General features: G+C 35.6%; 1 protein-coding gene across 1 annotated transcript; it reads left to right on the forward strand.

The window, feature by feature from the left end:
• Nucleotides 1-24866: 24866 nt before the first annotated feature.
• On the forward strand, nucleotides 24867-54941 carry RASSF9 (Ras association domain family member 9). Its single transcript, XM_040491292.1, has 2 exons — nucleotides 24867-25333; nucleotides 51788-54941. Exons 1-2 carry the CDS (start codon nucleotides 25287-25289, stop codon nucleotides 53046-53048), a joined length of 1308 nt encoding a protein of 435 aa, XP_040347226.1. The 5' UTR covers nucleotides 24867-25286; the 3' UTR covers nucleotides 53049-54941.
• The last annotated feature ends 17148 nt before the right edge of the window (nucleotides 54942-72089 follow it).

Below are 72089 nucleotides of genomic sequence, written 5' to 3' on the forward strand. Positions count from 1 at the left end.
AACAACTTGATGAGTTCTTCTGTTCCAGATGATTTCTTCCTGTAATTGTGGAGGCTTTGTCATCCTCATCAACAGCTTCCTGAGCTCGCTAGGATTTTAATACCTTAATACCTAAAACTTTCCCTGTGGTGTTTCTACCATCTGGAATCTGCCTCCCATCTTCCCTTTGACCTCCGTGTTGTCATTTCTGACACTATCTCTCATTTTTTAAAAGACTGTATTTTATGGCCTTATAAAAGTAAACCTTTCCGAGTTTGAATTCTGACAGTAGTTTCATCTACTACTCTCCCCAGTTTCTACTAAATGCTCATCTCTTTGTGACAAACCATGAAGAAGAAGAGAATTTGCCACCCCAAAATATGTCCCTTTGGCATATTGAGTCTCTTGAAATGGTTATTTTTAAGAAACAGCAGACACAGAAGCTCTGAAAAACACATAGAAGTTACCTTTTTGTAAGAGATATTTGTGTTAATAAGGAAAATCTCCATTTGTAAGGGTGCCTCCCCCCCTGTACCAGAGAGAGAAAGATGACAAACTCTCTAGAAACTCTTATCAGTGGAGAAGGACTTAAATCTGCACAGCTGCCTTACACTTGTTTATGGTGCTTTTCTCGGTAGTCTTCCATAACTGACTCCCTCATCCGCCTCAACATTGTCTTATGTCTTTAGCTGGAGATGGTATTTAAGGTGGTGGGTTGGCCATTTGGGTGAGTTATCTCCCATGGATATCTCCCATGTTTACAGGAGGTAGGCATGTTATTAAACTTCTGTTTGTTTTTTCTCTTGTTAATCTGTCTTTTATTACAGGGTTTCTTAGCCAAGAACCTAGAAGTGTAGAGGGAAAATTATTTTTCCTCCTCTATGACTATAAACTTCTAGAAGGATAGGATCGTATTCATCATTGTATTCTTGCAAGGCTTACAGTCTATTCAACATATATTTACTAAATTGAACTGAAATAGTAATTATTTTAAATTTCTCACGTATTTTTCCATGTTTCCATTTGTACCATCTCTTTCAGCCACATCTCTACTTTAATTTCAATTTAAAACTCCTTTATTGTCACTAGTCTTAATATTTGATGTGAGCCTTCAACTAAGTCAGTTTTCTCAACTTTTTCTCTAGTCATTCTTCCCCCCCCCTCCAGATGGGAAAGTCAACTTTCAAAAATTATTTATGAAGAACACCCTGGGATCATGTGCACTCATCAGCTGACTACTTACGATAAGTTGTGGGCTTACTCCATTCCTCTAAATGAGCCTCTGGTTGGAATTGTAACTCTGATTCATCTGAACAAACAATGATGTCAATCTCTTTGTAAACTCAATTGATTTTTCCATTCAATTAAAATCCATTTTCCAGACATACAGTTATGTGCATGTACACACCCACACCCACATATACTATCTTACACATGAAATGCATGTAACCCAGACATTGGAGACTTAGGTAAATGTAAACCAAATGCCCAATTTCTTCATCTATGTGTAACCATGCCTTGCCCATAATCTCTGTAAATTCCAAGCTCATTTCCCTTTGGCTCTTCCTATCTCCACTCTTGCATCTTTATAGGTAATTAACTTGGAAAAACTGATGATGGATTTTGGAGTCAAGCGTATTTTGCAACTTAAACTCCAATTATAACACAAGCTTTGCCTACAATCCACACATTAATGAGCTGCCATATTTAACTAAGGATGCTCCACATTGTAGTTACTATTGATCATACTTATAATCTTCTCATATCAAAGAAAATACTGAGATGCTCACAAAATCACTACACCCCATGTGTAATGCTCAAATAATTGTCTTATAAATTTCCATTTAGAGTAAGATCAAAATGAGAGCATTACAGAAAAAAAAAATAATGTCCCTAGCAACTTTCTTCTTTTGCTTTTCTTAGTTTTAAAATTAGAATGTAATCCAGAGTAAAAACTAGGACGGATTTTTATTCAAAGAAAAATTTTACCTTTTTTTTTCAAATGTTACAAAATCTGAGAAAATTTCTGTAGCACCTGTAATACCCAAAACAGAACAGATGCACTAGAGCTACCATTTGCTAAGAGCAGATGTACTGAAACACTTTTTCTTTCTTTACCTTAAGAAGGTAATAGATGCTGACTTTGGGACATGATGGTTTATATTATTAGTACTCCTTGGTCCTATTTTTTCAAATTAGAATCTTTCCCAAGTGATCCTGATAAGAGTCTCACTGCTTTGAACTCTATCTATTCCCTAACAACCTCCCAAATTGCATCCCTGACTACCCAAATCATATACTTTGTCACATCCTCAGCAGCCCTACTTAGAAGACCATTAAGCAAACCTACCTCCAAAAACAAGTTTTGATTCCTCCGAACACCTTTCCAAAAATATCCTTCTTCTCTAGTGTTCTCCATTTCGGTTGTTGGAAGCATCATTCACTAGGTTGCACACATCAAAAACTAGAAGCTATTTATAATTTTTTCTCACTCCCTATCATTTCCAAGCTATCAAAACCCCCTGAGGTGTAGGTCCACCACCAGTATGTATTCCAAATCCAACTGCTTTTCCTCACTCCATTATCACATGTAGGTGTAAGCCATCAGTGCTCCCCTGAGTTGCCAAAAGAGCCACTAGGATAGTGTTCTCACCGACAGCCTTGATCTATTTCAATGAAGTCGCCACACAGTAGCCAGAAATTTGTTTTCTCTCTCTCTCTCTCTCTCTCTCTCTTTTCTTAATGTAAACATATTCTCGTTACCCTCTGCTTAAAATCCTATAAATGTTTCCTACTATGCTTAGAATAAATTTCTGTCTGTGGTCTGGATCATCTCGAGTGGGCCTCTGTTTCCCTCTCTACTGTCATACCCTAACGTTCTTCCCTTCTGTCTATGTCAAGCACACTGGCCTCTGGCTCCTTCTCAAGCATACCAACCATTCTCCTCAAAGATTTTCAATGAACACTGTAATGTTTAGCAAATATTCATTCTCTGCTTCCTCCTAGAGTGGGTCGAATATTCTTTCCCACTCTCTGACCATGACTTTGGCCATGAGGCTTTCTTTAGTCAATGGCGTGTTAGCAGACAAAAGGAAAACAAAGACTTGAAACGTGTTTGCAGCATAGGGCTTGCCTCATTGCTCTTTTGCCACTGCCACAAGAAGAACTTTTCCTGGATGGTCCCCAAATGAGGAGAAAAATGAATCAAAGCTGAACTAGCTGCCCTGCAAACCTTCAGTTAAACTGACCTTCCTGAGCTTAAAGCTGAGTCGCCTTATCTAACTCACATAAAAATGGGATTAAACAATTTGTTTTAAGTAACTGAGTTTTAGGGTGGTTTGCAATGCAGCCTTTTTGTGGTGTTAATTGGCTAATGATACAACCTTCCATTTTAAAACCCATCCCAGTGCTACCCCATTCAATCTCTATAGTCTTTATTTGTCCATTAATGTTTTGTCTTTTGTAAGTAACAATAATAATCTTTGTGTGTGTGTGTGTTATTTCTTGTATTTTCGCAACACAAAATGATTTTCCCTAGTAGTAACTCATTAAATATTGTTAATTTAATGAATTAAACTAATGCAATTAGTTTGTTAAATGAATGAATAAACCAATGCAACCTAAGTACCTCTCCCTGATGGTTTTAGGGTAGTGATCTCTCCCTTACCTCTCACAAGGACATATTCATTCTCCAATCTATGAAGAATGGAAACCCAGGAAGCAAATTGCTTTTGGAGGGACTCCTAGCCACGTGGTATGAGAGAATGCTTTTCTTCAAGGGAGTCTTGAATATTATTTTAAAGTATGATTGACATTTTGTAAATTACCATTAAAAAAATTGAGAGTATGGTAGTCCTAAAGGCACATATTGTTCTTTCCAGTGTGATGAGCCAATTTGTGCAGAAAGTGCAGGTAAGGTCAAGTAGTTAGAGGCAGAGGTCTAGAGGGAACGAGATAGCCTTCTGAGCCTAGAAATAGCCACCATAACCAATACCCCAGGCTTCAGAGTAATCTAATGATTAAACCTGAAATTTATTTATTGAGAACCTACTCTATGACAGTCACTGTCATCAGATTAATCTGATTTCATGTAACAGAGCATACTGTGAAAGAAGATGCACAGAATGATTTTTTTTTTTTTTTTGCCATTGTGTAGGTTAAAAAACAATAGAAAGGGCAGTAGAGAATTTAAATAAGGATAAGGGGATTTATTAAGTAGAGCCTGGATGAGACTAAACAATGCTTTCTATTACAACAGCTAATCTTTCTAATATTAATACTGGATCCAAGTACAAATTAAAGAATATCTGGTATTAATATGTTGTAGAAAATAATATGCCAAGTAAAAGACAGACTAACACTTTAAACGTTAAAAGTACATTACTAAATTTTACTTAAAATGTCAGATTGTATTGTATTTTCAAATTGATTGTAATTCATCAGTTTAGCCTTGTTTCTCTCCCTTTCTAGGCTTAGATGTGTTTTATGCATATTAAACAAATAAAGAAACTTTTTATGTCAGCGTCCTTTTTCCTGTTATAAGGACTATGTAGAATTTAAGTGGGCTCTACATGCATTGACTTGTTTAAACTGGGGTGGAGAATGAGAAAATATGAACAAAGAATGAGGGAGAAAGCAAAGTTACTTACAGCCCAAGGGGAGTCCAAGTGGGCCTGGGAAGGAGAACATTTCCCACTTTGTACTCTAGGTGGAAGCACTGGTATGTATAGAATAAAAACACCAGAAAAGCACACTTTGGGGTACTAGAGCATATTTGAATGCCATCCACACTCATTAAATCAAAGAATGTTGGAAATGAAAAAGGGCTATTTGGAACAGCTATATTCTACTTTAATTTTACAGGGAAGGAAATACAGACCTAGATACTCTAAGTGGGTTACACATTCCCTCCACCTTCCAACCTTTCATCACATTGGTCACGACTGCTCAGTCTAACCTCACTTCTTATGCTAAGAGAAAGGTTATTCTCCAACATCAGTCAAGCTATTTAGAGAAATTCTGTGAATTTCTCTATTATTAGTACAGCATTTCCACAACGAGTTGAGAAACATCCAAAGGGTATTAGTCACTATAACACGTGCTTTCCTTTTGGAAAGGCCTCTCCTGTTGTCCTTTTCTGTATGAAATGTCTTACTTTTGGCATTCTCAGTTTCTGTTGCTAACTTTCAGAAAACACAAATCTGTTAGCTTCTAAATCATGTATTCTCTCTTCATATGATCTTTTGTCTCCCCCTTATGTTATAATATCATCACCTTGTTTCCTATGTCCTCTCTGGCCTTAATGTCAGATAACCATGGTTATAAATCAAGGACCCACACTCAAATGCCTACAGAGACCAGGCAGGTAATATGTCCCACTTAAATCTTGTTTAAGGGAGGGGCGCCTGGGTGGCTCAGTTGGTTGAGCGACCAACTTTGGCTCAGGTCATGATCTCGGGGTCTGTGAGTTCAAGCCCCGTGTTGGGCTCTGTGCTGACAGCTCAGAGCCTGGAGCCTGCTTCAGATTCTGTGTCTCCCCCTCTCTCTGCCCCTCTCCTGCTCATGCTCTGTCTCTCTCTCTCTCGATAGTAAATAAATGTTAAAAAATTAAAAAAAAAATCTTATTTAAGGGAGTTAGCTACTTGCAACTGAGCTTAAATTATTTTTCTTCATATATACATGTAAACATAGACACAAGTGGCAAATCTTCCAATTTTTCAACATTTCACAGAAATTCAGACTTTTATGGAAATGTCACAATCTTTACATGAAAATATTTAGTTCAATTTTCTTTTCCACAACACTCAGCAAACTCTAGGGGCCAAGGTGGGCCACTCTGGCCTGAATAGTATTCTGAGCGGAAGGCAATTGAGACACTATGGGCTCAGCAGAAACTTTTGCCCCTCCCTTAACCATGTAAAAGAATCTAAATTGGGGGTCTTTTCCAGAACAAGAGTTATTAGCAGAAATAAATTGTCTGAGTGACACAACCTTATGGCAAAGCAAACATCTAATTACCAAACATCTGTTCTTCTCATTGCCCTATGAATTGCATTCCTTTCCCGACCCCCTCCCATTCTCATTAGTTCAAGATGACATCTATACCTCATTTTGCCTGATTGTCTTTGGGATTTCTATACTGTATGAATTCCCTGTATGTACGTTATTAAATTTGATTTTCTCCTGTTAATCTGTCTCATTTCCATCTGAGTCTTACCCCAGCTACAAGGACCCTTGAAGGAGACAAGAAATCTTGCTCCCTGACACGACAAGTTGAAATGTCTATGTCTGAATTCAACCTCAAGATCCACCATTTTGTTAGTCTTGGTTTACGTCTTATGCCAATAACTGTTGAGCTGTGTCTTTAAATTTTAACTCTCTGAAACTTTTCCATCATCAGTAAATATAAAAATAATAATTACTGTCTAAAACATGGCAATGTAAGTTACATATGGGTACCATATATCACAAAGTGTGTATGGACCGAGCATTAAATACGTTAGCTTATGCATCTGACTCTAAGCTACAAACACTCCTCTCATTTATAATTTCCCCTGTCCTCTAACTTCCTGCTTGACATTTACATATGTTAATCTTTTCAGATCATTCTATTATCTGTTCACGAGATCTTAAATTAGACTCCATCTCAGAGATTCTATGGAAACTTTTTTCTTCTTTCTTTCCAAAGACCCTTTGATTTTCAAATTGGAGATCTTTTAATGGTAGTTCAATATATAACTTTTGTTCCTCTGTGGCTTGTTTTTTAATTGAGGTATAATGTACACACAGTGAAACGCACCGATCTTAAGTGTAAAGGTTAATGAATTTATGCAATTCACAACTCATTAAAGATGACGATCATCTCTTTCACACTTGAAAATTTTCTCAGTGAATTCCTCTGATATCAAAAGCAAACACTTAGTTTTGCTTATTCTTGATTTTCATGTAAATGCAATCAAACATTGTGTACTTTTTTGTGAGCGTCTACTATTTCTCAGTGTAATGTTTTTCAGACTATGTTATTGCACATATGAACAGTTTGTACCTCTTTATTGCTATTATTCTATTGTAGACATATACTATAATTTGTTTATACATTCTCTATGAGAGGAATATTGCGTTTTTCCAGTTTGGAGTCATTAGGAATAAAACTCTTATGAATACTCACGTTTAAGTATTTTCCTGGACATATATTTTCATTGTTGTTGTATAAAATACTTGGAATGGATGTTCTGAGTTATAGAGTAGGCGTGTGCTTAACCTAAAACTAAATTGCCAGTTTCCCATGTGGTTGTACCATTTTAAAATTCCACCAACAACATCCTTGCTAATATATGGTGTTGCCTTTTTTTTTTTTTTTTTAATTTTAGCCATTATGTTGGGTGTAAATTGGTGTCTGATTTTAATTTGCTTTTCCTTGATGACTAATGATGTGGAACTCTTTTATGTGCATAGTAAACATTTTTATATTTTCCTTTGGGAAGTATTTTTTCAGGTCTTTACCCATTGTTTAACTGGATTGCTTGTCTTTTTTATTGCTACGTTATATGTTCTTTTTTTTTTTTTTTGAGCATATATATGTATTGCACATACTTTATTCTGGTTTGCAACTTGGTTATTTTTATAAGAATGTCTTTCAATAAGCAAAAGTGTGTAGGTTTGATGAAATCTAATGCCATACTCTATTGATTACTGTGGCTTTACAATAGCTTTGAAATCAACAAGTATGAATTCCTCAACTTTATCTTCTGCCAAATCATTTTTGCTACTTTAGGTTCTGTGTCATTCCCATCAATTTTAAAATTGGATTTTGTTTAAATTTTAAAACCTTGTTTTGATCAGGTTTGATGCAAATCTAGAGACCAAATTGAGGATGATAGATATGTTTGAAATATTGAGTCTTCCACATGGCATATTCTCCATTTATTTGGGTCTTTTTATTTATTTGGGGGGGGGTCTTTTTAAATTTAACTTCTCTCAGTAATGTTTTGCAGTTTTCAGACTAGTGGCCTGTTTTGTTAAATTTTATCTTCTAATTGTTAATTGTTAGCATGTAGACTCCAGATAGGTATTTGTATTTTGTCATTGTGTCCTGCAATCATGTTAAATTCACTTATTAGATCTACTAGCTTTTTTGTATATTTCTTAGGTTTTTCTTAAACAATCATAGTATCTATCATTACAGTAATTTTTATGTGTTCCTTCTAAACTTTAAGTCATTTGCTTCTTTGTGTTCTTTTTCTCCCAAATTGAATTTGCTAGAATCTCTAGTACAATGTTGAGCAACAGTGGCAAGAGCAGAATTACTTAACTTATTCTTGATATCAAGTGAGAGGAGTTCAATATTTCACAATTAACTTTTATGCTAATTGCAGGTTTTTCCTTGTTTTTCTAATTTGCTGAGAGTGTTTATCATTAATGGGTATTTAATTTTGTCAAAACACGTTTTCACATCTATTAAGAGATCATATGGATTTTGTTCATTCCATTAATGTAATGAATTATTTGTACTGATTTTTTAAAAATAATAAATCAACATTTTGTTACTGAGATAAACCTTCCTATATCTTCTCATTATATTTTTATATTATTGAATATAATTTCCTTGTACTTTTTAAAGGATTTTTCTATGTCTTTTCATGAGAGATAGTGGTCTGTAGTTTGTTTTCTTGGAATATATTTGACTAATTTTAGTATTAAGGTTTTTCAGACTTTATAAAATGAGGTGGGAAATTATTTTTGTTCTTCTATATTCTGATAAGTTTGTATAAGGTTGTATTCTTGTTATATCATTCATTAGAATCTGCCAGTAAAAATACTTTGGCCTGGTGGAATTTTGAATTTCTAAAAAACAAATCTAGTCTTATTCATATGTTCTATTTATCTTATCTAATCTATCCTTTATCTAAAACTAATCATGGGAGATAACAGAAAGGTCATCTGGTGCTTATTTTAAGTCCTTTCATGTGAGTTTGCAAGAGGCTGAAGGAGTACCACAGATTATTTAAGACATGGATAATCAACAGTTTAAATGAACATAAATATTAAGACTAACACATCTCAATAATTGTCTTCCATCATGATCATGCTAAGAAATTGTCTGCAAATTCTGACAATATTTGTCAATATTAGTTTGAGGACAATACTAGCTTAAGATGTTGCTTCAGTAAGTATATCTCTGTTTTTAAATGCATATATAGAACCCAGCTGGATTATTCTGGTTCTAGTGATTAATGTCTTCCAACGAATTTTACTGTATTACCTAAATTATCAAGCATTCATTAGATATCTGCTAGTATTTCTTTATTATCTCCTATTGACTGGAGGATGTATAGCAACATTCTCTTCTTCATTGCTGACATTGTTTGTGTTTTTATTTCTTTTTTTTTTTTGATCAATTTTGTTAGAAAATTTTTAGTGTTATTTATCTTTTCAATGAAAAACTTTTGGCTATGTTATTTTTTCCATTATTTGTTCTTTATTTTACTGATTTTCAGTCTTATTATTATTTTCTTTTATTTACTTTTGGCTTGGATTATTCCTTTTCTGTTTCTTTTTCTTTTTTTCTTTAATGTTAGGCTTAGAATATTGAGTTCAAGACTTTTTTCTTTTATAATATAAACACTTAAATCTATAAATTTCCATCAAATCATGGTTTTAGTTATTTTTCCACTAATTTTGATAATTTGCATTCTCACTACCATTCATTTAAAAATATTTTCTAGTTTTCTTGTGAACTTTAATTTGATATAGAGTGCTGGATCCCATTTGCAGAGTTTCTGATTCAGTAGATAGGGCTGGAGTCAGAGAATTAGCATTTCTGACATGTTTTCATATGATGCTGACACTGCTGTTCTGAGGACCAGACTTGAGACACCACTGCTTTCAGGCACCGTTCTTATTCTTAAAGTGTGGCCTCTAGTGATTTGGAAATCAAATTTCTCCCAACACCTGGCTAATTCTAGAATCTCTGTCCTTTTCTCATCCTTCCAACAATTATTCTGTGGTGGGCCTGTGGAGTCAAGCCTTGTACCATTGTTTTGTGTTTAGCCAAATGTCTGAAATATGCAGATTTCTGAAACTCTTTCTCTATGCAACTCTCTCATTTCTGCTAACGTGTGCCACAGAGTACAAGAAGCCTCAGCAGTTCCAAAATGGGACCACTGTTTGTCCGGCGAAGCTACAACCCAGTGAAAGATATCACCTCAAAAAGCTAGTTCCTTTTCCTTTCTCCTGTTCTCATCTTCCACTCTTCAGTGCCTGCTCCAATTACAAAATACAGCAAAATACTTAATATTTGGAACTCAGTTAAATGGGGCCATCAATGAAATACCTCTCTAAGTAACATGTTGACCAAAACTAGATAAATGTAAACAGCAAACAAACTGATATAAAGAATCTGTTTTTCAAGTAATCATTCAGTTTTAGTTAATACATTCAATTTATATTTATTGAAAATTTACTTTTTGTCAAGCACTGAGCTAAAGATTGGAGATTAAACAGTGAATAAAAGAGCGATGGTTCTTTTACACTGTTTGCAAAGAGAAAATCTGAAATAAAAATCTACTGATTAAAAAAAAGAACATTCTAACTGCCCTAGATGCCAATAGTTCGGTTTGGTTGGCATCTATCTTGGTGAGTTTGCCATGGTTTAGGGTCCAGAGAACTGGATCATGTCTTAGTTCCAGATATAATAAAATTCTAGGCAACTAATTCATAATAACTGAACTCACCAGATAATAAAGTACTTTAATTAGAATAGCAATTCTTAAATTATTCTAAGGTCTCTAACCACCATAGTGTTTGCTCTCACACGCTCAAGCCAAGGATTCTTTCACTGCACACCATGTCTATTATAATCAGGAACTGTTCTGTGAGAATGAAATCAGCACAAAGACCATTCAATGATAAGAATGGTTTCTGGCACCAGGCTCTGGTAATCTAATATTTCATCCTTAAAGGAATAATAGCCAATATTTATGAAGTCATTACTTTCTCACAGCGTTTTGATGTACATATCACAATAATCCTCGTTTTTCACACAGAGACACTGAGGCACAGAGAGCTTTAATAACTAGTAAATGGTAGCAGGATGCAAATATATGGAGTCTGGCTCAGAAACCCAAACGCTCAATCTCTCAGCTACATGGTTATACAGAGTCTACTATAGCAAGATCTGATATATTGATTTTGGGGATGGGCGGTACTTGTATTGACATTGCTTGGGCAAGTCATTTCTTTCTACTTTTCTACATTTCAGTAGCTGGCTAATGTCTCTTTGATTAAGTCATTATTTCTTTATATATAATAATGAATTTAATTTTCTTTCAGTGAAGTTTGTCAGGTGGCTCTCCTTAATCGATTATTATTAATTTATAGTAAGATCTCAACCTGGAACACTCCGGTTGGTCTCTGCATTCAGTAATATTGTATTTGGCTTTAGAATATTTAAAGTAATAATTTTGGCCATGCATTTAATATGGTAAGATGGCATATTAAAAAAAAAATTAATGTTTATTTTTGAGAGTGAGACAGAGGGACAGAGCACGAGCTGGGAAGAGGCAGAGAGAGAGGGAGATACAGAATCCAAAACAGGCTCCAGGCTCTGAGCTGTCAGCACAGAGACTGACACAGGGCTCAAACCTACGAACCGTAAGATCATGACCAGAATGGGAGCTGGATGCTTAACTGACTGAGCCATCCAGGCACCCGTAAGATGTCTTATTTTTAAAAATTTCATTGGATATTCTTTCCTGCTTTGTTGAAGATTAATTGACCGTATAGTTGTGGTTTCGCTTCTGGATTTTCTATTCTATTGATCTAAGTATCTATTCTTGTGCTAGTACCATATTCTTTTGATCACTACAACTTTGTAATATAACTTGAAGTCCAGAATTATGATGCCTCCAGCTTTGCCTTGCTTTTCCAAGGTTGTTTCGGCTATTTGAGGTCTTTTGTGTTTCCATACAAATTTTAGGATTGTTTGTTCTAGCTCTGTGAAAAATGCTGGTGGTACTTTAACAAGGATTGCATTAAATGTGTAGATTGCTTTGGGTAGTATCGACATTTTACCAATATTTGTTCTTCCAGTCCGTGAGCATGGAATGTTTTTCCATTTCTTTGTGTTATCTTCAATTTCTTTCATCAGTGTTTTATAGTTTTCAGAGTACAGGTCTTTCACCTCTTTAATTAAGTTTATTCCTAGGCATCCTATTGTCTTTGGTGCAATTGTAAAAGAGATTGATTACTTACTTTCTCTTTCTGCTGCTTCATTGGTATATAGAAATACAACAGATGGTGTGGGGAAAACTGGACAGCAACACACAAAACAATGAAACTGGACCACTTTCTTACACCACACACAAAAATGAATTCCAAAAGTAACAAGGACCTAAATATGAAACATGAAACCATTAAAAATTTTAGAGGAGAACATAACCTCTTTGTCATTGGCTGTAACAACTTCTTTCCAGATATGTCTCCTGAAGAAAGGGGAACAAAAGCAAAAATAAACTATTGAGACTTCTCAAAATAAAACATTTCTGTACAGTGAAGAAAACAATCAACAAAACTAAAAGGCAACCTAGAGAATGGGAGAAGGTATTTGCAAAAGACATATCTGATCAAGGGTTCGTATCCAAAATATATAAAGAACTTACAAAACTCAATATCCAAAAAACAAATATTCCACTTCAGAAATGGGCAGAAGACATAAATAGACATTTTTCCAAAGTAGAATACAGATGGCAATAGACACATGAAACAATGCTCAACATTACTGGTCCTAAGGGAAATGCAAACCAAAACTACAATGAGCTATCACCTACCACTTGTCAGAATGGCTGAAATCAATAGTGCAAGAAACCATAGGTATTGGTGAGGATGTGTAGAAAAAAGAACCCTCTTACACTGTAGATGGGAATGCAAACTGGTACAGCCACCATGGAAAAGAGTATGGAGGTTCTTCAAAAAGTTAAAAATAGAATGACCTATGATCCAGCAATTATACTACTAGGTATTTACACAAAGAATACAAAAATAGTAACTCAAAGGGACACATGCATCCTGATATTTATAGCAGTATTATCTACAATAACCAAATTATGGAAACAGCCCTAGTGCCCATTCACTTATATATATATATATATATATATATATACGCCATAAAATGAAATTTTTCCATTTGCAAAGACATGGATGGAGCTAGATCGTATTATGCTAAGTGAAATAAGTCAGTCAGAGAAAGACAAATACAATATTCATTCACTTATATATGGAATTTAAGAAAGAAAACAAATGAGCAAAAGGGGTGGGGGGGGGGGGAAGGAGAGAGAGAACCAAACCAAGAAACAGACTCTTAACTGTAGAGAACAAACTGATGGTTACCAGAGGGGAGGTGAGTAGGGGGGGGGGGGTTAAATGGGTGATGGGGGTTAAGGAGTGCACTTGTGATGAGCACCAGGTGTTGTATGGAAGTGTTGAATCACCATATTATACGCCAAAATGAATATTACATGTATGTTAACTAACTGGAATTTAAATAAAAACTTTTTTAAAAATCAAGATTTTCATGTATTCTCTTGAAAAAAATAAAAAAATATAGAAATAATGGACCCACATTCTGCATAGTGATGATCCACTAGAGCTATCCAGGCCACTATATTCATTAGTATCACGTGCTTAACAACCTCAGGCATTGTCCTTAGCAATCCTTGATATATAAGGTAACTGGAAGGAAAGTGATTACTGCTATCATTTCTTCAAATTGTATATATATCTAACTTTTTATTTTTAATATTCATGGAGTTATATGTAATTGGAGTGACATTTATTTAAACATTCTCCTACACTTACATGAAAATCTATAAGATCTAAGTCACTAGACTGGGGTAGCAGTGGAACGACATCTCAATATATCTCCTATTAATCATTTGAGTAAATGCCTATATTCATCATGAAATCTAATATCATCTCCTTTTCCTTCATTTCCCTCCTCTTCATCTATAAAAACAAAGCAGACCTGCTAATAGAATACTGAGAAGGGAATTTTGAAAACGTGAATAGCTTACTTGCAGCTCTTTTTACCTGCCCGTGTTGCTCTTGCTCTCACAAAGTTTTGGCCTCAAAGACTGGATCCACAAAGTCAGATCTGTGCCCACTGCAAACAAGCTCAGATCCCTGAAAATGTAGAAAAGGCAACTTTGAGAATCATACATTTCTTCCTAACCTACACTAAAAAACTTAGCTAGAATTCGAAAAGCTATGGCCGCTGTGTCTAACTTTTCCAGAAGGAGTCTTCCCGTACAAGGCTGTACAGAGTACTCTAGTGAGGAGGATACAACCTGCAAACTTCCTGACAGTCGGATTTGAATCACTCTTAGCAACTCTGGTACCCTTTCAGTCCAGAATGGCACTTTTATTCATTGAGAAAGTCTATAACATCGAGTCTCAAAAAGAAGGTGTGAACCGAGAACCCTGAACAGCCCAGGAGGCTCCCAGATCCAGATGCCAACTCATCCACCTCTTCTCCCAGAATACTATTTGACATTACAGGAAGTAGCTTTTCTTTCTTTTTCCCAAAGGGGAAAAGATACTGTGATGTTCTTCCTAAAGGAAACTTAGTCCAAGTTCATATGCTTCATGTTATTGTTATATTAGTCCGGTTGAACTGTCATAACAAAATATCACAGACTGGGTGGTTCAAGCAACAGAAATTCATTTTCTCAAGGTTCTGGAGGCTAGAAGTCCATAATCAATGTTACAGAAAATTGAGTTCTGGTGAGGACTCTCATCCTGGCTTGTAAACTCCCACCTTCTCTCTGTGTCCATATAACCCTTTCCTGTGTGTGCTTGCAGTGAGAGAGAGCTCTGTGTCCCTTTCTCTTCTTATAAGGATACTAGCCCTATGGGATTAAGGCCCCACCCTTATGACTTCATTTAACCTCATTTAGATAATTCCTTAATGCCCTATGTTTGATTAAGTCACATTGGGGATCAGAGCTTCAACATACTAATTTTGGGGGGACACGGTACAATTGGTATTAGTGTTTTGACACATATGAAGCTAATATGCTCTCCATATCAGAGGAAAGGTGGCTGCTGGTATAGTGAATTAAACTTGCACTCACACAACCTTTAATAAGTTTAAAAATAAAACATTCCTAAATCTAATTAATACATATTTTATTAAGTATCAATTAAGAAAAAAAATCCGAAGGCGAGGCGAGTAATTGTATTATAATTTTAAACCATTATTGTTGTCAAATCTATAAAATAGCAATACCAATACTTCCTTCTCAGACTTACTAAAATTTCTCTCAACTATCCTTAATAGATTTAATTGCTTCCCTCCCATGTCACCACTGTACTTTCTGAATAGCTCAATTCAAGCAATGATCCTTTATATTGTAATTGTTTTTCCTGTTCTAGTCAAGCTTTTTAAAAGCCGGAACTGCGCCTTCCCATCTTTGAATAGTAGGTTTTATATCAGTTGCTTCCAATACTCTAGTCATCCAATAAATATTTATTATATCAAATAATTAGTTAGCTTCAAGTCAATGTGTTTTTTAAAACATGAACAATACATGGTAAGAAGTAATGAGTGGTAAATTTAAGATTATGTTTGGATCTTTTCAACAGTAATAATTTAACTATTTTTAACCTTTGTTAAAAACCATTAACATCTAAGGGTGCCTGGGTGGCTCAGTCGGTTGAGTGTTGGCCCTTGATTTCAGCTCAGGTCGTGATCTCAGGGTTTCTGAGATGGACCCCCACATCGGGCTTGCTCAGAGCTGACAGTATGAAGCCTGCTGGGATTCTCTCTCTCCCTCTCTCTCTGCCCCTCTACCACTAGTGTGCACTCTCTCTCTCTCTCTCCCTCTCTCTCTGCCCCTCTCCCACTAGTGTGCACTCTCTCTCTCTCTCTCCCTCTCTCTGCCCCTCTCCCACTAGTGTGTGTGCTCTCTCTCTCAAAATAAATAGACATTTAAAAAATCATTAGGGGCGCCTGGGTGGCGCAGTCAGTTAAGTGTCCGACTTCAGCCAGGTCACGATCTCGCGGTCCGTGAGTTCGAGCCCCGCCTCGGGCTCAGGGCTGATGGCTCAGAGCCTGGAGCCTGTTTCCGATTCTGTGTCTCCCTCTCTCTCTGACCCTCCCCCGTTCATGCTCTGTCTCTCTCTGTCCCAAAAATACATAAAAAATGTTGAAAAAAATTTTTAAAAATCATTAGCATCTGTTATTACACAATATTCACTTCAAATTACCACAAATTAATTTTAATCTCTCACATGATGCATATCAAAGGGGAAAACCAGATATAAGATTTTTGTTTTGGAATTAATAATATTTGAAGTAAACCCCATGGTCTTAAACCAGCAAATGATTATTCTTCGTAACATATTTAAGTGCTCTATATTGAAGAATATTTAAATTATTTCCCCTGTAAAAATGCTTACTCATCTTTAATATTTACTGATGCTATCTATAACCTAGTCAGACCTGAAGACTGATCACCGACTTTAATTCCTTACAAGTAATAATTCTAGCATTTTCATGTGTGAATAGTTGAAGAGGTAAGAAAAGAAAATTAGTGATCCTAATTCTGTGTAGGGACAATCCATTCTAACATAATAATCTTAAACTGAATTATACAAACTCAAGGTGGCAGGAACTGCAGGAGATCGAGCTAACCTTTATTGGTCAAGTACTATGTACTTGGTCAAGTATTAAGTGTACTATGTATGCAACCCATTGCAATTTTCACAACAATAATATTAGGTGTGGATTCTATCCATTTGAGGTTAGTTAGGAAAATAAGGTTCAGAGAGTTGAAATAACTCAATGCCCCAATATCACAGAGCCACTAAATAACAGAGGCCAAATTCAAATTCAGATATGTCTGATTCCAGGACTCATGATCTAAGTCAGTAGGAATGACCTCATATGGCAGTAGTTCATTCTCTTAGTACATTTATTCCTTTCCTGAGGGAAGGGAATATTAACTGGAAGTTTCCTACTATCAAGTTCTGATCACCCATTGTTATATTTTTAAATTTACATCAATCATATAATCAGACATATCCAATAGCTTTGCCTTTATTCAGCCTCTCTCCTTTGGAAGTATGTACCACGGTCCTGAATTGTTTTATCCTCACTTAGTTCATACATACAAGGTGTGTCTTTTGTTATTGTAATCTTCTAGATAGCAATATATTGCAAAACTACCAAATGTCAAATTGTGCATGATTTAATTATTCTCAGCTCCATATCCTTCTGTGTTTCCTCCTGTGCCAACAGGGTTGGAAGTCCACAAACTGTATTTCAGAGACATTTGGCCAAACTAAAGGATTAAGTGACATCTTACCCTTAAATTCTAACATTGAGAAATATTAGCAGAGGTTTTAAAAGCAAGAGGAGCCAAGAACCATGCAAATATTGGCCCTTCTCTGTTGGAGTACCTACTTCAGGGCTTTTGAAAAGAGCAGACTTTGTAACAGGAGTGGAAGGTCAAAGAAGTTTCTCTAGCGCTTAAGAAGTCATTGCTGGCTCATGGGTTCCAGCACAAATATGCCAGCAGCTTCTTGGTATTCTGCTTCTGTTTCTCCATTCTTTACAACACCTTCGTAACCAATTCTCTGAATCAACCTTTGCTTGGCCTTAATACTTAAAGTAGTTTAATATCTTAAACTAGTGGTTTAATATCTTAACTAATGTTTTAATTTAATATCTCAACTGGAAACATATGGTAATAGCTTTTCTTTCCCTATCTATCCCATATTTGTTAAAGGAGAGTTATGAATTTTAAAATCATTAGTCTTTGACACATTAAAATTTAAAGAACAAATATCTAGTTTGTTTGCACATCATATATCTTTATAAGACTTACTGTTTTTTTTTAATTGTACTAATGTTTCATGAATTCATGAAAATTCTTATCAATGGAATACAACTATTTCCTTTCTTTGTAGAACTGGAAATAGAGGATATTTAGCCCTGTGAAATTCACACCCATGTTATTTAAATACTTGCAAAGAGACTGAGTATATACAGTTATATAATTTAAAAAGAATACTGAGAATTGTCTTTCAAGCCTACTACTGTGTGAAGTGTGAAGTTTGGATATTCATTTATTCTCTTCTGAACTCAAAAACTTTTCCCTTAGTAGAAAAATGAGTCCTGGCATGGATGAATTGTAAGGTCTGCTTACAAAAATCCCTAGATTTTTATCTTGTTCTGTTTTATATGTTAACTGAAAACCTGTATCTGAGTTACTAACATAGTCCACAAGTTCTATTCTTGGTTCTACTCTATGCTAACACATGTTCATGAGCAAGAGCATTTTTTCTGAGGTTCAAATTCTTCATTTATATAATGAGAGATTTGAAACAGAGTTGATCTGTTTCTTACCTACCCTAAAATCATCTTTGATTCCAGTTTAACTGTTCTTTGTTCAGAGCAATAGTGAAATCAGTTTATCCCATGGCTCAAACCTTGGTTTACTTATTTATAAAATTGAAATATGTTCTTTTTACTGAGCAGATTATAATTATGAGATGTCAGGCATAAAAGTGATTTGTGCAAAGCACTACAACAGGATATAATGATTCTATTATTTTGTGTAGTAAGTGAGTGTATATTTGAGGGTGTTCATACGTTGACATGCACCTATCTAATTTTATTAAAGTATCTGTGTTTCACAACACTTTGAACACTTTGAAGTTGAGCAATTTCCAGTAGCAACCACCCTTATACAGATTTGTCACTTTATCTCATTAGAGTTAATAAAAGCCAAGGCTAGTAAGTGAAGAAATTTGGCCTTTTATTTAGGACACAGGTATCTGGACAACACCCAACTAGTCAGCTATTCAAATACTGTTTAATTAATTAAAAGCTTGGAGCTGCCTATTGAAGCTGGATGACTAATTAGACGCATTATTATATAAGTCCTACAAAAGCTTAGAAGTGCCATTCTAAACTTTTCTGGAGAAGCAAAGGAATATAGAACTCAAGGGATGAAATGGAATCTCTGCTTCTGGGCTTTTCCTAAACTACACAAGATACTTATTTCTAATCTTTTAGATAGGTTATTTCACAACCCATAACACCAACTCCATTAATCAAAACATTCTGTGAGAAAAGTCACATCCATTCCAATTTTTAAACATGATTTCTATTATCGGGAACAACTAAGACAGGAGGGAAATTCAGAAGATGGATACTCATTGGAGCCATCACAATTATATTAATAATAATGGCTCTGGAGTTCAGCTTAGCTACTTATTCTCTACTAACTTTTGGGGGTGGTTTTCTACCTTCCACTATAAACAATGCTCTAATGAGTAGAGGGCCCTTTGCCATGTCTTGATAGTCCAGAGATTCTCATTCCAGGTCTGATTTTACTCTTCTGGTCAGTTTTAGTTATTTCTGAGTCTTCAGTTGTCAAAAACAAAAACAAAAACAAAAACAAAACAGGCTCCGTATCTATTTTTCTGTTAACTGAGAATGGGCTTTTGAGTAAATCAGATAAACTGATTGATTATAGCAAGCCATGTAGTGTGTTATTTCCTCACAGATTACCATGTAAGTGGTGACAAATGAGCTCAGAGTTAAGTATCTGTGTATAAGCCAAGATCTAGCATCTCAGCTTTACTGTGTTTTTGTTTTTTTATACAGGCCCTGGGGAAAGCTGGCTCTTACCAGCACCGATGTGTATGATAACTACACCAGTAAGCCAAAGTAATCATTAAAATGTGAAGAGTAAATTTCTGGTAATAAGAATACAACACATTGGCACAAAACAGTATTTTCGAAAAAAAATTCTTTTAAATTTGCATCTAATGGAAAATGAGAATGCATTATTATCATTTTGTTTTTCATTTTGGAGATCAGAAAATTGAGGCTTAAGTTAATTAATTTATCCATGATCCTTACCAGAAAGTGGCAGAGCTATGAGATGGATCCCTGTCGATGTAGCTTCAAACTTATGACCTTTAAATCCTTATATCTACTACTCTTTAAATGAAATCATATGTGCTAGAGCTAAAAGGCAGACAAGTTCACATAATAACAGAAAGCCTTGAATGTGGTTATGAGAAATGAGGTGGGGGGCAGTGGAGGAAGGGGGAATTGGAAAAAGGTGGTCAAGAGGTACAAACTTCCAGTTACAAGATAAATAGGTACCAGGGATAAAAAGTAGAGCATGATGATCTTAGTTAACATTGCCGCATAATATACATGAAAGTTGTTATGGGAGTAACTCCTCAAACTTCTCATCACAAGGAAAAATATTTATTTTTCTTTTTTGCTTTCTCTTCTTATTGTACCTATTGAGTTGATGGATGGTAACTAGACTTATTGTGGTAATTATTTCACAATATCTATAAGTCCAACCGTCCCGCTGTATGCCTTAAACTTAAACAGTAATGCATGCCAATTGTATCTCTATACAACTGGGGAAAAATTCAATTAAAAAAACTTTCTAATACAAAGAGAGGCTGGGTTTATTAGACGAAGAGTTGACATACTTATTTTCTGTTTCTTCGTTTCTTTCTTTCTTTGCTCTTTCAAAACAGGTTTTCCATCAGAATACATATTCTCATACTGTTTAGCTATTGATATCAACTCAGCCACAGAGTACATAATCTTCCTTTGATTGGAGAGTATTCATTCTTTCGTTACATATAATGTACCATCTTCCATTGTTGATTTTTCATATGTTAATCTAAATATGTAAGGTAATAGCTCATTATTTTGCCTGAGCTTCATATTCATAGATGAGTGCAAGGACATTCTAACTATTCTATTCTCTACCATCAAAACCCATTTTTAGACATTACACCTTTTAAGAAAAGTAGGGATTGCAGAGGTAAGTAACCATCTTTCTTCTATGAAAACTAATATTAGTTCAGAAAAAAAAAACTGATGCAAGCTTAGAGTTATTAAAAGTATAATTTTCAAAAAAACCTGAAATGTATGGGGTGCCTGGGTGGCTCAGTTAATTGAGCATTTGACTCTTGGTTTCAGCTTACTTAGGTCATGATCCCAGGGTCATGGGATCAAGCCCTGCCTAAGGGTCCTTGCTGGGCATGGAGCCTACTTGGGATTCTCTCTTTCTCCCTCTTCCCATCTCCTCCACACATGGTCTCTTGCTGTCAACAATAAATAAATAAATTTAAAGAATAAAAATAAAAATATGCTGAAATTAAAATAGGTTGGGTATAAATTTGGTTGATGTCCAAGGCACCTGAGTGGCTCAGTTGGTTGAGCAAGTTGGTTGCCTCAGGTTGTGATCTCTCAGTTCACAAGTTCGAGCCCCATGTCAGGCTCTGTGCTGACAGCTCACAGCCTGGAGCCTGCTTCAGATTCTGTCTCCCTCTCTCTTTGCCCCTCCCCCTGATAGTGCTCTGTCTGTGTCTCTCTTTCAAAAATAAACATTAAAAAAAAAATTAAATTGGTTGATATCCTATAGGGCAATAAAACCATAACCTGAACGAAATTCATTTGCAATATACCTTTAAAAACAAAACAAAGCAATTTAACACCTAATCTCACAGAGTCTGGGCCCAATCAATAGTAAATAGTGAGTTTAAAAAAATGTGTTATTCCAGAGAATTGCAGAATCTTTGGGAGGAACTCTTAGACAATGCTCCACTGTATCACTGAAAGGATACACTTTCATTAATTTGCCTTATTTTCAAGTTGAGATAATTTTTCACACTATTCTCTACCATGTACAAAAAATAGTACTTTGTCTAATACTATGTGTCAACGTTTTGTAAATAATATATCATTTGGTTGTCAAATGAATGTGAATAAGCATAAGGTTTTTTATGAAAATGATTATTTCCTTGGGAAAAATTCATATGATATTAAACTGGGATAAAGGACTTCGAATATTTTGAAGGTTATTGATACATATAGCCAAATTCATTTCTACAAGGGATTGGGCTATCTGCACTACTCATGAGGAGTAGTCCACTCTGACCATCATACTGACAGAGTTGGGCCTCATCATTTTAAAAATCATGCAATTTGGTGGATGCAAAATAAGACCTCATTTCAATCTATCCATATAAGATCTGATTACTTATAAAGTTGATATTTTATTTTATTTTACTTTATTTTTTAATATGTATTTATTTTGGGGAGAGCACAAGTGGGGGAGGGGCAGAGAGAGGGAGACAGAGGATCCGAAGCAGGCTGGGCACTGACAGGCTGACAGCATCTAGCCCATGTGTGAATGTGTGGGTTTGAACCCACGAACCATGAACCACGAGATCATGAGATCATGACCTGAGCTGAAGCAGGACACTCAACTGACTGAGCCACCCAAGTGCCCCTAAAGTTCATATTTTAGAACATGATTTTATTATTTTATTCTAATTTGTTACTTGCTTATTTTTCGATCTAAGTATTAGTGCCCATGTTTTCTATTCCTTTCAGCTTCTAATATCTAAAGGACATTAACACTTTGTGTTTAATTCTTACCCATCAAAGGGTTTGTCATAATAGTATTAATAGAATATTTTATGTGAGGAATAATAACATCCTAAATGAGATTCATCTGTGCTAACTTGAAACTCAACATAAGATTATGCTAATAAAGATGTAATGTTGTTTCCTCTTGTTCCATTAAAACTCTCTTAATGTGGGGCGCCTGGGTGGCGCAGTCGGTTAAGCGTCCGACTTCAGCCAGGTCACAATCTCGCGGTCCGTGAGTTCGAGCCCCGCGTCAGGCTCTGGGCTGATGGCTCAGAGCCTGGAGCCCGTTTCCGATTCTGTCTCCCTCTCTCTCTGACCCTCCCCCGTTCATGCTCTGTCTCTCTCTGTCGCAAAAATAAATAAACGTTGAAAAAAAATTTTTTTAAACTCTCTTAATGAAAAATGAAAACTGTATATACAAGTAATGTTAATAAGGGTGGAGAACCAAAACTACAGGAAACACAGAGATATTTGTAAATGCAAAATTCTTTGTAAATTGACTGCAATCATTATATTAATGAGTAAACAGTATAGCTTTAGGGGATTATATTTTGAACAATTTAGAACAACTGGACAATCATCCATAATAATTAAAATCATTGTTTTTGTGATGTGTTTGTAAAATAAAATAAAAAACTGAAACTAACGTATACTCAAGATTATTTATGTTGTATATAAAGTGTGTGTGTGTTTGTGTGTGTGTATGTAACATATATGTATAAAACAAAACATATCATTTCTGCTTTTAGTAGTTTAAAGGCTTTCTCTGGTAACACTACCATAGATCCATTTAAAAGATGAGTATATTTTTGGGGTGCCTGGGTGGGTCAGTCAGTTAAGCCTCCAACTTCATATCCGGTCATGATCTCATGGTTCCTGAGTTGGGCCTCTGTGCTGATAGCTCAGAGCCTGGAGCCTGCTTTGGATTCTGTGTGTGTGTGTGTGTGTGTGTGTGTCTTTCTGCCCCTCCCCTGCTCATGCTCTGTCTCTCTCTCTCAAAAATGAATAAACTTTAAAAAATAAAATAAAAGATGAGTATATTTTCTTAAAATTATCCATTCTTCCAGTAATAGAAGAGAAAGTCATTGAATTGAGGGATTAGCTGTTGTAATGTTTTCTAATTTATAACAATTGGAATTTATATATAATATTTATGTTCAATTAGAAAAAATACATAACAAGTTTAAAATAAAATAACGTCATATAAAATGCATATGTGTTTATATACATGTAGAAATATAATATATAAAATATGGAGAACTGGAGAGCAATTATGATAGTAACTATTGGGGGGGAAATGATTTTTTTGAGCTCTGTGAAATCTTGTCTAAATCAATGCATATAAAACTTATAGAAACATTTGAGATCACTTTTGGTTGCTGTTGTTGGGGGTGAGGAGGATTCAAAGAAAGTGTATGCCTGCTTCTTTGCCAAGGTCCAGAGATCCGCTAGCTTGAAGTGTGAGCCAGAGGGAACCCACAGTCCTTAGACTTCCTTTCCCTGGCTCCCTCCCCTAGCCTGGGAAGCCAAGCTGGCGTTGGTGGGAGGAGGGGAAGTGATGGGGCCGGACCAGGGTCAGCAGGAAAGGAGTTGGTGGGGGGCCCGAAATCCTAGCGTCCATGTCCTTGGGGAAATTATGCGGGCCCTGGCCCCTGGACGGCGCTTTCCCACGGCGGCGTGGCGGGAGCAAGGGAGTTCGGTGGTCACTGCACCTTGGCCTCCCGCACCCGCGTCTAGTCGCCCAGCTCTGCCAGGTTGCGCGGGTCGTGGGTTCGATTTCGCGTGGGAACAGGTGATGCCTCCTCTCACCGCTAGACCTTCACTGCGCGCTTCAAGTTCCACGAAATCCTCCAGGTTCACTACTTGAGAGGCAGGAGCACACAGTTGGCTGGCTCTTCCTTCAAACTCACACAGCCCCCAAATCTCAGTAATGTTAAAGATGCGGCAGGGGTCGGTGTAAACACCCCAAATCCCGTCTGGTTCTGACCGCCCGTGCTGTGATCAGGCCTGGAGCGCTTTGGTCTTTTAGGTCCTTCAACTTTCGGAAAATGAACTTGAAAAGTGTGGATGCGTGGGGTTGGGGGAAACTCTTAGAATCTTGAACTCGGGGGCTCCTCTGAGTCCACCTTGATCCAGTCTCCGGCTTTGCTCCTCCTCCACGCATTTTAGAGCCCTGAACCCCCTCCCCCCCCCCTCCTCTGGGCAGGGGAATTTTGTGTCCAATCGGTAGACAGAAAGTTCTTGGCCCCCACTCTTGCTTGCTACGATCAGATTACTTCTCACAGACTGGAGCTGGTTGGGAGGTGGGGGTATTTACTTTTAATCCTTTTATATGTGTTCAGTTCACCTTGTGTGGTTGGGTGTGGAAAGCGGGGGAGGGGGGTTTCCCAAGGGAGTGAAATTCCCATTCCATGGATATTACCATGCCCGTGGGGTTGGCAGTTCTTAAAGTTTAACAAGTCTGCAAATAGCTACAGAACACAATAGAGCCCCCTCCCTTCCTCTCTCTCTCTCTCTCTCTCTCTCTCTCTCTCTCCTCTCTCTCTTTCTTTTCCTGCTTCCAAACGCCTTCTTCGAGGCTGAAGCTGGGCAGGTCTCCAAAGGTGCAGCAGCCACAACAATCCAGCAGTTCAAAGTCAGGCAGCAATTGCACAACTACCAGCAACTCTCTGAGCCTGCTGCTAATGAGCTGAAAGCCAGGACCGTCTGAGGAGGTGAAGAGGAAGCTTCCAGCCCTCCTCCCTCCAATTCGAAATCCAGATATCTCCACACCCCACCCCAGATAACTCTGAGACACGGTCCTTGCTATTCGCTTGCCTGGGGGACCATGGCTCCCTTTGGAAGAAATTTGCTGAAGACTCGGCATAAAAACAGGTAAAGTTCAGCGTGTGTGTCCTCGGGGCTTCTGTGTGAAAGTGTTATGTTTTGTTGCAATTAGATTATGATGAAAACTGTTAGGGGGGAAAGCTCTAGGGAATAAGGTTTTGTATTTATACTCAACTGGTGAGGTTATTATTCCAGTAACGGGGATCTCAGTGGCCTCAAGGATCACTGAAAAAACAAAAAACAAAAAACAAAAAAACATATATATTCTTTTTGTTCCCCCTTTGACCAGTCCTGGTTCCACAACTAGCATCATCAGAATCTCTCTTTGTGTTGCGGGGCATATTTGAGAGTAGTGGGAAGGCACGTTTCATTTTGGTTCAGAGTTTTAGCATATTATAGGAAGGGTTAAATTTTTGATGAAGATAGAACTAGAATTTATTGGCCACTAATTAGAAGGAAAAACACAGCTGTAGATACAATCCGGAAACAATGCTTTGGCTCCCCTTTAAGTGGGGCATTCCTGAAACCTGGAAAGTTCCCAAAGTGAAGATACTTTGTAGAGAAACTTTTTGTGAACTGATTCTTTCAAGTATCTTTGGGAACTTTAGGTGGTTGTAGGCACCAAAGGAGGATTCAGTCAGCTGTCCTCCTTTGTCTGCATTATTAGAATTTTACTTTGGTTTGATTTTTTTGCTATTTCAAGCCTGCAATGCCCATAGTGTAAATGTGTAAAAAAATGTATTTCTCTCTTTGTTTTTCTCTGTCTCTCTGTCTCTGTCTCTGTCTCTCTCTCTCTCTCTCTCTCTCACACACACACACACAGATTTTCATTGAGTTAGTATGTGTGTTTCAGCCCTATTAAGTATTTTATTAACACTTCAAATGTTACATTTTTATGCCAAAACAATTTGAGGATTATTTTAGACATGGGCTTTACTCTTTTAAAATGTATTTATTTTGGAATAAAGGCTTTTCAGTAACTCTTCTTTCCATCATGCGTGTTTGTACTTGTCATAATTTACTTAGGGTAAACTTAAAAGCATACAATTACATGGTAGGAAATGATACAATTATTTTAAGGTGTCTGCATGATAATATATAGTGATACAGTTTTAAAGTAAAGCTCCATACTTTGAGCTTAAATATCTACCTGTTTTTATTCCAAATGTATCCATGATTTAGTTGATTAAGTTTTCTGAAGAAACTAAAGCAACAATAATTAGTACTACAAAACTTTCTAAACCAGTTTTATTTGCTAATGATTTGGTAATGTGTCACAAATATGGCATTTCTGGTAATTAGTGAAACTATAGGTTACAACAAAGAAATATGTCTGATTATTTAAAAATATATATTAGTAATGGCTATTAAAAATAAGTTTGTATTTTCCTACTGTCAATGCATTAAAAAATATACCAGAAGGCTTCTCTTGCCAACAGAAAGTCTTCCTGCTTTTTAAGCGATTATTTAGTAGCACTGTTTGTGAAGTATGTTTGTTTAAATGCGATCAAAATATATAAAAAATCACTTGGGGAAAAGTTCGTGGTTTTATAAAACAAGTTGTGTTTTTGGCATGCTTTCTGAATACTAACTACCTGTGTAGTTCAGGGTTGTTGCATGTGTGTGCTTTTGTTTTTGATTTTGATTACTATTAATTCTAGAATTCTGTCAATGGTAAGCCAAATAACAGTTCAATATCACCTTGTGTGCACCCCTGAGAGTTTGCCCAGGGAAGTGCGTCCACTTTCGCTATCTCAATTTTGCCACTGTACCCTCTACCATTAAACTAGCTTTTCATTCAGGTGTGTATAACAAACAGTTTTTAATATGATATTTTCTATACAAAATTATGAGAAAAATGGAGAGAATAAAAAATGAGGAGTTTAATAGTATTTCAGGTTTCTCTGAGGAAATGGAATGGTGTTCCCAGTGGTGATGCTTTATTGTGAATGTGTTTTGATGAAAGCGGTAATAGGATATGTGTAAGTTGCTCTAATAATTGAGTGTTTCCTGTTACGAATTTGTATTTTTCCAAGCCTTAAGAGAAATTAATCCACAGCAGTGGTCAGAAAGATAAAATATGGATATCTCAAACTAAGCAGCACATAAACCATGTGGTGTTTTGAGATAGAATAAATATATGTATTTTTTCAGTGTCCAGTATTGCTATAGATGAGATATTTTTATGTGTTTTTTTGTTCTGTTTTTTTTTAACCTTTTCAAAGGTGAAACTACAGATGAAACTTAGTTACATGATTAAGTCTATCATTTTGTTTACTGCATTCCATAATGGCTTAAATAATCTTACTTGGACATATAGGAACTAAATATTTTTCCTTATATGACAGGTGACTCATCCTTTGATAGCAAATGTGATTGGTGATAAAACATTCATCTGATAAGCCATTCCTCAAATATATAGTATAGAATTCCTTGTAGAATGCAGAGGAAGAATTCCAGTGTTTGTGTATCTCCTGATACATAATTTCTACAAGTAAATTTCTACAAGTAAAATTTCTACAATTTGACCATAAATGCATCTTTGTCAGCAGGGAAAAAATACAGATTACTAGAAGAAATATCAGGAATTTGAGATCATGAAATTTTGGCAAAGTTTTGTATCGAACTTTTCCGGATCTGTTCTCTTTCTGTCTTTTCAAAGCATGAGGCAGAAAATCTTATAGAAAATATAAACTGTAAAGCTTAGAGAGGGCAGTGCCGTATCTGTGTAATCACCATTGTGTGTTGTGCGTAGGACAGTGCCTGGCATATTATGGATCTGTAATACAGTTATTTATATAATTTTATAAATTACCTTATAAAAACCTTGTTACTATTTTATTCTGTGCTCATCATCTGAGGTCAGCAGGTATTGTATAAAAGTGAATACTTCATAAAGGGTAAAATCTAAAACCCAAATAAATACACAAATAATTTTATAGATTTGGACACCAAGTTAATCCTCCCCCACCAGATAATCTTTTCTAAATTTTAAGAAGCATTTAAATTTTTTAAAAAATGAGGCAACAGTCTCTTGGGAATTTGAGAATAATGTATGATCACAAATGATTATATTTTGGCACACAGAAATGGAGCCAGCTGAAAATCTTGATGTTCATAATCAGAATTAACCTTTTAAATTTTCTAATTGTAGTAACAATGCCACAAATGTTTCATCAGAAGGAAGAAATAAGTTTTGCGGTTAGGATAAAAGTTGCTGGCAAGATGGATGTTTTCTCTGAAATTAGAAGTATGGTTATTTGTGAATTCAGCAGAATGGAAAGCTATCATGTACTATTTTGTCTAACCTCAAATAAACACTTAAAATGTTCCTGAAATTGGATTAAGAAATGCCAGCTATTTGAGCATGTGCATCTTTTTAGTTCCCAGGAGTTTCTGAAAGAGATTTCCCCTGATGATACCTGGTAACTTAAGTAGTTCTTCGTTGGCAACAGACAGCCCATTAGGAACAATGACTGGAATGCTTTATCCCTGGCAAAAATATACCGAGAGCAGGGAAGGCAGTGAAATTGAGCTCTAGGTTAAATCTTGAATCGTTGCTCAAACAACTATCAGCCAACTTAAAAATCCTCTACATAAGATCTTGTATTATGTACTGTATCAGTTCATGAAACATGTCAAGGTGAAATGTTCTTAAATGGACTTTTTGAGAAAAATGTTTAAAATTATAGCTGGTTAACATTTTGATTTAAAGAACATCTTTATTAGCTGGACCACATTACAGAAAGTTTTGCTGTTATTTGATTGGTATGCAGTTCCAGGAGATCTGATAATAGTTCTAAAAGTTCACAAAAGTGTGTCTCTCTTGTTTTCATTTTAGTTCTGAAAATAGAATAAAGTTGAGGAGGGGCATATATTTACCTCTTCCGGGTGTATGCGGATACCAGTCCTTGATAAGGAATTTCTTTGTCTCTAGTATATTGGGTTTCTGAAACAAGGCAATATGTTATCTGTACTGTTCAACATGCTTCTGTGCTCTAATATTCTTTAATGTATGTTTTCTTAGGAGTTTTTAAAGACATGTTTTTGGCAAAAGACACACAACACATATAACATTTCCTTTTTTAAAGAAATAGGTTGTGATTGTCATTCCTGTGTAAACTGTTATAATAATACACCTTCTAGACAACATTTGCATATTTGTTTATTATCATTTAAGAAAAATTATTAATGTGAATGGTCACCCAAGGGCAAAGTAATTACTTCGTGTAGATAAAATAGAATCTTGGGTACATGTTCAGCAGTGATAAGCAACATATTTTAAGAATAAGAATGATCAATGAGGATAAAATATGCTGACAAACAAGGGAAATTATCCTCAATGGTTTATATCTGCAGGCTAGAATGCCCTCTGTTTTTATGAATAAAGTGACTTGAGAGATCTATAAAACATTCTTGTTGAGTATACTCAGTAAGAACAGGGACCTAGATAATCAGTGAATAGGTTCTCAAATATCTGTTGATTGAATAACAGCTGGTCCCCATACAGTACTTGGATCAGAGTACATCAGTACATTTTCACTGAGTGGACGCATAGATAACTTAAAGAATGAATCCTTAAATTCAAGGTTGCCCTCTCATTATACCTGCTCCTAGGCTCAGCTCCTCTCTTTCAAATGGTGAATGGCCCTATTTGACAAATAGACTTTACCAGGCTTCTGATAGAAAACAAACCAAGTGGCAGGGTAACTCATTCTTCTCAAGAAAAGCTCTTATTTCCCTTCATGTTCCTTGAGTGCAACCATGTATGTATATGGGTGAGGTTTGGCAGATGATGGTGAATGGCTATTATAGATATCACTGCAAAGTGTGGAACATTGCCTCCTCTTTTTGAGATAACAGGAAAATATGATTGGGAACTATTTGTTTTCTTACATGATATGAGGATTTATTCTCTTTGTATGAGAAAATTGTAGTTCATGAGACAAACGGAAAATTCTAGAACTAGGCAGAAAAATAAGAATTCCATCAGGGGCACCTGAGTGGCCCAGGTGGTTAAATATCTGACTCTTGATTTGGACTCAGGTCATGATTTCTCGGTATCATGAGATATCATGAGATACTTGATCATGAGATCAAGCCCTAATCAGCCTCCTAGAACCTGCTTGGGATTTTCTCTCCCTGAATCTCTGCCCTTCCTCCTGCTTGTGCTTTCTCAAAAGAAAGAAAGAAAGAAGGGAGGGAGGAAGGGAAGGAAAGAAGGAAAGAAGGAGGGAAGGGAGGGAAGGGAAGAAGGAAGAGAGGAGGGAAGGGAGGGAAGAAGGGAGGAAGGAGGGAAGGGAGGAAGGGAGGGAGGGAAAAAGGGAAGAAAGGAAGGAGGGAAGGAAGGATTACAGTAGGCATTGGGTTATATCTCCCATTTGCCATTACTAATTGTGTGCCCTAGGGCAAATATTTAATCTTTTTAATGCAAGAACAACAATAATGATGGCATGCAAAGGAAAATCCAAGTTTGACAATTGGAGGAGGATTGCTCTTTAATAGAATACACAATTATGAGTAAAACTATTACTAAGATCATTCTGGGGAAAACAGCTATGCAAATGAGGCAGCACTTATGTTTAAGCTTCATTAGCTGGCTTCAGGGTAAATCCACCTTTGCTAGCTGTTCTTATAACACTATGTGCCACTCTTCTGAGTGGTTTACATAATACTTAAAATAATGCTGTGAAGAAGGTACTATTATTTTTCCTATTTTCCATTTGAGGCAATTAAGACACAGAGCAGTGCAACAAATAATAAGTGGCAGAAACAGGATTCGAATCCATGCACCTAACCATTATTCTGTATGGCCCATTTAGGACTTAGTTTTCTCATCTCTAAAATAGTGTTAATTCATAGACAAATGGAATAGAATAGAGACTCCAGAATTGGACCCACAAAAGTATGGCCAACTAATCTTTGACAAAGCAGGAAAGAATATCCATTGGAAAAAAGACAGTATCTTTAACAAACGGTACTGGGAGAACTGGACAGCAACGTGCATAAGAATGAAACTAGACCATTTTCTTACACCATTTATAAAAATAAACGCAAAATGGACAAAGGACCTGAATATGAGACAGGAAACCATCGAAACCCTAGAGGAGAAAGTAGGAAAAAAACCTCTCTGACTTCAGCCGCAGCATTTTCTTACTTGACACATCTCTAAAGGCAAGGGAATTAAAAGCAAAAATGAACTATTGGGACCTCATGAAGATAAAAAGCTTCTGCACTGCAAAGAAAACAATCAACAAAACTAAAAGGCAACTGACGGAATGGGAGAAGATTTTTGCAAATGACATATCAGACAAAGGGCTAGTATCCAAAAACTATAAAGAACTCACCAAACTCCACACCTGAAAAACAAATAATCCAGTGAAGAAATGGGCAGAAAACATGAATTGAATAGACACTTCTCTAAAGAAGACATCCAGATGGCCAACAGGCACATGAAAAGATGTTCAACGTCGCTCCTCATCAGGGAAATACAAATGAAAACCACACTGAGATATCACCTCACGCCAGTCAGAGTGTCCAAAATGAACAAATCAGGAGACTATAGATGCTGGAGAGGATGTGGAAAAATGGGAACCCTCTTGCACTGTTGGTGGGAATGCAAACTGGTATAGCCACTCTGGAAAACAGTGTGGAGTTTCCTCAAAAAATTAAAAATAGACCTACCCTATGACCCAGCAATAGCACTGCTAGGAATTTACCCAAGGGATACAGGAGTGCTGATGTGGAGGGGCACTTGTACCCCAATGTTTATAGCAGCACTCTCAACAATAGCCAAATTATGGAAAGAGCCTAAATGTCCATCAACTGATGAATGGATAAAGAAATTGTGGTTTATATACACAATGGAATACTACATGGCAATGAGAAAGAATGAAATATGGCCTTTTGTAGCAACGTGGATGGAACTGGAGAGTGTGATGCTAAGTGAAATAAGTCAGGCAGAGAAAGACAGATATCATATGTTTTCACTCTTATGTGGATCCTGAGAAACTTAACAGAAGACCATGGGGGAGGGGAAGGAAAAAAAAAAGTTAGGGGAGGGAGCCAAACCATAAGAGACTCTAAAAAGCTGAGAATAAACTGAGTGTTGATGGGGAGTAGGAGGGAGGAAAGGGTGGGTGATGGGCACTGAAGAGGACACCTGTTGGGATGAGCAGTGGGTGTTGTATGGAAACCAATTTGACAATACATTTCATATTGAAAAAAAAAAAAGAAAAGCTAGATCTGAAAAGTGAAAAAGTAATCAATCTGAATTGAAAACAATTGAAAAATAAAATGAAAATTAAAAAATAAATAAATAAATAAAATAGTGTTAATTCTAAACCACCTAGTGTGAGACTAAATCTGATTATATTTAAAAGACAGCACAGTACTAAGATAGTAATGAAATCTCAGTAAATATTCACTCCTGTTCAGGCCTGTAGGATTGAAATGCTATGAACTATATCTCTTAAGTTTTTAATATTTACACATGGTATGATATTTTGGGCCTTGAAATCTCAACTCAGAACTTCTGTATTGCCACTGATGTCTTTTCCTCCTTAGATACAAATAAGTATATTATAAATTACTGAATATGATTAGAAATGAGTTTACCAAAGTTGTACAAAACTATCTTTGCCGGGGCACCTGGGTAGCTCAGTTGATGACTCAGTCAGATGTTTAGTCTGACTCTTGATCTCAGGGTCCTGAGTTTGGGTCCCATGCTGGGCATGAAACCTGCTTAAAAAAAAAAAAAAAAAAGAAAACAAAACTGTTTTTAGAGCTTGATGTAATATTTGAGTTTGAATAGCTTTTAGGTTCAATCCTCACACTTCTTTAGAGCCAAATTGTGATACCATTAATGATTTTGCAAGGTGTAACATACCATAGTTTAAGGGATATTTCCTTATGTGTCTTTGAGAAGTTTTCATAAAAAGAAAGGATACATAATTTAAATATTTCTATCTTATCTTTGTCTAATAAAATGAAAGATTGAGTTAGATTTTTAAATCCCTTTAATTTCTAAACTTCTATGATTTTAAAATGTCCTCTGCAGAGTAGAATTTAATTCTCTTGCCTTGCTTTTACCTTTTAAAGATAACTTTTAATAACAGCATTAAAAGAAGGATTTTTTTTGTGCGTGTATAATTTTATTTTACCTAAAACATGATGCACTGCCACATAACCTCTACCACAAAATGTTGCCTTATGGTAAAGCTCAAAAGTGTTTATTTCCACTTATAAAAAAATGGGATTACTTTATAAATTATACTATCTAAGAATTATTGAGTGTTTGCTATTTGATATGCACAAGTTTTAGTTTAATAAAACAAATATATGAATGTTAAGAGTAGCTATCTTTTTATTTTAGCTCTTTAGGATTGGTAAACTCTGCATTTAGTATTGTACCAGACATGCAAAGACACAACCTAATTCCTAAGAGATTAAACTAATTGAGAGAACAGTACTGTAGTTAAATATCTCAAGCATGAACTTCCTTTTAAATCACCCTTCCATGGGAAACTGTCCTTGACAGGGTAGGTAAAATCACAATCTTTATGATGCAATTAAGAAGATGAGAGTATACTTGCTTGCAGTGGAAGAAGGCTGTTCCTTGGTACATTAGGTGCTCAGTAAATGTTTTTGATTGCCTCTAAGTAGAAGTAAAAGAGGAGTGCATGGAGGAAAAAAAAATAATAATAAAAGGAGCATCATCATAATTAGATAGCATTTATTAAACTCCCACAGTTAGGTGACAGGCTTGGACAAGAGTAGGGAACACAGTAAGATGTGTAAAAAGATGTAGGAGGGGGCTGAATCACACAATGGTAAGACTGACTAAGATAGGATAATCAAGAGATAAGGATCGAGGAGCAGACAGAAATATGGTCAGTTTGGCAAGAATCCATAATCTTGGTGGGGTTGGTAAAAAGAAAGCATTTACAATTGAGGAAGTGCACAGAAAAAATTTAAGGATGTGTCTATATAGCAGTATTAGATTTACAATCTAATAATTATATTACATTGGTCAGTTTAGCAGTTCATAAAACTGAGTTATTCTGCTTTGTAAATATTTTAAATTTTTGTTAATGCGATAGTGGTCCAACTTTAGCAAGTTTTTATGCTCACTAATTATGGTATACAGTTGACAGGAGTTTTGTAGCCAAGCCTTCCTGATATACTGCACAGTACATGCTTGTTCTCAACCAATGACTAGGATTTTTTACAGCCACCTCAAATACTTCTAGTTACTCTACTCTTCATTTACTCTGATTTTTTTCTGTCCAAAAATTCCCTGCAGCTATGGGTAACTGAGGGTACTTAAGATCCAATAGCAGAGCATTAGTTTGGGGAGACCATGGTCTTTCATAGTAGAGCCTGAGGATACCCACCCTCAGATCTGCACGTAAGGATCTTACATTTGCCTAGAAGCCATGAAAGATGATATTGAAAATCCATGGGTAGACATACAATAACCACAATCTCATATGAAGAAAATAGTTGTATACAATTAGGAAAAGTACTTATGAGGCTATAGTGGATGTTTGAGATTCCATCCTTTTTAATAGTGTGGGAAGTTAGGCACTTTTTAGCAGTGGGCCACAATGTATATTAGCCTTGGTTTCTTGGCTGCCTGGGCTATTCTTGTAGTGAAAGTCAAAAGAATTTCTTCCCAGAGCTATTAATAATAGGCATGAGATTTAGACTAAGTTACTTTTTTAAAAAAATGTTGATCATCTTTTTTTTAATTTTTTTTAACATTTTATTTATTTTTGAGACAGGGAGAGACAGAGCATGAATAGGGGAGAGTCAGACAGAGAGAGACACAGAATCTGAAACAGGCTGCAGGCTCTGAGCTGTCAGCACAGAGCCCAACGCGAGGCTCGAACTCACGGACCCAGAGATCATGACCTGAGCCAAAGTCGGCCGCTTAACCAACTGAGCCACCCAGGTGCCCCAAAATGTTCATCATCTTTACTGGTTCTACCTTTAGTTAGGAGAACTTAACGTGATTATAGTTTCCAGGATTAAGTGAAATGACAGTGTGTGTTATATGATACCTTACAAAGTCTGAGAATACTACCAGACTACTTACTTATCTGCCTTAGCTTCTAAAAACAAAACATTCATCAACTATCCTGCTTTGTCAGATTTGGCAACTACTTACATATATTTGCTTTGTGATGACTCAAGATGATGGTTATTTGATGATTTTTAAAAATTCATAAATATTAAATTAACCACACGTTTTGGGGGGCATGATGAAAGAACAAAGAGGAATCAGATATGGATCATGCTTTTAAGGAATTTGCTGATTAGCAGGTACACAGACATACATAAATTATTAAAGTACAGGGCAGGCGTTTTAAAGTACATTCAATGATAAATATTTATTTACCTTATAATATGTGCCACATGTTATTTTAAATGTTAAGGATGAAATAGTGAGAAAGATCATCAAGATCTCAGCCCTTGAACTGATGGTGTAGTGGGGGCCAGGCAGGCAATAAACAAACAATAAATGAACAAGACATGTCAGATAGTGATTATTGTTAAAAGAGTCACTACGGAGGCAGAATTTTTTAACTATTTTTATTAGTTTATTTATTTTGAGAGACAGAGAGTGAGCAGGGGAGGGGCAGAGAGTGAGGGGGAGAGAGAGAATCTCAATCAGGCTCCACGTTGTCAATGCAGAGCCCGACGTGGGGCTCAATCCCATGAACCGCTAGATCAGGACCTGAGCTGAGACCAAGAGCTGGATGCTTAACCGAATAAGCCACCCAGGCACCCCTGGAGGCAGAATTTATACAAATTAAACACTGAGTGGATAGGGCAGTAGACAATATCAGGATGAAAAACAAAGAATCAATGATAACTATAAATTTGGGCTTGAGTAACTGGGAACATAGTGGTATGATCATAAAGAACAGAAAAAAATGGCAGACGTAATTTTAGGAAGGGAAGAAGATCAGGATGAAGAGTGAAAAATTCAAGGTGTAATTTGTGTGTTTCCAAATATTCCACCTCCAAACACCTGGTGTTTGGACACAACACACCTGAGTTGGGACTGTGAAAGCAGCCTTTCATCCAGCCTACTCTGCTGCCTCTTGACATCTATATGGGACTGATTAATATGGAGCATACTGCACCTGGAACAGGGCTCGAAAGGCAAAACATTGGTTTCCCAGTCAGGGCCTTCAAGCTGACTAATCCTATGTCAAACCTACTCAATCTCCAGGAAGCATTTAGTGCCCATCCTTTTAGTGATCCTTTAATTATCACCTTAGTTGAAATTACTTCCAAGCATGGCCATCACTTCTAAGGGATTACAGATTTCTTCTGTTTAAAGATTTGGTTATTTTGACCTTTATATCCCCTAGAGAGTCATGTGTAGAATTATGTAGATATGGGAGTTTAAATAATGTCTTAGTATTTAGATAAATAAAATCTAGATTTTGGGTGCAGGTAAATCATCTAGGTCAGGAGTTGGCAAACATTTTGTGTAAAGGCCACATAACCAATGTTTTAGGTTTTGGGGGCCATAATGTCACCATCCCAACTACTCAACTCCGTCAGTGTAGCATGAAAACAACCACGGACAATATATAATTAAATGGGCATGACTATATACCAACAAAACTTTATTTACAAAAATAGGTGGTGGGACAACTGTAACTACCCGGCCCTAGTTGACTGAAAATTTCTTTTTGTTTACTTCCCCCAAACACACTTCTACCTCCCTGCTGCAAAATAATAAATAAATAAATAAATAAATAAATAAAACCAAACCAAACCAAAACAAAAGAAAGAACATTTAACATCGACTGTGTTAGACACTTAGGCTTCAAAGATGAATGATTCAGTCCAGGACCTACCTGGCAAACTAGAAAAAAGAAAGGTAGAAAATGCTATTACTGAACGCATCAAGAAGGAGCACCCATTTCCATCTGGGGTGGCAGGAATGGGGTTATTCAGAGAAGGTAAGGGAATTTTCCTATTGAAAGTGACATTTAAGAAGAGTAAGAGTTAGCTTCAGGCAAGGAAATAGGTTATAGAAAATCTCAGAATGAAAACAAAACCATGGCAGATGTAGTCCAGTCTAGAAATCCATAGGGTGATACATATGGCATCCCTTGGAACTATGAGAGATCAGGGAGAAGTTAGGGGTAGCTAGTTATGTGCATATTAATATGCATATCAAAGAGTGCTTGCCTATGATATGGGGGAATCTGATAATGGAAGGAATCCTAGGAATAGGCAGGAGAGAGAGAAAGCAGGAGAGAGAGGGGGAAGGGCAGAGACAGGAGAGACAGGGAGAAAAAGGAAGAGAGAGTAATTGAAAAAGGACTTAGAAACCATTTAAAGATTTTAATGAAGGAAGGTATACTGGTAGACTTACAGTTTAAAAAGGGCAGCCTGGCAATATTGTGAAGCACAAATGTGAAGTGGGCAAAAGTTTGTAATAGGACAATATGTAATAACTTACTATAGTAATCCGTTGTGAAACTGAGAGTTGTCTGAATCATAGCAGTGGTGATTGACATAAATGTGCATATGTGAGACATTTGGGAGAATGAATAAGACAGACTTAGTGACTGGTTGTTAAAGGGGGATGAGATAGAGAAAAGAATCTAAGGGAAGGGAAACAAAAATAATATAAAAACAGGGAGGGGGACAAAACAGAAGAGATTCATAAATATGGAGAACAAACTGAGGGTTGTGTAGCGGGGATGGGCTAAATGGGTAAGGGGCACTAAGGAATCTCCTCCTGAAATCATTGTTGCACTATATGCTAACTAATTTGGATGTAAATTTTTAAAAATAAAAAAAGAAAATTAAAAAAAAAAGAAAAGAATCTAGAAAGATCCAAGTTTTTAAGCTTGAGAGAAAAGGTGGCGGGATGGTGATTACAGTCAGTAGGGTGGGGAATCAGGAGGTGAATAGTTTGTAATATGAGTGGAGAGGATGATGAATTAGTTTTGATCAGTAAAATTTGAGTTTCCTATGGATTATACACTATAAATATGAAGTAAGCATGAAAAATGGAGGTTGAGAATATGGATCCACAGCTCAAGGGCAAAATATTTAGATTTGGGATTATTAGCATACAATTGACTGATAAGGTTGTGGACAATATTAGACCTACCCACAAAATGTGTACAGTGAGACAAAAAATGAGTCACTGGAACTTGGGGGATTTTATTTGTATCAGCTATTACCTATTGCATAATAAAACATCCTAAAAATTAGTGGCTGAAAACATCTTGTTATTTGTCTTGATTCTTTTTTTCTTTGGAGATATTTTTTAATTTAAATTTTGGTTAACATATCATGCAATATTGGTTTCCGGAGTAGAACTCAGTGATTCATCACTAACATGCAATATCCAGTGCTCGTCACTAGTGCCTTTCTAATACCCATCACCCATCTAGCCCATCCTCCCCTGCCACCTCCCTCTGTCAACCCAGAGTTTGTTCTTATCATCAAGAGTCTCTTGCGGTTTGTTTCCATCTCTCCTTTTTTCCACTGTCTGGATTATTTTTTATTTTTATTTTTGTTATTTTTAAATATTTATTTATTTATTTATTTATTTATTTATTTATTTATATGTCTTGATTCTGTGGGTGAACTGGGGGTGGTTCTTCTGCGGGTTTCACCTGGGAAGGAAAGGTCATGGTGCATAATGTTACAAAGAGGTCAAGTCAGATCAGTTCCGGAAATGGCTGCTGGGTTTGACAGTTAGGAGATCTCCAATAAGCCTAAGAAGAAATGTGTCTGTTGGGGGTGGGTGGGGCGGAAGTCACTTTATGGTGGGTTGCTATTACTGAAAAGTGAAGAACTAGAGAAAGTGACTGTGGATTCCTATTTGAGTTTGTGAACAAAAGATAGGTGGTGGGAATATGTAGCCAAAATGAGGGTGGTTACAACATGACAGGATAGTCGGAAGGTCCAGAGGAAAAGGTAGAAGATTAAAAAAAAAGTTAAGAAGGGATAAATTCTGAAGCAAAGTTCTAGAGGAGGTGGAGGCAGTGAAATTCGGAGCATATTTAAAATTTAAGGTTTGGGGAAGGTAAACGGATTCAGGATGCTTTTGACATGGATGAACAATTCTCTTATCAGCGATATTTTCAAGTATCTCCTTTTTTAAAACAAAATGGCATCACCGGCCCTGGTATGTTCATATTTCTACACGTTGTAAACTTGTTATTGCCCTTTAGGTAATTTATTTGCAACTAATGTGAAGGGCTGATTATTTCAGATGAAGCTTCTATTTGGAAGCTGTGTGCTATTACCTTTTATTATAGAATATGTTCAGAAAGTGGAAATCAGGGATAAAGGGTCTCATCTTGTGTTTTCAGCTATCCTATTGGGTAATTCAAATTCCTACATGTCTCTAGTGCCCCATGCCAACACATTTCAGAATACGTTTAGAGAGGGAAGAGTAGGTGGCTGCCGGCAGATGCGAGCTAAAAGAGTCACGATCATCAGGAAATATCTTCCACCAAGTAGGCAAAACCAATTATGGACTTAGCTGCCCACAGGAAAACTCATGTTAAAAGTTGACAGAACCACAACTATCATTAAACTAAATATTCAGGCTAAGCAATGTTCCTTTAATGAATATGCTTTCTTGTTATAAAATATTTCTCTGAAAAGTACAAATCAGCAAGGAAACAAGTTATTTGCCAGGCACAGGTAACAATGGGAAATAAGCATAAGAATTTCCAATGAGATTAGATATTTGCTCAACATTTCTTCTGGTAAATACTACATGTTAAATATTTATAGTTTGATTAAATCAATTTCCGGAATCCGAACCATGAACCTGGTTTACTTAACCCCCATTGTCTCCAATACACATTCTTTACACATTCCTTTCCCTTTTGTCTGTTTATGGGAATTATGTATTATAGCTACCCTGCAATTATTTTATGTAGAGGGCTTTTCTTACTGTGCATGCTTGGCTTACTTCCTAGAAAATTAAACTAGCATTAGAACATAAACCTAGTGATTTTTTTCTGTGTGTGTGTGTGTGTGTGTGTGTGTGTTTGCGTGTATCCTTAACCTCCTGTGCCTCAGTTTCCTAATCTGTAAAATAGATTTAACAATACCACCCATATGGTGGGGTTGTTATTAAAATTAACTGAGTTAATGTATATAAAGCCCTTACAACAATGCCTGACATGTATGTACTAAGCATTCAACAAAGTGAGCTATTATCCAATGTATCCTCTCATACACACACACCTCTCCCCAGTCACTCTACTATTTTCTAAGTACCTGTCCTTCAATTACCAAGTCCACACATAATCATGTGAAATCACTATTTGAAAGGATCTTCTTGGTGCACCTAGGTAGCTCAGTGGGTTGAACATCTGACTCTTAATCACAGCTCAGTTCTTGATCTCAGTGTTGTGATTTCAAGTCCCCTGTTGGGCTCCACACTGGGTACATACTTAAAAAAAAAAAAAGTGTGAGGTCTACTTTACAGATGAAATCTTAAATATTTTTATTTATTTATTTTTAAGTAAACTCTACCCCCAAAATAGGGCTTGAACTCATGACCCCAAGATCAACAGTTGCAAGCTCCACCAACTGAGCCAGCCAAGCACCCCTATGGACAAGATCTAAATCAACATATTGCTCAAATTAAATCTCTTGAACCTCTTTTATTTACTCAGACTTTCTACAAAGAGTTATAGAAGTGGAGAATATATTGAAAACATTGAGGTCAATTACTGTTTTTATTATTATTTATTAAATGGGACTTAAGTTTTGTTATTTTTTTTTTAGGTTTTGGAATTCCATAGCATATTTGTTCAGAGTGTATCTCATGATTTTCAATATTGTTTAAGATGATCTTGAATTTTCAAAATATCTCTTTGTAAGCCTATCTTTGCTGCTTCTGAGCTATATGACAAATTCCTGAACATAAGGATCATCTTATCTTGCATTTTATCCTCCCCATTTATTCACATTAGCTAAAACTACTGTTTCATTGACAAATGAATGTTGAAGCAAGTTATAAAAACTCATACACCATAATTCAGAATGGACAGCTTATTTGGAGGATAGCTAACTTGGTATGGATTCAGTTAATTTATATAGAACTTTTTTTTATTTTTAATACCTTTTTTTCTTTTGAGAGAGATTTTGTACTCAGGAGCCTGTGCAAGAAGGGATGCAGGGGACAGGAAGAAGGAGAGAGGGAGAAGGAGAAGGAGAGGGAGAGGGAGGGGGAGATGAAGAGGGAGGAGGAGGGGGAGAGGGGGAGAGGGGGAGGAAATCTTAAACAGGTTCCACACCCAGCATGGAGCCATCACCTGAGCCAAAAGTCACCCAAGCATCCCTTTTTAAAAATACATTTAAGCCTTTATCTTTACCCAATTTTGTTTCTAGATTTCTGTTTGTGTTTGGGTCATTCCTTTACTCTTATTACAAAGCTGCCCAATCATATACAAAATAAAAATTTTCTATAACATAATAATGATAAAACTAACTTATTAGCTAAACTAGTTATAGTTGTACTGTGATAATTTTGATTATCGGGAAAAGATGCTATTAAATTTGAAAGTATGACATCTTATTTTGAAAATAGCCTGTGACTTATAATTTAAACATTCAGCAACCAAATTGATTATTTATGGCATCCTCAGCATTTTAAATTTTATCATTGGTATGGAGTTAAGCTTGTAAACTCAAATATTAGTTTATAACCTTTGGTATGGAACTTAATTTGGTAAACTTGCTTTTTATCATCATCCATTTTTATTCTTTAATGAATTATATGCTTTAATTCAAAGAAATGTGAATTCCTACAAGGTATTATCAGACTTGAGCCTGAGATAAATATACTGAAATCAAATTTCTTTTCTTATTATTGTTTTGTAGCTCTCTTTTCTATTCATCATTTCTGAAACTTTCATTGTTGGGTTATTCTATCTCTATGTGTTATTTACTGGCGTGTTTTTAATATGAGTACCACATACAGTGAGCTACATGTTGCAGAGTTAAAAGGACGGACTTCATACCCTGTGAGAGTTATAATTTATTTGGGTACGGTGTTTTGCAAAAGAACTGCCTAAGAATGGTTTTTATAACTTCATACTCACCCATCGTACCTATAAAAAAAATCTATTATGAGGCATTAAAATCTTCTTTCTCCTGGATCAGAATCTCCTTGCAGGAACTTTTTTTTCTTTCTGTATTGCTATTTGTATTTCATTTATCAGAATAGAGGACACAAAAATGAATGACATGTATTCATACTGTATCAGTTCCAGTTGTGTTCCTTGATATGGCATGGAACTGCACAGTGATATCAAAATAAAATTAACTCCTCTATCTTCTGAGGATTAGAAATGTGTTTTGAGGTTTAAGAGATAATTTGAAGGGAATATTCATAATGTTTGCTTTGTATTCAGCAATCGGCACGAATGACCAGATATCTATCTATGTATCTATTTATTTATTTCTTTGTTTGTTTATTTTGATTTTTAAAAAATGTTTATTTTTGAGAGAGAGAGAGTGCACAGGTTCACTAACTGAGCCACCCAGGTGCCCCAAGTCCTAATTAGTTTTAGATGTCAAATTTCAATTAAAGTTTAATGTCTACTATGTACTAGGAATAAATGTTACTCTTTGATTTATTCTCCTGTGCCTCAACTTCAGTGCCCTTTTCCTCTGGATAGCTGAATAAAGATGGCCAAAGTTTGGGGCACCTGGGTGGCTGAGTTTAAGTGTCTGACGCTAGGTTTCAGTTCAGGTCATGATCTCACAGTTGGTTAGCTCGAGCCCTGCATCGGGCTTTGCGCTGACAGCACAGTGTCTCCTTGGGACTATTTCTCTTCATGTTTCTCTGCTCCTCCCCATCTCTCTCTCTCTCTCTCTCTCTCTCTCAAAATAAATAAACTTAAAAAAAATGGCCAAAGTTTATCCATTTATCTTCATTTTTCTCTGCTTTCATACTGAATTTTTTGTCAGTAAATATATATTTTCTGAGATCTTCAAGTTGGCATTGTAGTATCTTAGTAAATTCTTTATCTTAAAACTTCCTGATTTAGACAATTTATTTTCTGATGCTTTGTGCATAATTACTCAATAAAATTATTGAAGAGATACTTGAGTGTGTGAATATTGCATTTGTAATTACAAGCCAACTCATCTTAATTCTGTATAATTGTTTTTGTGATGTTAATATTAATTATCAATGGAGAAATATTTTTAATTTCCGGTTTGACAGTAGAGTGAATTCAGAATTCCAGTATTTAATTTTAATTATTATTTCAGCGTGAATATGGAAAAATACTTGTAAGTGAAGTTAATACATGCTGTTGAAGAATTTTACTTAGCATAGAAATCTTAATTTTTTGGTGATATCCCAAAAAAGGCACACACTGAATAATGAAATTCTTGCAGAATAATATATATATTTTAGTGTAGTGCAACTCATTAGCACAATTTTAATCAAAATCAGAGAGTTATAAAATGAGAGAAAGATTAAAAGCACTCTTGGATCATCTGTGAGCTACAGATTATATTAATGATGTTTTTAAGTGTTTCTTATTAGCCAAACAGTTAGTTATATTGGAAGTACACATGCAAAAAAAAAAAAAAAATTGACAACTGGAACCAGGTGGAAAAATATTGTTAGACAGGTTGGAAAGTATTTGTAAAATAATACTGTTAACTACTGTAGCAAGGTCAGTAAGATTGCTGAATAAGCATACTAAAAACACTACGCCCCTCTCTGCATTAAATAATAACAGTAATTTTGTTACTAGTTTAATAACCTATATTTACCCAGTACATTTTTCACAATTCTCTCAGCTCTTTTACTCATTCTCTTATTTGATATTTGTAGCAACCTTGTGAAAAATGTGAGTCAGATATTACAGTATTACAGTGAAGGGTACAGAGGATTAGAAAAAAAATGATTTCTCGGAATTCACAATGACTTAGTGATAGCTAAGATGAAATCATAAATTGAAAATTTCAGGTCCATTTGTTCCCACTACACTTTTTTGCACATCTTCACAAATAAATGTTATTAATGTTTCAGAGGGAAAAAATTTGAAGCATGTGATAAAATGCTGTAAATGTTTTTTTCTTCTGTATAAATAACTAATTTTCTAACTGGTTTAAAATAAATTAACCAGAGGTGTGATAAGTGAGAAAACAGAATATTTTCATGAGAATCTTGGGGTATATGCAATATTATCATATTTAATAAAGTATTAAAATACGTAATTAAAAACAGTATGCGAGTAAGAAATGTCATGTATACTACATAGTTATAGACATAGTGTAATATATATTTAGAATATGTAGTAAAATCTGTTGAATATTTCAATTTAGTTTTAATTCAGTTTCCAGTGAGTACAACATAGTAAAAGATGATTGTATGAAACAGTTCTGTATTGATGGGAGTCACAGACCTCAGATATTTAGATATTAATAGCATTTTCCTCTATTTCTCATTAATCATTCTTGAAATAGACTAATGAGTTCAAGTCAAAACAATATAATCTTATTCAATTTTTCAAATATATTTCATTGTACAATTCCTTAATTTTTATTGATCTTTCTGTTTTTTTATTTTTATTTATTTTTTTTTTAATTTTTTTTTTTCAACGTTTATTTTTTTTGGGACAGAGAGAGACAGAGCATGAACGGGGGAGGGGCAGAGAGAGAGGGAGACACAGAATCGGAAACAGGCTCCAGGCTCCGAGCCATCAGCCCAGAGTCTGACGCGGGGCTCGAACTCACGGACCGCGAGATCGTGACCTGGCTGAAGTCGGACGCTTAACCGACTGCGCCACCCAGGCGCCCCTGATCTTTCTGTTTTTAATTAGAAGCAAAATTTGAGGTTCACTACTTTATGTAAGGCATTTAAATTTTTTTTTATTCATTGGTTTTGCTTCCTTAAAGTGGATACCATCACGTAAATAACCTTGATACATGTGAAAATATGATAACTGATTTACATCTTCCTGGTTATATTATTTATTCAGGAAATTTCATTGAAAATAAGATATAAGGAATGTTTAGTACCATACTTTGAAGTTTATTTATATATTTTTCAGTAATCTCTACATCCAACATGGGGTTCGAACTCATGACCCCAAGATCAAGAGTCAAGAGTCACATGCTCTTCTGACTGGGCCAGCCAGATGCCTCACTGAGTACTGTACTTTGAAGCCATGATCTGACTAAATTCTGGTTTATAGAATTTCATATCTTCTTACAGTTTGTATGAGTGAACATTTATCAAAATAACGGAGAATTTAGATTGGTGTCAATTAAATGTGAGCATAGTAGTTATTTTATTCTTATACATGTACAATTTTTGAGTAAATGTTTTTACTTTACAATGTAATCTAAAAGTTATAAATTTTAAATCCTATAACCCAAGCAAACCCCAGTTTATAACCATTTGAACTACATGAATAATATACACTTGCAGTTATGGTATTTTTATATAACCTCTTATCTGGATGTCCACCTGTTGGTTACTCCCTCCTAGACTATCTAGAGAGAATCATTCCTGCAGCCTCCATCCATGTTAACCTTACCATCTGCCATTAATCCCTTTGTCACTACTCCTTTCATATTATACACTTAGATACATAAGACTCTCTCAATACTTGCTTTTATCCTAGAAAGTCAATGAAATAATTACAGATTTGAAGGAAGGCAAATTTATATTTATAAATGTATATTTATAATAAAACCAGGAGTTTGATTATACTAGGTGGAAAATTAATTTTATATGAAAAATGCATTGAGCTTTAAGCAATTAATTTAAAAATAATTTTAAGAATGTAAGCAGTTCATAAATAGGGAAATATTTGTGAGTAGGTATTCATAATGGCTATTATAATTTATTTTCAGGGATTAGTCGTAAATTGATATCAAAAGCCAGAGTTGGAAAGAACACTTCTACCTTCTAGTTTTGTGAGTTTTGGCAAGTAACTTAACTTCTCTTTGTCTCAGTTCCCTCATCTGTAGGATTGGGATGATATTACTGTCTACAGTACACAGGAGTTCTTAAAAATCAAGGGTGCTGCAAGTCAAGAAATGCCTAAAGTAAAAGTAACTTTGTTGGTTTAAAAATACCAAATATTAACAAACACAATTCCAATATACAGGAAAAAAAATAATTTGTGCTCTTAAGTAATTTTGAGTGAGCAAGGGCAAAGTATAGAGAGCTGAGAAGAAAAAGAAAAAAAAATATTGTTAATCAGATTGACAATGTGTCTATTTATAAGTGAAACTAAAGCACTGCGATAAAAATAGAGAATAGAAATGAATTATTGAGATAAGGCATTTATAAATTAAAGCTCTATTACCTTTCACTTTTTGTGTGGTTATAGTATGTTCTCTGTAAAGTTTCAGGTCCAGTAAAATTTTTATCCCTTATTTCCCCAATAAACATATATAAAAGCAATACAGGGGCACCTGGGTGGCTCAGTCAGTTGAGTGTCCGACTTCAGCTCAGGTCATGATCTCGTGGTTTGTGGGTTCGAGCCCTGCGTCGGGCTCTGTGTTGACAGCTCAGAGCCTGGAGCCTGCTTTGGATTCTGTGTCTCAGCCTCTCTCTGCCCCTCCCATGCTCATGCTCATGCTCTGTCTCTCAGTAATAAATAAATGTTAATTTTTTTTTTAAACGAAACAAAGTAAAACCAAATAAACAACACTCTTAGGCATGCTACTTGTGTATTTCTTTTGCATTAAAATTGGAGATTATGTCTCAACTACTAGATTTGAATCACTAGGTGAGAACTGTTTGTGACATTATATTGCTAACAAACCAGTTTTTCTAGTCTAAGTTTGTATTTTTAACCTTTTGTTGCATATGTATTTGCAGATGTCATTACTTATACTAGATGGTGAAATCACAAAAGTTGGGAAGGGAATATTTTAAGAGTTCTAGTCCTAGTATTAAATTCTTTATATCACATGACTATGTCTGTTGAGTGTGTGATCAAATGAAAACAATTATTTCTACAAGGTAGTGATTATTTAAGACTCCTAAATTGGTGTAATTTTGATTAATATCTATTTTATAAATATTTTGGCAAATTACATTGGCCTGATGCTGGGTGCCATCAGGCTAGCATTTAGAAACCACTGATGAAATAATAATCTTAAAACTACAACTGACAAGTATTCTCTTCCCAACCCTAGCATTGTTTCCCGCAATAAGCCAGGAATACTGCCTTTGAAATTATACATGTCTTTTTGTCATCTGCATTCCCATGATTGTGTTAACCACAGAGGAGGTGTCAGCTAATATTTGTCAAATAAATGGATAGAAATTCAATTGGAGCTGTACTATAAAATAAATACAGTACTTTTAAATACTTTAAGCCTGCTAAAAAGTAGAATTTAAACATGATGAATCTCCTACTAGGTATGGAAGGTTTATTATTGAAATTCACTGGTCATTACTTTTAAATGTGTTCAATCAAGAGGCAGAATTTTTAATATTATCAAGTTTGAATAATGGTTGTAAAAATTCCTCAAAATATTTAGAGATAACTGGCTCTAAATATTTAGAGATAACTATCTGGGTGGCCCAATTGGTTAAGTGTCTGACTCTTAATCTCAGCTCAGATCATGAGCTCATGGTCATAAGAGTGAGCCCCACATTGGGCTCTGTGCTGACAACACAGAGCATGCTTGAGATTCTCTCTCTTCCTCTCTCTCTGCCCCTACCCTGCTTGCTCTCTCTCTCAAATAAAGAAGTAAATATTAAACGACAAAAAAGCAAGGTTTGGAACCAGTCAGAATGTGAGGTTATCACAAAGGCACTAATTTTCTCTTATGTGGAAATAATGCGGAATTAATAATATGGAATTAATAATGTGGAAATAATGTGATCTTTTTTGATTGTGCAAAATGACCATAAGGGTTACGTTATCCACATGAGCTGAAAATTAGCAGATATCTAGGGGAGGCCACAATAGAGAAACATTCCATCCTTCCAAAAGAAAAAAAAGATCCCAACTGGAGTAGATGTGGATGTGGAGTAGATGTGGATGTGGATGTATTGGGGAATTGTCATGTACATCATCATTCTTATTCTTGGTAGGATACCAAAGGATTTCCTGACCTCTGCTTCCCAGTCTTCTTCACAGCTATAGTGTAGCGCTGAAGAGTTTATAGGTCATGTGTCATCCTTTCTTAGAGACCCAGAACTTATGTTTCCCATCCAAAAACTGGAACAGGACATGGGGACTATTCAAAGACAACAGTAAGGACTTATATGTATGAGTTTTGTCAGCCAACAGAGATGCCCAGACCTGTCAGAAATCCTTTAGTACTGCATCAGAGTAGGGACATGCGTATAAGGAAAAAGTGCAGAAGGTAACATAGTCTTACACACTTTTCTCCATAGCTGGCCATTGGGAAAAGCCCTCCCTTGATCAACTGAGTGTTCTAACGGCAAATTAGAGTTCCATTGTTCCATTCTATTCTGGAAAATTTATATAATAAAGTTCTTTAAAAAATAGTTTATTTTATGATTTTTTTTTCCAATTTAATCCACATATCTAAATCACCAAACGAGACGTGCCTGGCTGGCTTAGTCAGTAGAGCATGTGACTCTTTATCTTAGGGTTGTAAATTTGATCCCCATGTTGGGTGTAGAGATTACTTAAAAAAAAAATCTTAGAAAGAAAACTATCAAACCAATAAACTTGTTTTTATAATATCAAGGTTAGACCTATACTCTAGAGCTTGTTTTCTTGCTTGGGTTTAAATTCTCAATGCACCACTAACTGACTAAATAAGTCATTAAAAACCCCTGTGCTTCAGTTTCTTTATCTGTAAAATGGTGACAATATTATTACCTACCTACAGATTTGTAAGGATTAAATAACTCGATAAATGCAAAGAGTTTAGAACAGTTTTATTTACTAAATGTTTTCTGACTGATGGTTATAATTAGTGCTACTTATTTTTAGTAAGATTGTTTTTAGAGTTTAACCATGAACACTAAAAAATAAAATAAAGATGCCCTACGGTCTTAGTTTTAATGAAATAGCTATTGACGTCATCTGACAAGGTAGATAATTACAATTACTCTATTTTGTTATTTTTACCATTACTTACAAAAAATACATATTGAAATAGTTATAATTTAACATACAGTAAGTGCATGGAGTGTGCCTTACTTCTTTTCAAATCATGCATTTTAGTAAGTGAACTTCTAGCTTCATAAAGTAAAAAAAACAAAGTCTGTTAATTTGGGGTATTATATATACACGATCAAAACAGATGAAGGTAATGATTAATGTAGAGGCAATTTGTGCTGTAGACCCATGACCCAGATAGTAGTTAGTATCAAGTTACTTTGAGTAATTATTTGTTTTTGCTTAGAATGCATTTGTGTGCTGTTTTTATACTAATTGAAATATGAAAGCAATTCTGTTATCCTAAATTCTACCTACTTTTTGACTGCTTCAAATTATTAAATGAGTTGTAGATATCAAATATCACATTATTCAATGCTGGGTCATTAAATGTGAAATACTTTATAAGAGAACAATCATAGCCCAGTATGATTTTTTGAATATTTGTTTATATAATTTAGATACAGTTGGATATTTAAATTGTACTGGGGACTCTGTCATTTGGTGTCAGTGATTTGTTCCTTCATCTTATGACCTCAGGAGAGTCAATAAAGATAATAATGTAGGATTAGTTACTATTGGTATTAAAACATAAGTACTGTAAATTCTAAATGTTAAAAGATTCTAGAAGTCAGGGAAAATTTCTTCCATACATGCCTCATGAGTCATATGCTTTGAGGGTGCTACATAAATAAAGTAACATAACTCACAACAAGCCAATTCTATTCAAAAGTCTTGTCTCCATAAATCATATTGGATGATAACTCACTTTAACGTTCTTAACGTTCTTTTAAATAGATATAATGAAAGACACGGTCAATTTGATTTACACTCATGATGCAAATATCATCGCAGAAATTCTCTACTAGGTGTAGCCTACAAACCACGGAACTTTCTTGCTTCTTTTACTGTGTTTTTTTTTTTTCTTCAGAAAACTGATTTTTCCCCATCCCTCTTTGCTACAAAGGAAATTATTAGCAAGTCTTTACTTGTATGTATGTCCCAACTCTGACCACATCTTAATACCTCTGCAGCTAAAACCCTAGTCCAGGCAATTCTTCTCTCTTTCTTATATGTCAGCACTAGGCTTTCAACTAAGTCTTCCTGCCTCTGCTTTTGCTCCTTTTTTCCTTTACAGTCCATTCCAAAAACAATCCAGATATACTTAAAGCATAAATTTGATCATATCCCTCCTACACTTAAAATTTTCCCATGGCTTCTCATTGAAACTGGAACAAAACCCAAATTCCTCATAATGGGTATGCCTTTCTGCTAGATCCCATCACCTATCACTTGACCTTTCCTTCCCTCCAGCAACAACCCCTGACTCTACTACCCTCAGCCTCCAACTACCTTCCTGTTCTTTCTGTCCCTAGAATGTACCTTGTGACATTTGCACTTCTGTTCACTCTAGAATTCTTCCCTTAGGTCTCTGATTGCCTTCTCAAAATGTATGCCCCTGTTCGAGTGTCATCTTCTTAGAGAAGTATCTCCCAAATACTCTGGATAAAATTGACTTCTCTTTCTTCCAAATGATTCCCTATATCTTCATCCTGTTTGATTTTCTTTCTAGTATTTACCACTACCTGTTATTATACTGATCACATATTTATACCCGTTCTCACCTTTGTGTGCTGCTTTAGTATTTTCAGACATGTCTGGCACACGGTTGGCATATAATAAGCATTTGTTGAATGAAAAAATGACTGTTTTCAATAATGGGCTTTTAAAAAAATGTTTATTTTTGAGAGGGAGAGAGAGAGAGAGAGTAGGGGAGGGGAAGAGAGAGAGGGAGAGAGTAGGCTCTGCATTGTCAGAGTAGACCCCAACCTGGGGCTCAAACCCATGAGCTGCGGGATCATGACCTGAGTCGATATCAAAAGTCAGATGCTTAACTGAATGAGCCACTCACGTGCTTCAATAATGGACTGTTTTTAACTCTGTGATTCTCAGCATCATACCACCATTCCTTCCTATGCTATGTTTCCATGGTCTTTAGTCCCAAGGCTCCAACAAAATTTATCTTATTTTATCTTCCCTATTCATTTATACTTTGATTATTGTTTTAACTCTAGCAGTTCTAATTGTAGTTATATCACCTCTGGCTTCTATAGATAAAATGGCCTCAGTTGTCTTTGACGACAACTGCTCTTTCCAGAGCCCACTAAGAAATTAAAGGAAGTTACGATATTTTCCTTGATTTTTTTTTCTTGCAGTAAAACTTCTGATTCTTATGAGTCTCAGCCTCAAATGCATCTCTCATTAAGGATAAAATCTAGAAAGGGTATTAAAGTTAAACCATCTTTCTGAGTTTACACAGGTGATGACAGAAATATAATGTACTTTGTTTTTCTTTCAGATCTCCCACTAAAGACATGGATTCAGAAGAGAAGGAAATTGTGGTTTGGGTTTGCCAAGAAGAGAAGATTGTCTGTGGGCTAACTAAACGCACCACCTCTGCTGATGTCATCCAGGCTTTGCTTGAGGAACATGAGACTACATTTGGAGAGAAACGATTTCTGCTGGGGAAGCCCAGTGATTACTGCATCATAGAAAAGTGGAGAGGCTCAGAACGGGCTCTTCCTCCACTCACTAGAATCCTGAAGCTTTGGAAAGCTTGGGGAGAGGAGCAGCCCAATATGCAATTTGTTTTGGTTAAAGCAGATGCTTTCCTTCCAGTTCCATTGTGGCGAACAGCAGAAGCCAAATTAGTGCAAAACACAGAAAAAGTGTGGGAACTCAGTCCAGCAAATTACATGAAGACGTTACCACCAGATAAACAAAAGAGAATAGTCAGAAAAACTTTCCGGAAACTGGCTAAAATTAAGCAGGACACTGTGTCCCATGATCGAGATAGTATGGAGACATTAGTTCATCTGATTATTTCCCAGGACCATACTATTCATCAGCAAGTCAAGAGAATGAAAGAGCTGGATCTGGAAATTGAAAAGTGTGAAGCGAAGTTCCATCTCGATAGGGTAGAAAATGATGGAGAAAATTATGTCCAGGATGCATATTTAATGCCCAGTTTCAGCGAAGTCAAGCAAAAACTGGACTTGCATTCGGATGAAAACCAGATTCCGGACGACCTGACCGAAAGCGATGGAATTGTACACCTGGAGGAGCAATTAGCATATTACAGAATGCTCATTGATAAGCTCTCCGCTGAAATAGAGAAAGAGGTAAAAAGTGTTTGCACAGAGATAAATGAAGATGCAGAAGGGGCAGCTGCGAGTGAACTTGAAAGCTCTAATTTAGAAAATGTTAAGTGTGATTTGGAGAAAAGCATGAAAGCCGGTTTGAAAATCCACTCTCACTTGAGTGGCATCCAGAAGGAGATTAAATACACTGACTCATTGCTTCAGATGAAAGCAAAAGAATATGAATTCTTGGCAAAGGAGTTCAGTTCACTTCATCTTAACAACAAAGATGGATGCCAACTGAAGGAAAACAGAGGGAAGGAATCTGAGGTCCCCAACAGCGGTGGGGACGGTCCTTCCCTTACTCCGAGAGCACTTAACTTGTATACAAATGACACAGACTCAGACACTGGTATCAGCTCTAACCATAGTCAGGACTCAGAAACAGCTGTAGGAGACGTGCTGCTTCTGTCAACGTAATTTGAATGGCTTCTTTCTGAGCTACTGCAACGTTGTTCACGGTTGTTTAATAGGAAACCTTATTTTAAACATCACGTTCCGAAAAATGATGTAATTCATGTTAAGTATTCGGAAGTTAATAAAAGCTAGAGAAATTTGTAAGTTTATTTTTGACTTAAGATTTCCAAAGTGACCTCATGGTTACAAGTTTAGACGATGAGCTGTTTATTAGGAATGCAACACAAATAGCGTGCAGGTGTATAACAGAAATGATTTGATGGGAATTATAATATTTTATAGCTTCTGCAGGAAATGATTTATACAAACAAAACTAATTCTTAATAGTGCAGTCAGTATATTGAAACTGTACACATGAACAAGTAAAATTAAAATGTGCTGTACTATATTTTTTCAAAGCGCTATCATTGGAATTTTTAAATCTGTATAGTACATGAAAGCTATTGTATAGTAAGTGTATTAATTCAAGTCTTGGTTTTTCTCATTGATGCTTAGAATGTACATCATCTCTGTTCACTTTCTGAACCTCTCTACTTGTTTAGACCTAGATGACAGGAGGTGGGAAGGGCTGCCTTTGGGACATGTGCAAATTCTGGCAGTGGATGGATGGATTGGATGAGAGAGGGCCAAGTGCTGCATTACAATAGCAGTTTTTCTAAAGAGGCCTAAAATTAATAAAATTGAAATATGCACGGCCTTTCTCTGACAAAGCAAATCTGACCAAACAAATAACCTGTGCAGGTTTGTTTTATGAGTGAGGTATGATGTGGGTTACTGAGAAAATCACAGGGTCACAGTTCTGTTTCTTTATGCCCTGTCTGCAAAAGTCGGAGAGGCAACTTGGGGTCCTTTGTGTGGGTAAAATAGAGGTCTATATGCCATAAGTATTAGCATTTTGTCTCTGAACCTACAGAGAGGAGCTCACATGGACAAAAATCTTTTATTCTAGTATACTAGAATTCAGATTATGTTTGTAGAACTTCCTCTAAGGTGCAAACAAACAAAAAAAAGTACTAGTTCTAACCCCACTCCTCCCCCAAGGTTGCTGGCAAATGTCCAACAAATTGAATGGCTTGTTTAGATCCTTCCTTCAGTGACACTCATTATAGTACGAGACTAGGTTTGGTTTCACCTGATTTTTAGGTGGGAAGATTTTTTTTTTTTCTCTCTCTCCCTTTGCTTCTTGCTAGTAAACACATGATGTAATCATATTGAAACAATTAGTTTACTGTTTTATTGTACTGTTAAATAAATACTGCTGCAGTTTATTTTTTCTTTACCTGACACTTTTCCTATATGTCAGTGCACATGTAAGTAAGAACATTATCTTACTTAGTTTGAATATATGGATATTGGTGAAGATCCAGTATTTCTTATTTCTTCCCTTTTATTCCCAAGCTTACTGTAGTGAATGTTTAACTCAGTTTCTTAGCCTACTTTTTTATTACTCCATCCTCCAGGCTTTTCACCAATCTTTGGGAAGATACATAGAATAGTATTTCACTTTTGGGGAGCATCTGTGTTATCATTTCTTGCACCAAGATAATGCTAAAGGCCTTAGTTGAAGTTGGCTGGTAAAGAAAGTACGAATTTCCATTCCAGGGAAAATACAGTGATAATAGAGTAAGTAATAAGGCTAATATGGGTTTAATAGGAAAAAAAAAAAAGCAGGTCATTGAATAGTCATCTGAGAAAGAGAAATTTCCAAAAATCCCATTAAATCATTCAGCAATGAGGCAAATTACTGATATATTCATTGTTCACTACTGGGGATTAAATTCAGAAGATCATCCTCAATGATAAACCAATTGCAATGTTGTTCTCCAAAAGTGAAAGCCACTTCTTTGGGTTACTGTTCAGTGAGAAAATAATAAAAAGAACATTACTTATCTGCTATATAATATAATTAATTGTCTGAATTCAAAAGAAGTTCTGATAAGAAATAGTATTAGACTAGATTTTAGAATCTTTGAATTCTGCTTTTATATATAGTTAAGCACAGTGATACATTCTAAGAATTACACTTCTATATTTCTACAATAATTTATGTTAAAAAACTCTTGTCAGAAAGCAGAAGCATTGACTTAAATTCACTTTAGAATTTCTAGTTGTTCTTTTGTTATACAAATGTGTCTGTGCTTCTGATTCACCATGGTGCACCTTTAATTTAGAATAATAATACAAATAAATATACTAAACTATAATGCCCTCATCTCTGGAGACGGAACTATTCTTTATTAAATTGAGAATCTGAATTATAAGTACAGAACTTGATAGAAACGTTAATGTTTTAATCATGTAGAGAATCTTTAAAACAAAGTGTTTATAAATTATTGAGTAACCTGACAGGTTAACTATGAAATTGGAGTATGCAGCTAAGAAGTAGCAAACCAAAGCTGACTATTCTTCCTTCATAGAACTTTGATTTTCATAGACTGTACCTTGTTCATCCTTCCCCTCGGAATGCCACTTTTCCCCTCGATCTGTCATCTGTCCGTCTGTCATTGAGACATACCCACTTTGTCTTTTTAACATGTTATTTCTTCTATGAAACATTTATTCTGTTCAATCAGTTGTGAGATTTCTGAGCCCAAAACTATTTTAGATGTACTTTTCATAGAGGAGCACATATATTACAGCTTAGCTTATATTTATTTATGGACTTCCCCCTACCAATGTATTTTTTATCATTTTATCACCTTATCTTCTATCTTGTTAACCATACTCCCTCCAATCAACCTCTTTACCTCCTTGCCCATACTGAATTTTTGCACTGAAATGCTAAATTTTGAAGGCTGCAACCATTTTAAAAATTGTTTCTAAAACATGGTAAATAATGGTCATGCATTTTATATATAAATATGCATCTTAGCAGACTTAAAGCATTAATAGTAATCCGACTTATAGATTCTTTAGGGGAGACACTAAGTCTTTGTGTTATTATGAAAAAAAAATAAATTGGCAGGTTTTTTTTAACTTTATTTTTAATTCACAGTTACTGATTTAAGGGAATGCAATTATTGTCTTTTTAAAAGACCCTAAATTGTTAAATTATGGTATTTTCCTCTGCATTGTATGAGTGTAGGGCAAAAATATATTCTGTAGAACTAAATATAGTAGTAGATCAAAAAACCCTGAAATATCCTAGATGAAATATCTATTTTATTTTCTCTTTCTAATTCAAAAAATAAAAAAATAAATGGCCATTCAGTGTGTAGAAGCTATTATAATGCATTAAAATTTTATTTTTATATTATTTAAATATCTACTGTGCATGACAAAATATATTTCTGTGGCTGCATTTTATAGTTTTTCAAAGTAGAATTATCATTTTGTTTAGAATGTATTTTTCTAGTGACAAAAGGAATACCTTTTAATCCAGATATAGATTTTTTAAAATATTAGGCTATTTCTTTTTATACTACCTGATTGGTTTAAAAATCTGATGTGACAAATATAAAGTATATATAATTTCTTCAAATGTAACTAATCCAGAATAATAAAAGAAATAGTTATACCTTTTTATGTGATATTGTTTGTTTTTTCTGAGTATGTTATATGACATATTAAAAATAAATTTTCTATTATTTGGAGTTATAATTACTGACCTAACTTACACAAGTTAAGATCAGGTATTATTTCATAAGAATACCTAGCAAATGAGACCTAATAAAACTTTTTATTAGGTTTCATACATCTCTGTTTCAATTTGTCATGAAAAGTGTCCTCATTTATATATTGGATGGCTGGTTTTATGGCCTGATATCTTGCTTTCTAGAATGAAATCCACTTTAATGTAATAATATTTGATTGTAAATCTTCCCTGCTATTATTTACTTCGCATCAGGTTCTGTGCCAAGCATGGAGCCTGCTTAAGATTCTCCCTCTCTTGAGCGCCTGGTGGTTCCATTGGTGTATGACTACCGATCAGGTCATGATCTTATGGTTCATGGGTTCAAGCCCCACGTCAGGCTCTGTGTTGACAGCTCAGAGCCTGGAGCCTGCTTTGGATTCTGTGCGTCCCTCTGTCTCTGCCCTTCCCCTGCTTATGCTCTGTCTCTCTCCCTCTCTCTCAAAAATAAAAAAATTAAAATAAAAAAAGATTATCTCTCTCTCTCCCTCTGCCTCTCCCCTGCTTGTGTACTCTCTCAAAAATGCTTAACCTGTTAATGTTCCTCAACATTAGCTCTCTTGGCATTTTGGCAGCAGAGTTTTTGGCATGCAACTCATTAATTGCAGAACATTTAGCATCCCTGTGTCCTTCTGCTGGATGTCAGTAGTGTACCTCCAACCCTACATTGGGACAAACAAAAATACCCTTATTAACCCCTCTGGGAGAGGGTGATATTGTCCTTAGTTACAAACAAGGTAGTAATATTGGAGTTTGATTATTATTAAAAGAAAACAGCCTTTATCTTTTAAAAATAAAAGAAGAACCATATTGACTACAAATGCATAGAACATTCCACTAAAAAAAGGAGGTAGATATGAGGGTGGGGTCCAATTTAGGATTGTTTTTGTAATAATTGACACCATCTGCATTTGCCAGGAATTCAGCCAGCCCAAGTTGATTTCAAGAATTTTAAAACTTTGTTATTATGCTTCCGTAGGTACTGATGCTTGAGAAAGCACTAATCAAGTTACCAGTTTTTGAAACCACTGTCTCATTGTGACTATTCTGTAGTTTCTGCTACAACAAAATCAAAGTTCAAAAAAAAATGTCAGTGGAGGGAAGCATATTTCCCTTCAGTATTGTTTAATCCTTATCTATAGGGATGCTTGACAATAGGTTCAAACACTAGTTATTCTTCCAAGATAAGAGAATGTTGCTTACAGAAGTTACTATTTGAGATTCCAGACAATGGCCAGAAAGAAAAACAAAAAGGTAGAGGATTAAAGAACCAACAGTTACTAAATTTACCCATAGTGACTCTGATTTCTATCAGGGTTCCTGGTATTTAGTTCTTATGCTTCTTGACATCATTAGGATTCAAGCTGATACCAGGCACCAGTTCCCCCATTCAGATTACTGAGGAACTTTCCACTTGGAACATAAAATAAATGAAATAGTCACCTAAATTTACTTATGATGATAGCTATAAATCATTAGAAAGTAATTTGGAAATATTGGCATCTATCAACAATCCACACTTATTATAGTTTTCAATCAGTATTCCTATCATTCATCATAAATGAAAGAAAATCTTTCAGAATTTTTGAAAACAAATGCATTTAGGTATTCATCTAGCTTTATGTATAACAGCAAATTAAAAGCACGATCATGAATTTAGTTAAGTTCTGAGGTATTATTTGGGTGAGAAATTTGTAAATATTGATGTTGATGAGACTATACCATAATGTAATCCAGTTTAAAAGAAAGTAATTAAAATGTATACAGAGCACCTTTTTTTTTAAGTTTATTTATTTATTTTGAGAGAGAGAGCATATGCGCCTGGGAGAGGGACAGAGAATCCCAAGCAGGCTCCACACTGTCAGCACAGAGCTCTATGCAGGCCTCAAACTCATGAACCTTGAGATTATGACCTAAACCAAAACCAAGAGTCAGATGCTTAACAAACTGAACCACCCAGATGCCCTTCAACTATGTTTTAAAAAACTCATGCATGCCAAAGAGCAAACACATATGAAAATGGAAATGCATAATTTTTGCTGAGAATTTTTAATTAAAGTGATAATTTGGGCTTAGTATATTTCTTTTCACTGTAAGTATATTTTAGGGACATCTGGGTGGCTCAGTCAGTTAACAGCCAACTCTTGATGTCTGCCCAGGTCATGATCTCAGTTTGCGAGCTCAAGCCCCACATAGGGGTCTGCATTCATATCGCGGAGCCTGCTTCAGATCCTCTGTCTCCCTCTCTCTGCCCCTCCCCCCACCTCTCTCTTTCTCTTCTCAAAAATAAATAAATGTTAAAAAAATTTATAAATATATTTTAAAATATAGAACATTTAGACTCTTAACTATAGAGGTTAAGTGAACTGATGGTTACCAGAAGGGAGGTGGGGAGGGGACAGGGTTGGGGGAATGGCTGAAGCAGGTAGAGGGGATCATGACGAGCACTGAGTAATGTATAGAAGGTGTTGAATCACTATACTGTATAACACTGTATGTTATATACTAATACACTATACACTAATATAACACTGTATGTTAAGTATACTGGAATTAAAATTTAAAACCTACATAGAGCTTTTATAATTTAAACACATTAAAAATATTTCCTGTGTATGATATCCCTCTTCTATCTTTGCTAAGGCTCTTTAGAGCCTTTTACAACATCAAACAGCTAGAGAGTGATGTGTAATGAGAAGATCACCTAACTGGGAACTAGAAGCCTAAATGCTGTAAGCAAACCATTTGAATCCCAGAATGTCAGATTCCCAACTATATATGTTTTTTAAGACAAGAAAAAGTTAAAAAATCAAATTAGATAACCCTTACAGTTTTTCTCAGCTTGGATTATATAAGGTCATGCATTCAATGGTTTGGTACATACGTAACAGATACTAGATATTTGCTTATTGTTCTTGGCCTTATTCTCTTTATCTCTGGTAAAGCTTACACATGGTTAAATTGAAATAGCCCACTGACAAAAGAGGGAGTTAAAACTCAAAACTCTGTCTCTGCCAACATTTTCACTCTTATCTCATGTATTTCCAAATTATTTAGGGTGGGACTATAGCATTATTAGCACAGACCTTGATAGACAAAAAAAGTCACATTTATGTTAGCTAAACAATATACGGCCAGGAAAAAGAGAACACCATTTGTGTTTCCACAACAGAAACCCTATGCTGGAAATAGAAGTGGAGAGGAAAATAACCTGTTTTATTTTTATATTGCCCAAGTGTCTAACAGAGATTAGCACGTAGTATTTGCCAAGAGGGCTAGCACAGATTTTGGAACATAAGAGTTGTTCTATAAATGTTAACTATTATTATTGTAAGTAATGAAATAACAGTGAAACTTCTATTCTTGAGAAAAATATGCTTACAAACTAGATTCAAAATGAACATACCTCTTTCCCTTCCTGCAAATCCATTCTTTCCTTATTATAATTTAAGTATCTTGGAAAGTACATATTATAGTGTCTATCATTCAGCACAAATACACTGGCATTCATACAGGTACATATTCAAAGTAAGGTTTTTCCATTCCAAGTCCTATTTTTAAAGGTTTTTCCCCCACTCTAAGTAGCGTTTGTCATACTTCAGACAAGAGAGTGGAAAAAGTTTTATACCTTTTTAGAATTGAAACTAAGATTTTAAAACGCTTCTCAACATTACCTTTTATGTATGTGAAATTTTCATGAGTCACTCTCCCCTGGTTATGTGCAGATATTTGGTACAGCCATTGCTAATGATTTTTCTGCTTTTCAAGTATAGATCATTGACCAAAAACTAAATTACCTTAAGGACAAAGGGCCCAAAAATGAACAAGTAGGCTATATCAGCATCCAACAACACTACCCACTCCTGAGTCCATCTTCCAGTAAAATGTACAGTTGTCAGCTAAAAAGAGGACAGATCACAAAGGCTGGATATTTACGTGTGAGGCCATCCTGAGCCATGAGTCTCTCTGTGGTAGTTCCCAAACCTGTCTCCACAACAGAATCACAAAGAGTGCTATTTAAAATACAGATTCCTGAATTTCACCCTGGAGAATGTGATCAAGGAAGTCAGGAATGTGGCCCCATCTTTTGTGTTTTCAAATAGCTACCCAAATGATTCTAAAGCAACGCCATTTGAGTGTGGTTTATGGATTCTAGTAGAGCTGGCGACTAAAGATTTCATCAAGCTAAAATAAAAGGATGTGAAGAGCAAGCATTCTCAAGATGACCAAGAGAGGTCATTGGCTTTGAAAAAGATGTAAAAGTTTCTAGGGTCCCAAGCCAAAGGCAATCTGAAATTGGAAACTTATTAAAAGTCAGCTCTAGAGACTGTGGGTGCCCAAGGACAGAGGGTTATTGTTTCATTTCTAGATAGTTCTTAATTGGAGGTGAAAATGATAGAAGAAATTAGGCTATTGTGGGACTACTATTGTCATATGAGTATGGCAACTATTTTTGATGTGACTTACACTCTTTTCCTCCAAAATGTCAAGAAGATGGCTTGTGTATTAAAAATGATACACTTCTGGGGTGCCTGGGTGACTCAGTCAGTTAAGCGTCTGACTTCGGCTCAGGCACAGCTTGTGAGTTTGAGCCCCGCATCAGGCTCTGTGCTGACAGCTCAGAGCCTGGATCCTGCTTTGGATTCTGTCTCTCTCTCTTTCTGTACCTCCCCTGTTCTCTCTCTCTCACTTTCTCTCTGTCTCTCAAAGACAAATAATAAAACATTAAAAAATTTTAAAAAAACATTGAGCAAATATGCATTATTGTAAGTATAGTACATTTTATTTTATAACAAATATTTTATAACAGATAACACCAAGAATGACATTATCAAGATCCCAATTTCCAAAAGAAGCATCTTCCTCTAAATTTACTTTGCTTTAGTTGAGCTAGAGAAAAGACAATTTGTGAGTGAATTTTGGCCTGGAAGGAATTACACAGTGGGTGTGATATAATTGGAGAGAGACCAAATCTGACCTTCTTCTCGATGTCAAAGTATTAAAAATATTGTTTTAGCAGTTAATATGTTGGAGGTGGGGCACCTGGGTGTCTCAGTTGATTAACTATCCAGTTCTTGATCTCAGCTCAGGTCATGATCTCACAGTTTGTGAGGTGGAGCCCCAAATGGGGCTCTGCAGTGACAGTACAGAGCCTGCTTGGAATTCTGTCTGTCTTCCTCTCTCTCTGATCCCCCCCTGCTCTCTTTCTTTCTCTCTCTTAAAATAAATAAATAAATAAATAAATAAATAAATAAATAAATCTTAAATTTTTTTAGATGTAATGGAGATAAAAGGGATAAAAAATACCAGAGGGGAAAAATCACATGACTATTACATATAAACCAAATATTAATTACAATGAGTGAGAATGAAAAATTATCAAATGGCTATTAAGAGATAAAATTATCTACTTATTTTGAACTTAAAATATTTCACACTTGTCATATACATACAAATAAACAAGGAGCTTTTTGTAGATAATGGAATCGGAGTGTGTGATAAGATTAAAGCCTTCATGCCATCACGTGCCATTCCATGTAGACTTTTACAGCATTTCAGGTGGGCCTTTGTCACCATGAAGCTCAGCTGAAACTGGCTGTGTAAGCCTTTGTCTGCACCTTGTTGCACATAATATCACCATTACCTGAGATCATGGGTGGTCACTACTTTATGCTTTACCCCACTATCTTACAATCATAATTCAAGCCCCTGCTTAGTATTCATCATTCCTTGTAAATACAGATTAAATGAGGCTTGAAGAGTGTATGCTTTCTCCATACTAAGTGAGTAATGAGTTTTTATGCCTTATGCCAGGGGAATTTTCTAGAATGGTGGAACAAGAACACACAAGTCAGAGACAGAAAAAAAAAAATGGTTATAGCTCTCCCAGGCAATCAGTGCTTAATTGTCAAACATGTGAATCACCTTGGTTGCTGCTTTCTCCTCGTTTTGCCTGCTTTTTGAGGGAGGTAACAGTGATCTAATGTCTCTAAAACTGTTACCCGGGTCTGCTATCCAAATTGGAACCCTCAAGATCTCCTAGATTCCCCACTCTACTAAATCCTCATATTCAATGTTTCCAAATACCACTGCCTTTTGGCATCCATGTATTTCTCAAAAATCCCACCTTTCTTTAATCATGGTCTTAGTACAGTTGGGGTCTGAAACAAACTTAAGAGATTGTATGCTCCAAATGCCTTATCTTATAAAAGAGTAAACAGAGTCCCAGACAACTGAAGGTTTATAAATAGTTAATAATGGAATTGTGACTGAGATTCGGGCCTCTGAACTCTGAACTCTGAAAAGTGTCCTTTTCTTTTCTTCCACATATTGTCTCTAGGAAAGGGATTTCCTCACAGTCTTTGCATTAATGTAGCTCTTGGCATTCCAATTCTGATTTTCTAAGAATATTTACTTTAGTGTCATTTTCTTTTGGGGTGGGGGGGCTCAAACCTGGGAATGGTGAAATCATGACCTGAGCCAAAGTCCACGCTTAACTGACTGAGCCACCCAGGCCCCCCTAGCATTGGTTTTAAAATGCTTCATTGTTGTTTGTTGCCCTATTGCAGTCACTATATTTGATAGACCGCCTGAGATAAATGTCTCAAATTCAGAGACAATTGTCTCTGATAAATGATAAATGTCTCTGATAAATGTCTCCTTAGTGAAGAGTATGAATTACTACCATCTTTCTTCTGTGAAATGTATTTATTTATTTCACGTTCATGAAGCCTCACGAAGTAAATCTCATTTATTCATCCACTGAGCAAATGTTTGCTGCTGGAGGCTCTGACTTTTGTCAGGTTTTTCATCCATGAGAAGGGAATGACCCAGGGACATTGCAGAAGTTACCTGTGAAGCTACCCTCTGCAGCTTCTGATCCCTGTGAGGACTCAGGTGGCCTGCCTCTCCTACCCTACCCTTTCTGCCACTCCCAAGGGATCGGAGAGTTTACTCAAAGTGACAGATCCCCAAAGCAATTTGTTTATTTAGGCTCTCCAAGTAACCCATTATCACAGATAATTGAGAGTTTACTGTACTCTAATCATAATAAAGACACAGTCTGAAACTTAATGCATACCACCCTAGGGGTGGGTGAAGAAGCCGAACTTGGCTGAGCCTCAACTTGAGGTAGCACATTCAGCAAGGGAGGCAGGGGAGGAAAGCAGATCATATCATGTGTCATGAATGATATGTAAACATAAAACTATGACTAATAAGAAATCATAAGAATCAAGCAAACATTAGAAATCTGGGAAGAAACACATCTATACAATATTTATGGTCTATACAACGATGATCTCATTTTATGTATAGTAGTTCTTTGAAATTTTACAAAAGCCTTAAAATTTCTCTGTATTTGATATTGTCCTATCACCATAACTCACATGAAAGACAGTTAAAAGAGAATTTACCTACATTTTAGAGATATTAAAACTAGGGCACACCAGAGTATTTTCCTCCCAATATTACCATGTGGTTAATGTTGTAGGCAGAGAACAAAACCAGAGTTTTGACCTTCTCATGTCAGTACCTTGTCGTAAACTGTATACATATTTTGCTTTTCAAAAATAAGATTTTAATCCTTCCTTCCCTCCCTCTCTCTTTCCTTCTTTCCTTCCTTCCTTCCTTCCTTCCTTCCTTCCTTCCTTCCTTCCTTCTTTCCTTCCTTCTTCCTTCTTTTTGTGTTTTCTTTTTAAATACTAAAAGTTAGGTGGCTTTTTTTAATGTACATATTAAGAGTTCCCATGAGATTCTTCACAATTTAAACTTGCAAGATTTTGATTTGTACTTCAGTAGAAGATTTCATAATTTCTTTAGCAAAATCCATTCAACAAATATTTGATGATCCTAACAATTAATGTAATACATGTTAAGTACTATGGTGGATACAAAAGAAGTACTCAAGGCAGGGGTGCAGCCTCCTAAGAGCTTACTGAGGAATCAAATGATGATTTTAATGGAAAGATAACAGAAATTTAAAGAAGGCCCATATGGGAAGGAAAATCAGTTAGGAAAGGAAGCTAACATTTTGAGGATCTAGATTTAGCGAGAGACTTTACAATCATTGTCTCATTTCAGTTTCACAGCCCTGAGAGATATCATCTCAACCTTACGGATAACAACAACAAAAAAAATGTCAGATTTGAAACTAAATGCATGAGTCAAAAATCTCATTCTGGATCCTGAAAGACTTGGAAAGTTATAACTAGAGAGAAAAGGCATAAGCAAAGGAATAAGAAGATTAATGACTAAGCAAGAGATCGGTGGAGTCTAGTCTGGCTAAAGGAAACGTAGTTGGGAAAAGCGATTTTAAAAAGTATCTCATTTGTTTATATTTGATTTGAATAGGCAATAAATTGGCAATAACATGACCAAGAAATTTTTGAGATTATTACTGTGAAGGGTATACTGCATAGATGCTATTGCAAAAGCATAGGCAGGAGGCGATGAGGCGCTTAAGGGTGGCTGCAGTTGGGAATATACAGGAAAAGATATGAGAGATGTTCAGCAATATTATGTGTAAGAAAGTGTTTGAAAACTTGAGTCATGGTTGAGGAAGGAAACAAAAGCTATACAAAATTGTAGATCAATTGAGATCCAGCACAATCAAGAACAGGTAAAAGATAAAAAGATTCTCAGTCATTTCAGTGTTCTCAGTCACTTCTGCTCAGGTCATGATCTTGGAGTTGGTGAGTTTGAACCCCTCATTAGGCTCTGCACTGACAGCATGCAGAGCCTGCTTCAGATCCTGTCTCTCCTCTCTCTCTGTCTCTCCTCTGCTCACATGCACACACTCTCTCTCTCAAAAATAAATATTAAAAAAAAAAAAGATACAATATTCTGACTTGCTGATTTTAAGGCATTGTTAGAATTGAAAAACTTGTTGCTGTAACTAGGAGAAAATACACAAAGCAGTGGCCTTAAATCTAGGCTGTTCATTACAATGACTTTTAAAAGAGTTCCAGGGCCACTTGGATGGCTCAGTTGGCTAAGCCAATCTTGATTTGGCTCAGGTCAATATCTCACAGTCCATGAGATCCAGCTCCTTGTCTGGCTTTGTGCTAACAGCATGGAGCCTGCTTGGGATTGTCTCTCTCTCCCTCTTTGTCTCCCTGCCCCCCCCCCCCACATACCGTATGCTCTTTCTCTCAAAATAAATACACATTTTTTTAAAAGAGTTCCAATTGATTATATTGATAAACAAACCCAAGGTGGAAGAAAGAAGAAAGAAGTACATTGAAATATGGACTGTGATGCCTAGTGATTGGAAATTTGTTCAAATCAAGGAGAAAAGTGAGAGAGGTGGGACAGAAGAGGTGATAAAAGAAAATCTCAGAGTTGAAGATTAAGCAGTAGAAATTGATGTTGAAATACCTTGGGGACTAACGAGTAAAGGTTACTGAATTTAAGAGTTTAGTCATATGAGGTTACCATGTTAGAAAATTTGCATAAGGCTAACAGTCCAACTTAGACCACTAAATAGAAGCTACAAAAAAGAATGTGCCAAGCATACAAAAAGAATGTCAAGAATTTTTCACTGAAGTACTAGTCAGATTTTCTAAATATAGGGAGTGGAGAAGTTCCTTGGCCAAAAGTTTGGGGGAATTATTGCATCCTACTCTCCATTACTGGACATTTGCAGTATGCATTTGCATATTAAAGGATCTAGAGAGTCTGGGGTGTCTGGGTGGCTCAGTTGGGAGAGCGTCCAACTCTCAATTTCAGCTCAGGACATGATCTTGTGGTGCCTTAGTTTGAGCCCTGCATTGGGCTCCACGCTGACAGTGTGGAGCCTGCTTGGGAATCTGTCTCTCTCCCTCTCTCTCTGCTCCTCCCCCGCTTATTCTCATTCTCTCTCTCAAAACTAAATAAATAAACTTAAAAAAACAAGAAAACGAGCTAGGGAGTCTGTATTAAGAACAAAAGAAATACACACTAAGAAACAACCATGACAAATAAACTCCTTTACTTAAGATACCTATGTCCAAACTTACCTAGTTACTAAACTCTTTTCTTCTCTGTTACACCTAAAAAGACCCACTGACATAGCATTTTATGAAACATTTTAGGTAACAGTGACTTATCTAATCCAAATTAAAATGTAGTTTTAGCAATTATTTTCTCATAGTCATTGAGAAGTAATTTAGCCCAGAATCTTTAATTTTTTCTAATTTTACTTTATTAAGTAGTCAGCTAATTTTATTTTGCCTTGAACTCAGTAGATAAAGCTTTGTTTTCATTACATTTGATTTTACATGAGTTGAAGAACACATTTTCATACTAGATTCAAAGGGATATACAGATGTTCATATTTCTAAAATAAGGGGGCAATTGTTAATAGGTTAGTGTTTGCCCCAAAATGTTCATAGATGCAGAGGAGCAAAAGATAGATACTACAGTACTAAGAATTCATAAAAGAGCATGTTAACATAAGGTATGTCCATCAACCATCCATTTTTTTCTATGCAACTACACACACACACACACACACACACACACACAAATAAATAATTCATTCACCTATATTGATTTATGTAAATATAGGGGAAAAACTAGAAGAACATACATCAGAATAGTAACAGAGGTGTTCTAGGTAAAAACTTGTTTTAATTTTTCATTTGATCCAATTATATATTCCAGTTCTCCACAGTGAGAATATGCTATATCTGTAATAAAAAAAATGAAATAAAAAATCAAGTTGGTCAAATGTTCCACTGATCCCAAGAGAAGCTCAGTCCTGGTAAAAGGCTGAATCATGTTCTTATAGAAAATCATAGACAGCTGAACACAAATATGGGCCTGTGTCAGCTGCAGGCACACCCCTCGGTCAAGAGGCAGTCTAGTTGGCTTTATATATAATATTATGTTGCCTCAAGTCTAGACATATGCTGAAAAATGTGATTATAATTAAGCTTGGAAAAGATGAAATCTCTTCTTACGCAAACGTGTTCAAGGTGTTTTAAGAACAATGTGGGAAACAAATATTCCTTTCAAGTGAATGATAACCCAAATGTAGGCTAATGTTTCTTAAAAGAATAATTGGAAATCAAGTATTCTGCTAGGTTCAGCAATATAAAATTACTGCTATTAAACCATTTTTTACTTAAGAACTTTGTAGTCTCACTTGGCTCAAACTAATACTTGAACATGCATGAAATCAGGATGTTAATCATTTAAATAGAACATATCTGCTAAATTGGGGGTTAGTTCCTGTGTAGAAAATAACTTGTTATTTTGTTGTTCAGGATTGAAAATTCATTCTGTTGTTTTTTCTCTCCTATTTTCTTATACCTGAAAGTAAGGACTTCCAAGGACAAATAATTAATAGTTTGACTTGCATTATATTGAAGACACATAATTACGCTCCAGGGTATAGTTATACATGGAGACATATAACTAAATCATGGGAGGAAAGAAATATGGTAGTTTTCTTTCAGGAATTTAATGAGATGAAGGGTATTCCTCCAGGTTACAGCAAAACTTTAATTATATAGAAATGTAACTCACAAGTAGGAAGAAGAGGCACAATAATTGCTTTCTTTCTAGCATGAGACTATCTTAAAATCTGAAGACTCCGTTTTCAAACCTCATCTGTTGAAAACTGAGTATATTTTACTTGATCCTATGAGCTCTTTTTAGTCAAGATATTGACCACCCACTTCTTTCATGGAGGTTTAGATACAGAAATTCTGGGTCAATGATGCTTATTTTGTGACTTCCAAATTCTATTAGCTTCAATTCCAGTCTATTCTTTTTCTCCATAGAAAAGCTCCTCTTGAGTTTCATGTTTTTACAAATGACCTACTATTGTGTTTTAATATGAATATGCTAAGGTGACTTCATGGAAGTATCACATTATGTAAAGTCTTAGTGGTCTAGTGGCTTGTTTTTGTTGATGTTGTTGTTTTTGTTGTTTGGAATATAAGGCCTTAATTACATCAAGTAAAATTAAAAAGTTAATATATCACTCTGAGAAAAAAAAAAAATTCCGGTAAATCAAAGGAAAACAATGGTGAGTCAGAAAGAAAAAAAAAGTGGGGCGCCTGGGTGGCGCAGTCGGTTAAGCGTCCGACTTCAGCCAGGTCACAATCTCCCGGTCCGTGAGTTCGAGCCCCGCGTCAGGCTCTGGGCTGATGGCTCAGAGCCTGGAGCCTGTTTCCGATTCTGTGTCTCCCTCTCTCTCTGCCCCTCCCCCGTTCATGCTCTGTTTCTCTCTGTCCCAAAAATAAATAATAAAAAAAAAAAAAACGTTGAAAAAAAAATTAAAAAAAAAAAAGAAAGAAAAAAAAGTGAACATAAACTTAGATGAGAGATTCTGTAGGCAAAGCCTCATCCCAATGATATGGCAAACCCAAAAACAAAATAAACTATCAAAAATGCTCTAGAAGAAATAGGAAATGGAAAGTTCCACAGATAAGCAATTTCTTTTAGAAACAATGAAATAGATTATGTGGAAAACCAACTGACCACAGAAAATAACTCTGGAATTATGTAACCTTTACATGTAATATGTGATGGAATGATTTATCTAACATCTCCTCTACTGAAAAAAAGAAAAATGTTTTCAAAAAGCTTTGATTATTCTTAGATCTGAGTGATGATGGCTATGAGGTTAAGAAAAATTTATTTTGGAAGAAACTGTCTTTTGTTAATGATAAATTCCTGCACTGAAAAATTTAATAAATAAATAAGTAAATAAATAAATAAATAGTGTTTAGGAAACACTAGGAAAAAATGTATCTTTCAAGTTCTGTGCACAAATAAATTCATGCAAAATTTACTTCATCTGATTAGTTATTGATTGCAGGAGAACAAATTGTCTCAAAACTTAATAGCCTAAAAACAATACAAGTTTATTACTTCACCGTTTCTGTGGGTCATCAACCTGGTGAGCTAGATCCCCTCCCTCAGAAGCTCTCACAAGGCTATAAATAAAGTGGTCTCGGCTGATAGTTCAACTTGGAAAGGATACACTTTCTATTACTTGGTAATGGAAAAAATACAAATATGTGTCATATTTACTTTAAAGTCACACATCTGACTCCAATGGTACAATTCGTCGAAATTATTTAGAATAAAAACAGCAAACTTTGAAATGAGAATGACTGAAGTAATAGCAATAGATAGAAACACTTACAGATATTCTTAAATGTTTCAGTATAGAGTATAGATGTTACTCTTCCATTCATTTATTATTTCATTTATTTATTATTTCATTCAGTAGATAGTTTTGAGCCCTCATTTGTTTCTGGGGATATGGCAGTGAACAAAACAATGTCTGTCCCTGCCCTCATGCAGCTTATATTGTAGCAAATGGAGATAGAAAATAAACACATAAAGTTTCAACATATTAGCTGGTGATACTTGCCATGAGCTACTAGAGCATGTTACAAGAGTGTGGCTAATATATATGATGGTCAGTCAAGGTCTTTGAACATGCGACATTTGCGTAAGGATTTGACGGAAGTAAATAAGCAAGGTGGATATATTACAAGTCACAGAGCATTTTGGAGAGAAGAGAGAGTACATCCCCTGAATTATGGGCATGCCGGATGTGTTCACAGAACAGTCAGGAAGAGTGGGTAGTTGGAAGATGGTGAAGAGCATCATGGGAATCTGAGAGGTAACTGCTAGATTGTGCAGACATGATAGGTCATCATACAGGCTACAGTTTCTTTAAGCCAAGAAGACATAGGAGGAACGAAATCTAAGCTACTTTTTATAGGATCCCTATGATACTGTATGTATAACAGAAAGCTGGAGGTGGGGTATATCAGACAGTAAAACACAGTGACTAGTTAAGAAATATTTCAGCTGAGAAATGATGGTTAACTGTAGGTGATAGAAATGGAGGAAATAAGGACTAATCAAACAGGATATGCTTTGATGTTATCGTGAACTTTTTATTGAAAAATTATACGTGGTATATGAGTTAAATAAAGAGGGGATTTTTTTGTTGTTGCTATTGTTTTTTGCAGATGCTAAATACAGTAGATGAAATTAATAATTTTGCTGATGGAATTTTCATAAAATCAGCTTAAACTAGATGTTTTTTAATAAAAAATATTTTTACTCAAAAAACCCCTGAATGTTACCTTTTTAAATTTCACGTACTCTTCACATGATTTAGAATTCTTTATAAAGTATTTACACTTATTTTTGAACGATTTCATTTTTCACTAAGTACTCTGTGAACTGCTCATAGAAAATATCGCAAGGCCGATTCACATCAATGTTCACTGTTTATTTCTAATAAAGGAAAAAAATCTTTAAAACGTTTCAATGGATGGTGCTCATAGTATATAACTAGGGTAAATGTCAAAAACTAAAGAATCATTTATGTATCCTGGAGTGTCATATTGAAAGACTCACTCTCTTCATCACTTGATTTACTTTATGTGGGACAAACGTAAGTGTATAAAAGGAAAGATATCTATTTTTTATAGTGGTTAGAATTTTAATTCCTGGGATCATTGCTAAAAGCAGAAGCATTGTTAAAAGCAGAAACAATAAATATAAATAATAGAATCTATGAATAAATGGAAGCAATGACATTAATAAAGATGATGAAGTAATTTTATGCAATTTCTTGAATTACTTTTACTTGGATAGTCCTTTTCTTTCTTTTTTTTTTTTTTTTTTTTTTTTGGTCCTCTTGCCAGTGTAAGGTTGAGAAGATGGTCAGGTACCATGTGATCTTGGTAAAATTTCATCATTTGGGACCTATATACTCCATTTGCAAAATGATTACACTGGGCTTTATGCACTGCAATCAAATACTATAATTCATAATTTTATTATGAGGAAAAGTTAAATATTTACAGAAATTTATTATTTCAAAATTTATAATTATATGTAATGTTTAAATTGCTTTCTTTTAAAAGCTTTTCTAAGTCATCTGTTGAAATATTTATTCAATTATTATGTATTACTTATTGTGTTAATATTTTGTAGAATCAGATATGAGGCACCATTGTCTCCCTTCCTCCTCCCCCACAGTTTTCAGTCTTTTTTGGGGAATAAAATAAGCAAATACAATAAAACAGAAAACAAAAGTGCTCTTATAGCATGTGGTCCAAGGTGGGCAGTGTTATTAGGACTCTGGTTGCAAGGACAGAAATGCAACTCACTTGCTTGTAGAAAAAAAAAAAAGTAACTATGTTGGGAAGTTAAAGGAGAAGCTCTCACAATAGAAGTTCTATAGCAACCCTGATATCTCTGGGCACCTCAGGGTTTAGAGAGGAATTCAACTCTGCCAATACTATCTTTCTATCTGTGTTTTCTTTCTACTTGACATCATTCTATACCCTACGGACAGGCTTTTTCATGTGATGAAGAATATGGGCACTGTCTGACCTAGGTTCACATGGTTCCTGTCATATGTGCCAGAAAAAATAGTTTCCTTGTTA

The sequence above is a fragment of the Herpailurus yagouaroundi genome, unplaced genomic scaffold, assembly GCF_014898765.1.
Source record: "Herpailurus yagouaroundi ecotype Mexico unplaced genomic scaffold, PumYag 182, whole genome shotgun sequence".
NCBI classification, from domain to species: Eukaryota; Metazoa; Chordata; class Mammalia; order Carnivora; family Felidae; genus Herpailurus; species Herpailurus yagouaroundi.

Coding starts and splice junctions, on each gene's coding strand:
- RASSF9 (XM_040491292.1), top strand. CDS start 25,287: ATGGCTCCCTTTGGAAGAAATTTGCTGAAGACTCGGCATAAAAACAG. Junction 25,334..51,787: donor AAGACTCGGCATAAAAACAG/GTAAAGTTCAGC, acceptor TTTTTCTTTCAG/ATCTCCCACTAAAGACATGG.